Consider the following 67,441-nt stretch of genomic DNA (forward strand, 5'->3'; position numbering starts at 1 on the left):
TTACAACTCAATCCATCAACTCTTCTCTCATGTATAATTTTAATATATAAAAAATTGATATTTAAACATTTAATAAATGCATATTTTCTAAATATGAAGAATATAAAAAGAAATAATATAAGCCAATAGTGAAGTTGTCATAAAATATATAGAATAAAAAAAATATTAATTGGTATAAAATTGACAAAAATTAGTGCAACTTTAACCTAACACCTTTTTAGATATATATTTAAAATCAATTAGCAGGTTTTGCAATTAAATATAAAAGGTAAAAAGAACTGTCTAAAGCAAGTACCAAAACCTCAACTAAGCATTGGTTTTCCGACTAGGTCATAGAAAATTATTATATAAAAAAACAAATGATGTCTTATTCAAAGGCCTAATCAGATTTGCTGGTTTCTACTTAGAAACATGTTATGGTTGAGCTGGTTTTGATTCTGAAAATATCTCGATAAGATATATCTGGCTTCGTACCAAATAAACTTTTAAAGATAGTTATTTATTTTGAGTTAAAGAAATATTTAACTATGTGTAACTTTGATATATAATATAGTTTAATTAAAGAATTTTTTATATTTTGAAAGGTCCCCCCTAACCCCTTGTCGAATTGTACTAGCTTCAATATGAAACTACCAAAAATGCGTCACCATAGGTGTATGCCAATATATATATATATATATATAAATAAAAATAAGATCTTATTAATTTTGTTTTTCCTTGAAAAGAACAAGAACAAGAAAGAAAGAAAGAAAAATTATAGAAAATAAATTATTAGCTGTAAAAGGAAGAAAGAAAGATAGATAGATTCTGTATTCCAATTTGATCAAATTATTCAAATTCTCTTTCAATGTGGTGAGGTCTATTCCTCCATAACCCATATTGCAATTTGGATTTTAGAAACAATATTTTTAAGTGTCAACCTAACTTTTGTCCCTTTCTCAAACTCAAAAGCATTAGAGAGAATAAGTATTTCATGAATGAAATGGGAAAGGACTAAGGAGGATGAGTTGAAAATTTAATTCTTTCGTAAGCAAAGTGCAAGAAGAGTTTTCACTGTTCCAGTCTCCTAGGTTCCAGAATAAAGGGCATATTGAAAGACTTTTTGTTTTTGTTTTTCTCTCTTTTAAAAGAGTAAAAGTATAGTTATCCATTATGGGGAATTTACAATATGTATGCATTAAACTTCAAAATTATGCAATCATCACCTAAGTTTGAGATAGTTTACTCACTAATATGATAATTTAGACACTAATTTGGGTGAAGATTACAAAATAGTCTTGAATTGAGGTATTTGATGGTAAAATTTTGTAATTTAAGGTGTATGTTACAAATATACTTATATTTAGAAAAATGCTATATTTTCACAACACTTTTACAGATGGGCAAAAAAGTAATTTCAAAATAGTGTTTCACTTAGAACCAATAACAACTTACTGTCGATAATTTGTTGTAAAATTATTATAGATGTATCACTTCTTCATAATTTAAGATAGATAGTTACTATTGATTTTCCTTTGAATTTTAATTGATCTTTGTAATAATAATTACAAAGATCTTAAATTATGATTGTAGCTATCTATGGCTATCCAAGATAAGGCTATGGCTATCCATAGCCTTGTCTTGGATAGCCTATGGATAGCCATGACCTTGTCTTCCCAACTAATATTGATTCACTTTTTTTCTTTTTGACTAGAAATGTTTATGTTTGGTTCCACTAAGAACAGAGGGTTTTCTGTTTTCATTATCTGTTTTTTGTGGGCCCCACCACCCAAAAACATGTTTGGGTGTGCTTTTTGTTCTTTGTTTTCAAATACAAGATCCAAAAATGTGAGTTTGGGAAAAGAAAATGAAAACAAAATTTTGGCATTATTTAATTTAGAAAAATGAATTCAATGTACATTCTCGTAATACAAAATGGAAAACATCATGCATGTCTTATCACACTCAAAGTGAGAAGAGTGGTTTAAAAAAGAAAAAAGAAAAGAACCAATGCCAAATGGAGTACCCATGTTTTTTGTTCTCAAAACATGTTTTTAAAATCGTGTGCCAAACTAGTTTTAGATCCAGAAAATTAATACATGTTTTCAGAACCAAAAAAAAAAAGAAAAGGAGAAGAACAAACTGGGCTTGAACATTTACTTTGAACTCATGTTAGTCATTTGCTACAAAAGAAATACAGGTGATGAAGACAAAGGAATTTAGTTTTTAGTATTTCAATTGGCCATGTAGTTAAAGGAATCGCATATATCTATAAATAGAAATATTTCAGTGTCTTTTTATTGCTAGTATACAATATTTCTTTAAACTTTTCAAAGGAGAAAAAAATAGTGGCAAGAATTAAAAAAAAAAAAAAAAAAGGTTGAGTTGTTTTCTTATTATCAAAGCTAAACCTAGTCCCTTGTGTTCGAGCCGACGGTCCAACAAAGAGGCTAGTTAATTCAGTTCTTGAAGATAGATAAGTGATATCTATTAGATATCACTTATGTGGAAAGTTTGAAAATATTTATTTGCCGCAGTTGCAGAAAACATACGAGTCGTTCAAGGATAGTTTCAATCTCATTGACATATATAAATTTCACATTTTCCCTTTTTCTATATATGAACCAAATATTGCAACCAAATATTTATTTATTTTTGTACTCATTTGGTTCATTTGCAAGAATATATATGTGTGTCTTTTAATTCCTAATATGCAACATGTAAGGACCAGATTTGAACTCCCAGCCCACTACGTGGATGGACTTAGGCCCAAAAAACCCAAAACAATAAATTAATAGATAATGAGTTGGAAAACTAGGTTTTAGTTAATCAAACAAATACTAGAATGGGTTCAGATGATAAAAGAATGAAAAGAAGAATATCTATATTGAAGAAAAATAGTCCTCAGCTAAGTCCGAGGATGTCTGTTCTTATTTATTATTCTGGTTTGGTTACAAAGTTGGTTCCTGAGTACTACAGTGTTTTTCTCCTTTTTTCTCGATCCCCTTTTCTCGCTCCCCTTCTCTCCTTTTATACTCCTTTTCCTTTTCATCCCTATCTTTCATGTGCATGCCAGATGGTTGGTCTTGATATTTATCCCATTAGCACCTCTCATAAGTCTTCATATAGTAGTCGTAAAGCTGAAATTCACTGTTTAGGTATCACCTCTACATTAATGCGGCCAGGGAGTTAGCTGCAGTGCATTTAATGCGAAGGTGGCAGTTTTCTCCTTAAATATTTTAGAATTCTTCCACATCTTGAGTTTCCATAGTGCTTATCTGTATCAACTAAGTGTTTCTGTGACGTTTCTTCGGATGGCAAACCATTTCTACAGATCTCAGCATTGGTTAGCCGAGGTGGCTCTTATTTTTGGCATGACCCCCTGGGTTGTTATGATCTAAATTGACTTCTCTCTTTGTCAATATAGTCTCTTTTAACAGCATTTACCCCTTCTCAGACGCTTTTAGTTCTCGGCTTGGGCCTTAGATCCATCATATACCCAAATTATGGGATTCGGGGCCAATGGCCCCTACACAACATTTTTTAAAACTTATTTAAAGAAAAAGAAATTCAAAGGCAAGAATGAAAATAAAGAATTTAATTATTTTCTCTATCTTGTTTTAATCCTCATTTGAGAACCAAATAGCAATACAAAAATGAATATTTTATAAATTTAACGTACACCCCTTTTTTCTATATGTAAACTGTTAAACATAATTTGACAATATTTGTTGATTTTGTTTAACATGAACTAAATATTATTTTAAAACTTTTTGGGAATAATAGATGGTTCCCTCTTTTTTGCTTGACAAAATTTTCTCCAATTAGTCCTTTGATTTATTATGTGGTCATTCATATAATTAAGTGTATTTTAGTTACATGACAAATTAAATAATTTAAATAAAATTTGTGAGATTATATTTTAAAAGTATATGTGAATTATGAAATAAGTATGGATTCTTAAGAAAAGAGTTTGGCTTATTTCTAGTATTTTTTTTTTAACTAGATATCTCCTTTTATTTTAAATAACAATAACAAGTGGTAGTGAGTTTTAATATTCACTATTTATTTAGTTAATGAATGATGCGACAGTTTCTTATTAAAATAAAAGGAGATTAGTTTCAAAAGTATTGGAGGTAAGTTAAATCCGAAGAGAAAAAGGTTTATTAAATAAGTTATGTGATGCCAAAAACAATAAATTTAAATAAATTTGAGTATTAAATAAGTTACTTGATTAAAGTTTAAAAGTATACGTGAATAGTCATTTGCAATATCATATAATAATGGTTCCAAACCCAATATTCAAGAGCAAAATTTTGTCTCTTTCGGTGGAGGATTTGGGAATTACATAATTAAGTTTTAATTTCTAAGTGAATGTGAACGCAAAACTTAAATAGGAAGACCCACTATGAGATTTCTTTTGATAAATATAGTTTAATACTAATTATTAAGGTCAAATAGCTTTCAAGCTTGAGGTATGAGGAAGAAGAATATGGGGATGGGCTGTAAAGTAAGGAAAAAATAAGTGTCAAATAATTTCAACCAAAAACAAAAAAAGTATATGCCCCTACTTTAAGTAATGAGAACTAAGTGAGGTATGCCCCCCCTTTTTTCTTTTGAGTAAATGAGGAGTTGAGGTATATACACTTCGGGGATGGTTTACACAAGAGGTACACAAAACCTTAAAAATTCCCACATCAGGAAAAAAAAAAAGAAAATGTAAAAGTGGAGGCTCTATGAGAATCTCCATTGAAGAGTTAAAGGTACACACAAACACAAAGTTCAATTTTTGAGTTGTCTATGTCAAATGGGAAAATAAATACAAAATAGATTGATGCCCATTAGTCATCCACAATCCACATGTGGCGCACTAAGGTCACAACACTTGGCGGCCGAATTTCTTTGTAGTAGACTTAGAGCAGACAAAGAATGAACAAAAAATTGTCTTTGTTTTTGCCAATTTTATCATGGGAAATCATTGAGGCTGTGTGCCACATTTGTGGGTCGGCATGCTGGTTTAATTCTTTTTGGCCAGTAATGAAGGAATATGTGAATCATTGCTAATGATTTTTCACTGTTTTGAGGGTATCAAACTATCACATACAATACAAAACATGATACAATTTACATTATAGCTCGAATTTGAGAATAATCCAATTTTGCACTTAGTTTTATTTGACTTTATTGAAAGAATCCAACAGAGAGTAAAATTTTGTTAATGGAGGAAAGATTAAGTGTATTTAGTCATTGCTTTGCAAGCTTCGCATCTAATTGACTTTTCATGACCCCATTCCTTTTCTTGAGGGAAAGACAAATGGTATGTAACTATGTGCTCTTGCCCATACCTCTTTGTCGCAATAGATTTCTTTAAGTTAAAATGATTATAATCACTATCTGTTTCATGAATGTGGCAAAACAAAAGGGTTCTGACAATATTTTTAGGCTGCTTTGAAGTTATGGTCATAGGGAGAGATTTGGAGTTTTTGACTAGACCAACATGAGATTTTTAAAGTGGAGTATGTCCTGATGACTTTATTTGTATGGTGTGAAAATTAAATGAGATTGTAAAAAATGTTGGTGTTGATCATCTACAATAATGGGGTCTCACTCTTTTTTTTTTTAATTTTTTTATATATATTTTTTATATATTTATTGATCATATAACTTTTGTAGATTGAAATAATCTAAATCATTTGTAAACAATATAAATAGGTTTCATCTAAATTTTAGTTCCAATTAGTGAGCTCTAAAATACTCTTATTTACCATGCAATAATGACACAAACCAATAAAACCCTCGTATCAATGTTAATGAATACAAACTATTTCACAAAGTTTTATACTCAAAATCGAGTCAAAACCGAGTTCTAACTTAACCCATTCAACGCATTGATGGTTGTCACAACACCGGTGTTATATAGTTTCTTTCTTTCCTTTTTATAGGTATATTCATCTTTGAGTCAATCGTGCAATGAGTTAAGTAATCACTATCTAACAAATGAATGCAACAAAAATTCTAAGTACAAAATAAGGGCATGGTAATTCTTAATTCCAAATTGGATTTCCACGATTCTAATTTTTTTCTTGAATTCTACGGACTTTTGGCCAAGAGAGCAGTTCAAAATTGGCGATGGGTGAGAGAGGCAGACAGGGTGAAAGTGATGGGTTATTATAAAATTAAAAAAAATAATAAAAAACAGCTGGAGTGGATTGTCTTGTAGTGCTTTTGTCTTTCTAGACGAATTGCAATTGGAATTGCCTTGGTTTAATGGGTCCCTCTTGCACCCCAATTTTTGGCCCAAACTTGAAGACACTTTTTGGATTCCTTTTGATGTAAAAAATGAAATGATGTGTGAGGCTGAAGGGTTTGAGAGTGGTGTCTAAACAAGTTTGACATTGACAAAAAGTAAGTGCACTCTCCTATCCCAAGTCATTGTAAACAGTGAACTGGAAACCCATATTGCTAGCTGCCCATAAATATATTTATGAACAATGAAATCAAGGGTATGTTTGATTTGTGTTTTCAAACAATTAATTTCAGTTTTTAAATAATATTTTACTCATTTTAATATATTTTTTCATTCACATATATTTTCACAAATATTTTTAAATGATAATTTTCAATTTTTAAACATATGTACCAAATGGGCCAACTTTATGAATTTTTGTAGTTTTACTTTTACTATAATTGAAAAAAAAGAAAAAAGAAGAAGGAATTTTGTTGTTTTGGAATAAATTTTGATGTTTAGTTTACGTATGCCTGTCATAATCAATATTCTAATCCCATTACATAACTTTAATAATAGTAAGAGAAGCAGGAAATACTTTGTCTTTTAGGCAAAGTGGGCAGGACCAGTACCTGCTTTCACATGTGCTAATTGCTATACAGTCGGTTAATATTTGACAGCATATGGAATTTGTAATTACCAAGGTGGGTGAAATATGCAAATTTTACTGATTCTATGTAGATAGTTAGCGTATGTTTGGAGTACGCGTTCAGTTTGCGTTTTTGTGTTTGGCGTTTGAAGTAGGACCCACGGGTACTGTGCATGTTTCAGCAATTTACAAGATAAGTTGCTTTTTTTTTTTTTTTCTCATGACACTGTTTATGGATCACCAAACTCAGCAAAATGCAAATTTTTAGGTAAATTTAGGTCACACAGTACTATTCACACCTTTAAAAATTATTTTGTTACAGTATTTTCAGCAATAAGTTTTCAGTTTTCAACAAATAAACGGTATCCAAACATACACTTATTCAAGAAAATTTTGCAAATTCTTCCATGTAAAGGAACTCTTGTGACCCAACTCCTAATCAATTTTAAAAAAAAAAATTTATTTTTCAATTCTTCATTTTAAGAAGTCCATATAATCACTTAAATTTATGAGTTTGTTTATTTATTTTTATATTACTGGCATAACATTTTGTTATTTTCAGCTCTTTTTTGAAAGGATCTAGGAGTGGAATTCAGCCAATGCAGTATTATTATTATTATCATTATTTTTTATTATTGTTATTCGGTCAAAAGGGCTGATAAATTAACTAAACAACAATAAAAATAAGTCTATTACAAACGGTGGCTACCTTATTAAGAGCAAACAAGTTAACAACCACAAACGGTAGGCTGTCAAATTAAACAAAAAATACAAGATAGATTAGAGCCTAACTTAGCCAATGTATCAACATATTTGATTAGCCCCTTTATAAATATGCTCAATCCGACTCTTGGGGATAGTATTCAATAGTTCCTGCAGAGAGAACTATGATTCATTTATTGCCATTTTCATCTCTTTGAAAATAAAGAAAATAAACCCACAAAAAAAAACCACAATAGCAACTTTTTACCAAATCCTGAAAACGACAAAAAGATCTGAAAATGACTGACTCCTATACTTCACTGTGAGAAAATGAACGGCGAGCACTCTCACTGTTTGTCTGCACCAAAAAAAAAAAAAAAAAACTGAAATTCTATAAAATTATAAACTTCTTTAACCTTTTGCACGGGTCAAAATGAGAAATTAGTTATAATTTTTAAATATTATAATTAGCAGGCTAAGTTTTTAAACTATATTTTTTACTAGCATCTCGAATCTAAGGGACTCGATTTAAGGCCTATAAATCGAGTATTTGAGGGTCGATTTTCATGTTTTGATCGGGTTTGAGTTGGTACTTTTTCCACGTGGCGTTCACCTGTAAATCGAGTCTCTAAGACTCGATTTACATCCATATCTGACCTTAACAACAAAGAAAATATTATTTTCGACAACAACAACAATGATTCCATCAACTTCTTTGAGTTCTTTAGTGACCTCAATTACTTTGAAAATATGTGTTCATCAGAGGAAAAAAAAAAAAAAAAAAAACAAGAAACAGAAAGGCTGTGCGGCGGCCTGGGTCTGGTGCGGCCTGGGTCGACTTGAGCTTGATCTTCATATCTTCTTCTTCTTCTTCTTCTCTCGGCCTGGGTCGACTTGAGCTTGATCTCCATTTCTTCTTCTTCTTCTTCTTCTCTCTCTTTCTTTCTTTTTTTCTTTCTTTTCGCGTTTTTGCTGTTTCTGTATTTTGGGTCTTCTGAGTATATTTTGTAATTATTTTTGGGTTATAAATCGAATTTTAGAGACTTGATTTCCAGGTTAACGCCACGTGGAAAAAAAATACCACATCAGACATGATCAACTCATGAAAATTGAGTCTCAAAGACTCGATTTATAGGCCCTAAATCAAGTCTCTTATACTCAACATGCTAGTAAAAAATCTAGTTTGAAAACTTAGCCTACTAATTATAATGTTTAAAAATTATGGCTAATTTCCCATTTTGGCCTTTTGCACCCCAATGACAACTCTTTTTATCACAGTATTGCAAGCTTTGATTAGTTACCTTCTCATAAAAAATTAAAAAAAAAATTAAAAATGAAGAAGAAGAAAAAAAAAATCACAAAATTAGGAGAGTAAAAAAGAGAGTCGAACTAAATATTAAAAGTTCATAATTGTTCATTTCATTTTTTTTTTTTAACACAAATATGTTAAACACCACAACTAAACATTACACTTGATTAAATGGCAAAAGGCTAAAAGTACTTGATTAACTTAATTTTTGAACAAGCTCAAACTTGTTTATAAGATGCTTGATTAACTTAATTTTTCTTTTTTCATGTATAGTAAACACTACAACTAAAATTTTTTGTCCTTTCATAAATTGTTAGAAATTTGCATTTCTTGGCCTCACCCTTTCATTGTCTATTTAAAGGGAACAATGACTCATTTGTACACTTCCATATTTTTATTAACGTGTGATGTTGTAGAGAACAATGCACAAAGAAACATCTCTCTCAATTTTCTCATTAATTTCATTAGAGCATCTAGGTTGTGGATACTTTGTGTTTTGTTTTAATAAGAAACACCATTGTTCAAGTCTCAGTGATGTTCTGTTCATGAGATAAATTGATTTTCAACAAAAATCTATGCTAATAATTAATAAACAATTATAGTAGAAATTATATTATCCGAGTGACTTTAGTTAGAATGATTTTGGTTTATAAACTTATAAAAACCAAATTTACTAACCTTAAATTATTACAATTTTTATATAATTTCTACTACGAAATTATGTAATTATATTATCAATAAATTACACATACTAATTTGATATTTACAATCCTACACAATTCAATTTCAAGTCTTTACACACACACACACACGTATAAATATTTTTAGTATATGTTGTTGTGGTGGGTGATCACACCATAATATGGTGCGTCCTCTTATTCACTATTATCCCTTATTTGGTGGATGGAATTGCTTCACTAATGTATAAATAAGAATAATTGATTAATTAATATTAATTAGTTATTGATAGAAAGGTCGTGTCTCTTAGATAAAGCTTATATATTGGTGAAGGGATATATCTCTTACCAAGATATATGAGCGATTCTATAAATACTAATACTCCTCATTTGTGTCTCAACAATTTAACTGTGAGTATGGAGCTTGATATATATATATATATATATATATATGTAACATCAAGCCCCATATTTACAAGTAACTTCAAGAACAAATTATTTTCTTTAAGCTTTGGCTCATTTAATAATTGTGCCCAAATTTGAGCTTGAGCTTAACTTAGTTGCTAAATAAATAAAAATAAATAAACCTTTTCCCGAGTCAAGCATGCATAAAATGTTTATAAATAAGCTAGGATCATTAACATTCCTACACAATATGCATTTCATCCCAGTATATAATAAATTTAGTTAGAAAGAAGAAGTATATATCTGGTTTAAAAAAAAAAAAAACCAAACATAAAGTTACTGGTAAATTTTCTTCTTCTTTTTCTTCTTCTTCTTCTTCTTTTTTTTTTTTTTTTTTTTTTTTTTTTTAATTGTTATTTGTTTTTTTTTATTCCCTGTCAACCTTTCTAGAAAACTAACCATCTAGGTTAGAATATGTATTATTTCCCCTTTCTCATTCCAGAAAACTAATCATCTAGAATAGAATATGTATATTTTCCCCTTTCTCCTTCAACTTAATAGTGATAACATTAAAATAAACAGTGTAAAGTATTTGCTTTGGGTTTTATAGATTTTTTTTTTTGCCATAATTAAATGGTTTAGGGAAGTGGGATTTAATCTTAAACGTCTCAATTAGAAATATTAAAAGGTACCAATTGAACTATAAACATTAATATCAGGAGAAATCTTTCATGGGAGGTAATGACATAAGATATTGAAAGATTACCTTAACCCAAGACTTAAATTAAAATAAGATTTCTTTTGATAGATAAGTTTTAACATGGTAATATTATATCAACCACTTACTACACAATGCACACTGCTCATTTAATAAATCACACTGCTCAAACTTAAATAATTCAATAAATGGTTGGTACAAGATATTTAGAATATAATAATCACAACAGTTTATGATATTTTTAAAATTATCACACATATCCAGAGGATTGGTAAGTAATTAAGAAAAAAGAGCAGTGCATATATCTTTCTAAAATTACCTTCTATAAAAAGTATAAAATAATATTATTAATTTTTTATAATTAGGAACTATATAAATAATCCTTTATAGCCTGGACACCAAAGAAAATTTCTTTTTTCTCCGAAACATTTTTGTACTAGTATATATAAATTAATTGATAAAATATAATTTTCATAGTAATATGAGAAGTGGAACAAAATGACATTTGTCACCTTCGAAAGAGTCCAAGTAACAAAATATTGTAATGCCAAATGATACCTTATCTCGCGCATGCAGGTCCGTGCATAGGACAGCATGTCACAATAACAATTTGGCTAATGACATGCCCAAACAAAGTCTCAAAGATCATACATATTAATCCATTTATATTGGGATATTACAAATTTTATCATATGGAGCTTTCAAACTAATGTTTCGATCACAAAAAATTCAAACATTAATTATAAAATGGTTGATGATATATCAGTTTCTAAAACTAAGTTGAAAATCTTTTAGAGTAATGCAATAGACAAAAAAAAAAAAAAAAATCATAACATTTTGTACAATAGTTGAGTTCAATGAGTTGACAAGATTTTATTAGTTTTTATTTAAATCCATCACTAATATTATTATTTTACCTACTACTAACAATTTGTTACATCAACTAGGTGTTGAATTTTTTGTATTCGTAGACTTTCTTAAATTTTTATAAAATTATTTTAAGACAACAACCAATTTTATATATATTTTTTATAATTATTTTATATAGTAAACTGTAATTAACTGTCTGTCACTTTAAGATAAACTAATTATTTTTTTTAATTCACAATCAGTCACACCAAGTTGATGTGAAAATGAATACTAAAATTAATTGTGATTCTATAATTTTTCATATCCCTAGATCCATGTTGACAACAACATGGCAAGGTGGACGTATCAATGTAAAAAAGGCATGCCACTTGTCATTGAATTTTAGCATAACACCAAGTATAGGTGGATAACCACCTGCATTGGGCCAAAATCCCTGTATATGTCGAGTCCATGTCCAGCTAAAGCCATTGAATGTTGAGCCTAAGCCTTGTCCTTGTTCGCGAATGCAATGCTTTTGGTTTATTATTGTATATTAATTGTTGTACACTTGTACCGCAAAGAATTGGGGCACTTGGGACAATCTGTAGTGATCTGTACCACATATATATTATATAAAATAAAATAAGAAAAATGTTAACGAATGTCGTGAGAGTATTAATTAAGAATCAATTTTAAGAAAATTTTAAACAAATAAATAAGTTACTTTTTAAAAATTGAACAAAGATAGTCTTTGTTTTTACTCTAAATTTTTACTATATATTTATATTTATGAACACAAGGTCATATAGGTTTCTCAATGTAAGTGGTTTGGTTATACTATGGAGTCCACATATTATGACAAGGACCAAAGGTTGAAAAGGTTTAAAACTTCAAATGTCATTTTTACAAAGAGATTAGTATCTTAATAAGATTGTTACAACTTTCTAGCTCTGCCATCTTATTCATGTGATCTTTAAAGATAATTTTTATAGTTTAAACTTTAAAGAATTGAAAAGAAATAGAACACTAAAAGTATGAAAACTATATGAGTTTTTTTGGTAAACTTGAAGCGGTGGATCTGATAAAATGTTGGAAAGTGATTTCATACTATAAGATAAACCAAGGGATATGGTAAAAAAATTAAAAGAAAAAAAAAAAACAGAGAGTCTTTTGGTGAAAGTACCGCCGCAAAATCTGTGTCGACAAAACTATTTTTTAGAAAATATTTACTAGAGCTTGGACAAAGACCCAAGGAAATATTATTCATTGATGTTATTTTAGATTTTTTAGCAATAAAAAATATAATGTGTCCATTTCGCAAAAATTAATAATTTCAAACTAACGCCGCCAAAGACCCGAAAAATATTATAATGTAATTAAACAAAAAAAGGTTATCTAAACATGATAGGTCATACAGTACTTTGCTTTGTTTAATTCTCCACTGAGTTCCTCACATTTTTGGGACTGTGATAGACGATTTTATGATATTAAGATATGATTATTGATGTCTTTACCAAAAAAGATATGATTATTGATGTGACTTCCATTTTTTTCGACTAATAAAACAATGATTTCGTAAATGAAAAAAAAAAAAGAGAGACAAGAATGAAAGCCTAATGACAATTCCTCGTTCTTCTTATTAATCATTATTATTATCATTATTATTATTATAATAATAATAAATCTTCGGGTGAAGATTAACAAAACGAAGTCCCTTCAAACCACAGGAGAAATGCTATAACCCAATTTTAGAGTATGCTAAAGCATTTTGTTTTCTTTGTTCTTTTTTGAAAATTGAAGTGAATGCACAGAAATGAGGCATTCTTCCATGCTCCAAGCATAAGCATTCCCATTCGGTTATGCAAATTTCGTTTATTTTGCATCATCTAAAAGTTATTGTTTCTTCTTTAAAACAAAAAAAAAAAAAATTATTGTTTCTATTTTACATAATCATTTAACAATCGTCTACTATAATATTCTTCATTTTATAATACAACATATTAAAATAATAAAAAATAAGAGTGAAAAGAGCGAAAGAGGGAGAATAAACTTCAAGACCAATCAATCTCAAGTATGAAATAATGCTACAAACACAATAATTTTCACAATATTTTTTACAACAATTGAGTTGACAAGTTTTTTATTATTAGTTCTCATATAAGCACATCATAACTAATCACAATAATAACTCATCTCCTCAATTATTGTGAAGTTTTTTTTGTGACGAATTTGTTGATCCATTTTCAGTCTCACCCCTCAACCAAAACCCAATAAGGTACTAATGGACACAATGGAAATGAGCTCTACTATATCCTCAGTAAATGCAATTGGAATTCTTCTAATTTTGGAAATGTAACATTATAAAAACAAGTTATTTCTTTAATCTATGTCTTCCAATTTACTACGTGATAATTTATAAGACTATTTATATATATTATTTAAATAAGTAGCATAAGTTCCATATTATAATGCTTGATATGCCAAATTTAATGTCTTTTCACTTATGAGTTCAATATTTTTTGTATGTTCATGTGCATAAGCCGAATGTAGTAATGTACACGTTATAATCCCTAGGCCCACCCCCCCCTTTTTTTTTTTTTTTTTTTTTTTTTTTTTTGAGAATAAAATGATGATGGTTGGTCACATAGTTTGTCATCTTGTTATCTACTTTATTATAGATAAAATTTGCTTAAAATTCTGAAAACGACTATTTTATTGATTTGCTATGGATTTGTTTTTTCAACATTAATATGAAAGCCCCCCAATTTAAACTATTATATTATTGGTTTACTATTCATATAAACAATTTACTGTCCTATCTATGATTTTGCACTTGTAATTTTTCATCTCCTCATTCTAAAAGTTGCTTGTAAATTCTCAAAATGAATATTTTATTCGTTACAATGGATTCTTTTTTCTACAAATTATGTGAAAAAATAACTTCGACTTCAGAGGTATTGTATTATTGATCGAATATTTTGAAATTATCGAAGCAGGAAAATTTCTGCTCAAAGCTTTCTCGGCCTTAGATTATGTTATGTTAGCTTTCCTTTGCATCAAAGCATCAATATATTACATATTCATAATTTTTAAGATAGTTAATTATTTTATGAAAATTACAAATTCATGACGAAGACATATGAGAATAAAGTCAAGGTCTAAAAAGTTTTCTCTGAAAAAAGTAATAAATAAATANGCCCCCCCCAACCCCCCCCCCCCCCCACCCCCAAAAAAACAATGAACTCTTGAGTGACCAAAATGATGATTGTTTTTTTTTTTTTTTTTTTTTTTTTTTTTTGAGAATAAAATGATGATGGTTGGTCACATAGTTTGTCATCTTGTTATCTACTTTATTATAGATAAAATTTGCTTAAAATTCTGAAAACGACTATTTTATTGATTTGCTATGGATTTGTTTTTTCAACATTAATATGAAAGCCCCCCAATTTAAACTATTATATTATTGGTTTACTATTCATATAAACAATTTACTGTCCTATCTATGATTTTGCACTTGTAATTTTTCATCTCCTCATTCTAAAAGTTGCTTGTAAATTCTCAAAATGAATATTTTATTCGTTACAATGGATTCTTTTTTCTACAAATTATGTGAAAAAATAACTTCGACTTCAGAGGTATTGTATTATTGATCGAAATTTTGAAATTCTCTGAAAAAAGTAATAAATAAATAAATAAACTAAGTTAGTCTATAGGTTGATAATAATTGATATCAATTGATGCATTACAAGACGTCCCAAGAAGACCTGACAATTACATTTACGTTTTTTCAGCTGGTGACAATAACATTTCTGTTGATAACAAAGAAAGTAATGGCATTCGATGACAAGAAAAAATGATGTCATCACTCATCAACATCTACTCTTTAAATATTTTTCGTAAACAGCTCTCTCTCCCGTATTGTTTGGTATATTTAATAAAATCCTTTTTTTTTTTTTAATAAGACACTATGTGAGAAATATGTAATTATATGATTAAATTTACTATATTTTAATAGTTTAAATTTTTGAAAGAATCACTACCGCACATTTTTGGTGTAATGGTTACTCCACAAGTATAAATGTTTGTAAGGTGTAGGGAGTAAAGACCGGAATTCAAGTTTTCAGAAGAGAGTTTTACATACATATATACACTTAGATTATGCTAGAGTAAAATTTCTATCTTATATAAAACGAAATTTTTTTTTAGAATAATTCGTAATTTAATACATCATTTCAACCATTGTTGTTTACATAAAAAGGTACAAGTTTCTAAAATTATGCTTATTAATTTAAAATTTAATGAAAGTAGGTTTTTAAAATTTTTTTACATGGATAATTGAAAGTGGGAAGATTTAAATTATGAATGCTCTATATTTTTATTAAATTTTATAAGAAGACTTTAATTTAGAACATCTTAAAATGAAAAGGAGGATTAATTGTATGCTACTATATTTTTTAAAAGAAAAAGAATGTCCAACAAAATATCTAGTCTTTGCTTGAATATTAAAAAAAAAAACACTCAGTCTTTTTTTTTTTTGAAAGCACACTCAGTCTTAAATGGCATTTATTATATTAACCAACCACGGGGTGTGTTTGGTCCATTTGGAGACTGAATTTTTATTTTATTTTGTTTATTTATTTTGATAGATGGAGACTGAATGTTTAATTCGAACCGATTCCAATCATCTATTTTATGAAAAGTCTTTTTTATGTCAATTTATGTCAATGGAGTACATGGTGTAATAGTGAAAGCAACATCATTACATGTACTACAATAGAGCCCTTCAGATGCATGTAGAAAGTAAAAGCTTAAAGTCCTCTTGATTATGAGCTTTGGAGCTAATTAAAATTAACCAAAGAGAAACTTTTTAAACTTTTCATATATCTTTTTTTTTAGTTTGAATTTTGAAAATTTAACCGTTGAATTTCATGTTCCTTATGTTCTTAACATGCATATCAAATTTCGTTCAAATTGGATATTATTTACTATTCAATCAATAAACTTATTTTAAAAAGGTACAAGTTTCTAAAATTATGCTTATTAATTTAAAATTTAATGAAAGTAGGTTTTTAAAATTTTTTTACATGGATAATTGAAAGTGGGAAGATTTAAATTATGAATGCTCTATATTTTTATTAAATTTTATAAGAAGACTTTAATTTAGAACATCTTAAAATGAAAAGGAGGATTAATTGTATGCTACTATATTTTTTAAAAGAAAAAGAATGTCCAACAAAATATCTAGTCTTTGCTTGAATATTAAAAAAAAAAACACTCAGTCTTTTTTTTTTTTGAAAGCACACTCAGTCTTAAATGGCATTTATTATATTAACCAACCACGGGGTGTGTTTGGTCCATTTGGAGACTGAATTTTTATTTTATTTTGTTTATTTATTTTGATAGATGGAGACTGAATGTTTAATTCGAACCGATTCCAATCATCTATTTATGAAAAGTCTTTTTTATGTCAATTTATGTCAATGGAGTACATGGTGTAATAGTGAAAGCAACATCATTACATGTACTACAATAGAGCCCTTCAGATGCATGTAGAAAGTAAAAGCTTAAAGTCCTCTTGATTATGAGCTTTGGAGCTAATTAAAATTAACCAAAGAGAAACTTTTTAAACTTTTCATATATCTTTTTTTTTTAGTTTGAATTTTGAAAATTTAACCGTTGAATTTCATGTTCCTTATGTTCTTAACATGCATATCAAATTTCGTTCAAATTGGATATTATTTACTATTCAATCAATAAACTTATTTTGTATACACAATTTTAGATCACAAAAATTTGAAATTTTAACATTTGTTTGATGAGATAGCAATTGATTTTTGATTTTCTTGAAATTTTACATGCATAAAGAATATAATAAGAATATGCAATCTAACGGTTAGATTTTCAAAATTCACACTCAATATAAAGATATATGAAGAGTTTGTAGAGTTTCTCTCCAAACTAGTTTGAAGAAAAACTTTGTTCATTAAAATTAGCTTTAAATAAAATTATTATTGATATCACTTTTATTTTGTACTAATTCCAATACCTCATGAAAAAAATTATGAAAAAAAAAAAAAATATTACCAAAACTTATTGCTTGGTTTTCTATTGAGATTTAACTATTTAAGTTCATCTCTCAAGGCTAAAGAAATTGTAAGAGTCTAGAACAAACCTGATAAAAATAGTAGTCATTTTTTTGGGTTGGGCTAAATGGACCTGCCCCACAATAAGACAAAAAGTGGTGGAACCCAAACCGAGCCCACAGCCTTTTTATGGAAAAGAGCATGTGAGAGTGACCTACGTGTCATTACGCTCGTGTCACAAAGTGGTGGCATTATATGTACAAAAGATTGAAGTGAAAGGTGGAAATGTTTCTCGCTTTCATATTTATTTGTCCCATTGTTATTGGATTCCCACTTAGGAAACACTCTCGGCTACACTACAATTTAGTTACACACACAACACACGATGTGGCCATTTCCTGCTTTGCCATTTTCATAGACATTTGTATTGCTAGTAACACAAATGGGTAATGGCCATTTTAGAAACATCTTGGAGAGTATTGCCTGTAATGCCTATTTGATTGATCAGCTGCAAAATGAACTATGTGATTTTTCGATACCTAACTTTCTCACACATCAAAGTTACATAAGTACACGTGAGAAATGCATAAGAGGGTTCAAAATTTATGAATATGAGACTTACACCATTTTTTTTTTAATAGCAAGAATGTCTAGACCCTCTTTGAATATTAGATTATTTTTTGAGGCATGTGCAGTCCTCTTGTCCCACGTACTCTAGTACACCATTAGGTTAAGTATCCAATTATAATTTTTAAAGGTTTTAGTCTTTTGACCACATCAATAACACTATCTCTAAAAAATTGAATAAGACTTGATCACACTTGCCACTAGTTTAATATGAGTCAGAGAAAGTGAAGTAAAAGAAGAAATAGAAGAAAGAAATTTATACCTAACCTCAACTCTATCCTTGATTAGATGTCTACACTTTAAACCAAGTATTTCTTTAGATCTTTAAAGTCAATTTAATATTTTATTCAATGCATGAGCAAATTCTAGAAACTTTATGATAGTCCCTTGACAAAGACACATCCCTAATGACCATGCAGGTAGGGCTATCCCTTAACATGTTAAATAGTGGCTAAATTTTGGCCGCATATTAGGATTTGGAAACATCCCGAACAAATTTGTATAATATGATTGAATTGCATAATAGTCATTTTTGCAATTTTATTCTCTCAATTTTAAGGTACTAGAGGTGACAATGGAATGGGGTAAGCTGAATCGTAGATGTCCCATCCCATATATGTCCCCCCTGAAATCAGAGCAAGGAGAATCGATGCTTAGATGGGTTCTAGACGAAACAGAACAAGAGGCATTTCACCATCCTTTTGAAAGAGTCTACCACTGGTAAATTAGAGAGAAGGAAGGGGGTCAAATATAAAACTAGTGAGAGGCAAAGGATTAAATTTTTATGTCGTAAATAATTTATATATGTTAACACTTGTTGGGAAAACAGAAAACCACGTGAGACAAGACAGTCAGATTTGGGAGAGGATATCGCATAAAATGCTTCCATGGAGAGAGAGGATATATGAGACATCTCATAGCATGTAGAACCCACATAGAATCAATCAACACATGCTATGAGAAAAAAAAAGATCTTACAATCCTCTCAGACCCACCAGCTTCATGAAGCTTCTCCACAATATTAATTTCACGGATTTGGGATATTTATTTTACCATTTCCTAACAAAAATAATGTTATAACTTGTTTGAATGATTGACATCAGGGAAGTGTGGGCCTTAGATCATTCGCGTCCGCAACTTTTATCATATTTTATTTTATTATCTCAAAAAATTACTTTATCAATTATATCACACTATTTTACAATACAACTAACATCCTAACTTTTATTTTCTTATTCTATTAATTAAAATGCTACAGTAATTTTTTGAAATTAAAATATATTATAATTTTTACAATTGTGCTACAGTATTATCTTACATTTAGAATGACACTGTAGCATAATTGCAAAAAAATTTGCAATTATCAAATTTTATAAGTCCGATTGCTAGGCTCTTTTTATGCCTTGGTGCTAAATTTCCTCTACATTTCACATTTACAATTGCCACTGAGAATGCTCTTAGGAGGCTCAAAATTCAATGCCATCTTTTCTGCAAATGATTCCAGGAAACTAAAAACTTGGGCTTGATTGGTGTGAAGAGTAAAAGAAGATATAAGTTTTCAAAAGAGATTTTCACACAAATATACATTTAGATTAAACTATACTATAATTTTTATATTACAAAAAGAAAAGAAAAAACACTTAGCCTTAATTTTGTTTTGATGGAAAATGTTCTACCACAAACTTATTGGAAATCACAGTGACGACACTATTAGCCAAGGAATTGGTTTGCATCTCTGCGCGTGACCCAATTCTAACATGAAGATCCCCATTTCAGGACGAGAAACACGAAGCATCCATGGAAGACTCTGGATTAATTTCACATATTTGGGATATTTATTTTACCATTTCCTAACAAAAATAACGTTATGGCTTGTTTGAATGATTGACATCAGGTATGAATGGGCCTTAGGAGGCTCAAAATTCAATAGCATCTTTTTTGCTAACAATTCCGAGAAACTAAAAACTTGAGTTTAATTTTGTCACAATAGTCATTTCATGTAAGGGGCAAAGAATAAGAACCAAGATTTAAGCATTTAAGAGAGAGCTTCACACACATATAAACTTAAATTATGCTAAAGTAGAATTTTTATCATGTAAAAAAAAAAAAAAAAAACTTGGGCTTGAATTTGTTTTGATGGAAAATGTTTTGCCACAAAAATATTGGAAAGCACAGTGATGACACTATTAGCCAAGGAATTGGTTTGCAGCTCTGCGCGTGACCCAATTCCAACATGAAGATCCCTGACTGTAGTTCAGGCCAAGAAACACGAAATATCCATAGAAGACTCAGGAAAAAAAAACCCACCACAAACACTACAATTTTACTATTTTTCACCTTGTAAAATATCATCTGAATCCATAGTTTAGCCAACGGGTCATATGAACAGAGTGAACCATTCTAACCCTCAGGAACCAGAGGATTAAAGGGGGAGAAAAAGTTCCAACAATATTAAAATGAGAAAGCCAGGTTGATTTATAGCTGCCAACAAGGATCAACAGAATCCGTCCCATTTAGGCTAACTTTGCCCTCGAAAAATCCATCTCCGGATGCTGTGGGAAATCAAAGATTAATTATCAGGAGATTTTACCAATTACTTTCATGATGGGGGAATTTAACAATCAAAAGCTCAAGTATTTACCTCAGCCATGAATTTCTTCAGAATCTCCTGTTTCTGCAACTCATCACTACTTGGGAGCCCCATGGTCTTCTGCCTCTGATCAAACTGTACATTAAATGCAAGAAACTCAAGTCATTAACCAATTATTCATAGCAAAACACAAAGACATGAACCAGAACATTTGCTGATGAAGGACAAAAAATAGAGATAAAGAATATCAAAGCAAGATCTAATGCAGCAACAGAACAAAGGCTCTATCTTACATGCTAGCTAGATTCTGAGAACATAGAGAGAGAGAGAGAGAGAGAGAGCGAGCAGAAGACCTAGACAGAAACTTGGGGGAAAAAACCTTAGATCTTCACTGTGAACAAGAGAGACTAGAGCTACATTTATGAACACGGCCCTAAAAAATAATCCAGAACTTCAATATGAAAAAACCATGGGGATATTACTGCAAGCAACTAAGGCTAGATTAGAACATGGAGTCTGAGTTCACACATGATCACACATGGAGAGGATGGGCACGATGGTAAATTGACAAGTAAAGTGTAAAGCATAAAATACAGCATCAATGATTTACCATCATCTTTTCAACAGTCTGCCTTGTTTCTGGATCCAGGTCTGATAGTTTGCTGGACTCAGGTTCGACCTTCTGAGTATCAATTTCAGGATCACCTTTCACAATAGATTTCCACCACTCCATTTTGTCATGCTTGGTTAAAAGAATAGAGATGGCACTCTGATCCTCTGCAAAATTGCAAATTTATTGGTACATACATAATGAGCAACTCAGAAACTTTATCGATGGATCTTGACAAAAAAAAAAAAAACAGCCAGAACATCACACACACAAACTGTGTACAGACACTCATAAATGCACACATGCAAACAATTTACACATAATTGATAATTTTTTTTATTGGTAAGTTACACATGCACCGAGTTGGTCTTGAACCCGCAGACTCAACCTCCACCTAGCTCTTACAAGGGAATGAAGTGCCAATTGAGCTAGATCACATTGGAAAATTGATATAAGTAATGTACACACATACTTTGCGTGAACTAGTCAGAAATTTCCTCTAATTTTTTGCATCCATGCATTTAACCAGATTCTAATTGTTTTTGAGTATAAAAAAATCAAATGTAAAATTCCATCAGCTCATGCTGGTATTCATATTATAACATACCTATGCTCCAATAACAATCATCAGGCTTGACAGGCCGAAAAAGCTCCCCCTAAAAGTAGTTTAAGTACATGAGCCAAGGCAAAAAAAAAGTCCAATATTAGGAATAAAGAGACAGTATGTTGTACACAAGTTTTAACACCTAAAAAACAAGCCTACAAGCAGACTTACATCAATTATTGGAGGTTGGCCCTTGAGTCCAACTTTGAGATGGTTCTTTTTTATCTCGCATACAACAAACCTTGATTTAGTTCCAGTTGGCACTGGGACATTTAAAGTGACCTCTTCAAGGGTCTGTGTCCAGGAGTAGTTCTCCAAATCAAGGCCATTGCCTACGTTTGGAACTGCACAGCCATAGGAAACCAAAAAAGGTTAAATGAACATATAGACATTTATTATGATTAAAAGATACAACAAATGTAGAAGAGATCACTCATTATAGATAGTCTGGAGTTTGGCATGAAAGCCACCACGATTTAAACAACCAATTTAACAGTTTTATATATTATATGTTTGGTAACCAATAAATCTCAAAGTTCTCCCTTTTTTAAAGCGCTCTGTGTGTGTGTGTGTGTGGGGGGGGGGGGGGGGGAGTGACCTGAAGATGACAGGGTACAGACTCAACATAGAAATATTAAAGGATTTATGCAATTTGGTCTTACAGCATAAGTTGTGCTTATCTTGGAAGGGATATATAATCTAATATCAAGGTCAAAATTTCAACAGATACATCATAATTACAATCACTTGGAAAGAATTCCAAAATTGAAACAGTTCAGCCAAACTCCACACATTAGAAACAGTTATCATAATTTAGATTCCTATAACCTACATCTTCAAACAGCTACAAAACAAATCATAACACAACACCCCTCTTCAGTCTTCACATAATAGCTTCAAAGATTAACTCTCTTTTTTCCTTGCTCGCAAATTTCTCACAGGTCACAACCAAGCAAACCACAAAATAAGTAGGGCAAAATGTAGGTACAATTACTTAGGTATAGTACATAAGGTTCTCCATTTAAATAAACACATAATTGTATTGAACAATGAAACACAAACAGTGTTAAATTCAATGCTGCTATGTGTACTTATATTTGACCCAAATAAGTACATCACCAAAACGGACACAATACAAAATCTCAAAAAACAAAGACAAAAGAAATGAACTTTCTACACTTTCTCTTCTTCTTTAAGTTCCTTAACAACCATACATACCAGAACACAACATTCCATCAATAAAACCATCATCATTAAGGAACCCCAAAGCGCAAATCAATGAAATCAAAGGCACCCAGAAGCAAAAGGCACCTCCAAGCACAAGGTCCCTACATTGTGTGAGGAAGCAATATCTAAGTGGTTGCAATAAAATATACAAAGATATATTTTGAAAAGCACACACATCCGCATCCCAATCATTATCAAAATTGTCCTTCACACTAAAAATGACATCTTTTTGTAACTCTTTCATGGAAATGAAAGAAACAGTCTACAATGTAAACAATAGGAACACAATCAAACGCCATACTATATTTACAACAAACACAATTCTCAAATTCCTATCTTCTAAAAACATCCAAACAAATCACATACTCTAATAAACAGAGTTAAAGAACAAATTTTCCAAACAACCAAACAAATCAGATACATTTTACACACAAACATTCAGAAAAAAAAAATCAGAGAACAAATTGAAATTCATTACTCTTTCTCACATACACACAAAAATCATCAATCAAACAAAATACAACAATAATAACTAGGGCAAAAATGAGAGATAGAGAAAGAGAGAGATTATGAATGAACCATTGAGTACCTCTCTTAGAGTCACTCTTACTCTTCTCCTCAGTCTTCTCCGCCACCTTAGAACTAGGATCCTCCTTCGCAACCACCTTAGGCTCCTCCTTCACAACCGCCTTCTTCTTCTTCTTCTTCTTCTCTTCCTCCGCCGCCGCCGCCGCCGCCGCCGCAGCAGCAGCAGAAGCAGCAGCCACCTCCGCAGCCTTCCTCTTCTTCCTCTTCTCCTTCGCGGCCTTCACCGCCGCGGCGATCTCCTTCTCCGCCGTATCTCTCTCGAGAAAATCGCTCTCTTCGCCGAGAAAGTCCAAGACTTTCTCCACAAAACCTAGCGGACTCGACGGGTCGAGGCTAGCACTAAACGACACCGTCTTCTTCTTCGTCGTCGTCGTCGACGATGTCGAAGAAGTCGAAGGCTTAGTCTCTTTTTGCTCTTCTTCGAAATCGGAGATTATTGCCATTGGTCACAGAGAAAATGAGTGAGCTGGAAGTGAGTCAACTCGGTGTTTGCAATCGGCAAGGTTTTTGAGTTTGATTCGACAGAGGGGTTTTAGATTTTGAGTCTCGGACTTTAGGAAGACTCAGGTAAATACATGTCGTTTCGAAATCTTTAGAGAAAGTTCCAGAAACTTTATTTTGCTGAAAACCCCCCTCATACTTTTGAAATTTCAATTTCTTACTACTCTTACTTCGTTAATGCAAGTTAACTTGGATAATTTCATTGAGATTATTTATTTATGGACAAAATTTAATTATAAAATTGGTTACAATTTAAAACTATAATTTTATTTAATATTTTTTTATTTCAGGTAAATTTTAACAAATCTACTATTAGATTACATTTTCTTATTATATTTTTCATGTTTGCAAAATTTTTAGAAAATTAAAAATCAATAGTTATGTCATCAATGAATTGTTTAAACTGTAAGTTTTTAGAGTTTAAAATTATGCATAAAATATAAGTTTATAGATCATATAGTAAGTAATATCCAATTAACACAAAATTTGACATGTGTATTAAGAGCGCAAAGAACATGCAATTCAACGGCCAAATTTTCAAAATATATAGTAATGTTTATTTTATTGGGTAAAGTTTGCTACAACCAATTTTGTAGCTAAACTTTATCTTTTATTTATAGGTAACTTTTGATAAACAGCATTCCATTTCATTAACAAGCGAACAAATAAATAGAATCTACAAGCAACATGTCTCTCTCCCAAGCTTCCCACATAGCATAAGGGAGGTAGTTTTATAAAATTAAAAAAAAAAATGAAAAAGTAAGAGAGTAATTATTATGAGAAATGTTACATCTACAACATTTTCACAGGAAATTCGCAAACTGCTAATGATTCTAATTTAAATCCACTACTAATTTTTTTTTTTTTTTTACTAAAGGCAGTCAATAACAACCTATTATTTTAAAATTTGTTATGGAAGTGTTAGCATTTCTTAATTATTATACTTGGAAACAAGGGAATGGGGAGACACAATTTTAACATTACATTCTTTTTTAACCCAACAAAAACAACAATTAGCAAAATAAGTCTTGAGTTCCACATTATTCGATAGCAAAAAGTCTTTGCATTCTAGTGACAAATCTGGAAATCACCACTTAGTACATCAAAGCAAAGTTTAGCATTTCCTTCAATCACAATATCTTGGAATTTTTTTTTCAATAGCAAGTTTGATAGCCTGTACAATGATCTCTAATGAGCTAACAATTTTGGCAAGATTCACCTCATGAACATTATGGTGAAGGACCTCATTTGTTAAATCCCGTATGGATTTTTAAGGTGTAGGCTATTTTAAGTGTGGTGTGGTCATTTGGATAGGGTTGCCTAGTATGTGGTGTCAAGGTTTGGGGATTTAGGACAAAGTTTATAATATCTTTAGGGCTACTGATTTGAAGGGTATCAGTTCTAAGATTCCAATTACAGCCAAACCTGCGGAGTTGTGGGCGCTAAGGGACGGCTTCAGATTGTACATCTCCCTAAAACTTCCTGCTGTGATCTTTGAACTTGACACGAAGCTTATTATAGATCTATTACAGAAGGAGGAAGGCAACCTGAATTGTATAGGTGCCTTAATTAGTGATTGTAAGACTGGATTGAGGGATATTCCAATGTTTCAAATTCAGCATTGTTACCGTCAGGCAAATAAGTGTGCTGATGCCCTTATTAGATGGGGAGCTCTGCTCTCCCAAGATTTTGTGGTTTTATTAGAACCCTTGTGAATATGTCCTTGTTACTTAGTTTAGACTTTGCTGGGGTGTCCTAAGAGCGTTTTGTTCCTCTTTGTAATTTTGTTCCTTAGTTTTTAATGCTAGTTCCATTTCTACCCAAAAAAATAAATTGTAGCCAAACCATATAGCTCTAGCTATTTTGCAGTGGAAGAACAAATGTGAGACTGTTTCTGTGCTCTACTTGCAAAGAACACAATTAGTGTTAGCAATACCCACTATTATGCGGTGCAGATTTTCCTCTGTAGACAACATATTAGCTCTGATTCTCTATAAGAGCATTTTTAACATTAGATAGGACCCTTTTTACTGACAGGGTTTATAATCACTTTAGCTTTGTTGAATTTTTTTATTCCCGTATTATGCCGATTCAACACATTACTTGTGCTCAAAGGCTGATCTTGACACATTCTGCAGGCTGATTTGACAAAAAAGCAACCCTTATGTACCTTAATCCACATTAACTTATATTGCCTTGGCCTAATGGGGATTTGGATTCTTCTGATTGCTTCAATGGATTAAACATCAAATAGCTCCTCTAGTCTATTCTCACACCAGGATTGTTAATTGGGTCAGTTAATGTGTTCCTAAAGGCACATATTAACCATCTATTTTGAGAAAGTTTTTATGAAGAATTAAAAAAGTTGTCAAAATAATTAATTACTTTTATATTTTTTCATAAAAAGTTTTTTAAAATGGTTTACTAAAATATGCCCTAAGAGTATATGTTAGTAAATCTCTTTTATTGTGAACATTTTGATGACAATAATTAAATTGTTGATTATTTACATAGTTTCATAACTTTTATATAGAGTACCAAATCTCTTATAATTTCACATAGTAGGATTTTTGTGTTTAGACAAGATGTAGTCATAACTTATGTGAATTTTGTTATTTTTAGTTAATTGTAACTTAGTAAGGGCGTGAATTGAACAATTTAAAATTTAACGGTTTAAATTAAAACTTCTAAAATTTATAGTTTAATTTGAAATCACCCCAAATTATGTAGTAATTATGTAATTTACACAAGTCTTTAATAAAAAGTATCTATTTTACGTAACTATTTTTTTTTTCCACCACGTGTTAGTCATGCAAAAGAGTCTTGGTGTTATAGACTTAGAGTTACAACACTTGAAAAAAAAAAAAAAAAAAATCAAGAAATCCAAACTATACTTCATAAAAAGGTATGATGTATATTTCATTAAGAGCTGGTAAGAAATCATAATATCATGAAGAATGACACAAGAAATTGATGTGGAACACCATCGAGCCTCTTAGCTCGAGTTGAAGTTGTACCTTTGATCATTCTTTTTGGGAAGAGTTAGCTTCAAATCTTTAAGGGCACATCCCTTACTTCTTGTAATTAAAAAAACAAAACCGTTGAAGATAGCTATAATCCCTAATAACTTTAGGTTGAGTTTTTTTTTTTTTTTTTTTTTTTTTTTTTTTTAAATATAAAATTATTATGGGAATATTAATTTCTATAAATTAAAAAAGTTGTACCCCATAAAACGGTGAATGTAGAATGCACCAAATGTATAGGAATGCTAACTGTCATGTAATGCATTTTCCCTCCCATCACTAAAATTGTGAGCACTAGAATAAGGGAGGATCTCCCTATATATATATATATATATATATATATTTTTTTTTTTTTTGGTAAACAAAAAATAGGGGTTCACTAGGTTACGCTAGAGTTAGAGCCCTTGGGCCAACTCGTGTGAATGTCCACCAACAGATTCTTGCTAGCAGCGAAAATTGAACTTAGGTGAGTTAGACGAAGTGCCCGAACCTTACCAACTGAGTCAAGCCCCGTTGGCGGATCTCCCTATATAACGCCTATGATTTGCTCATTGGCACCAATTCAGCAACTAACAATGATTTAGCCATCCTTGCTCAACTCAACATATAAACCGAACTCCTCCAACCATGGCTGAAATGAGTGAAATACATACACAAAATACAGTGTTACCCCATTGGTGAAACTGACTTAAGCATGGGAGAAACTTGGGCCGACATTACACCAGTGTCACCTTACCTTTTGATCCATTACTTTGAGTGTGCAGGCATCATATCAAAGACAGTCCAAGATCTAGGCTCAAACAAAATCTACACTAAAACCCAAAATATTTGACGAGACAGGACAAAATTACAAAAACTCCACCTCCAAATGCTTGAACCAGTAGAGCAAAATTTATTACTGTGCATTTTTATGATGGTGACTGGTATAATAGTGCTACTAGACAATTGGCTTGTAACATTTGTATCGTCAAACAAATGGCTTTCAAAATTTAAACAGTTGCCGTATGAAACGAATTCTTGTAAAAACTAGTTGAGAGAAAAAGAAAAAAGAAAAAAGAAAAAAAATACTAAAACTAAATGGTCCTAGGCTTGTTTGATATCAATTTTGGATTCTTCTTCTTCTTTTCTTTAAAAGCAAGTCAATTAGAATGCCAGTAAATGTTACTGAAACTTCAAATTTCTTTTTTTGATAGAACATATTTTCTATAAACTGATCCTCCTCTTAGACCTTTTTTAATATAGCATCATGGATGAGTTTCAGTGATTCCTCTAGATCGTCACAGAGCTGGTAAGGATCAGGAATCACATTTGGGTCAACTGCTAGAGCAATGGTCATCTTGTTTACATAACTTTGATAATGGATTGTCAGTGCCTGCAAAAGAAACCAAAAAAACAAAGAACAAAGCACCATAAGCTGAAAGGAACATGGTTTCGTGTCACAGAATTTGCTATAAGTTAAACAGCATCATAAAAGTCCAAATGCACTTAACTCATTAACCTTTGATATTGCAATTTCCATCAGATTACATTAGGCTCCATAGTTCCATTCAGCCAGCTCAAAGAATGTTACAAGAAAATGGGGTTGTCATATTTTTACACATTCAGGTTCAACTTGAAGAAACAGGAGTAAAATGAAATAAAATATCATGATATCCATGAGTTGTTAACTGCTAGCATGGTGGTGAAAAATGAAGACATTAGAACTCTAGCACCAAGTCTAGTTCATGTGCGAAACATGCATACCAAACACATTCTTTTGTTAAAACTATGAGGAGTCAATTTATATGAATTATGAAAGCATTGGAGACAAGAGGTTCTAATTTAGTCATTGGATTACTTACATGTGGATGCCCATAAACACTAGGGGCAATGTAAGCTAATGGATGGCCATAAAAGCTAATTTCTTCTAGTGGACCAACCATGCTGGAAAAGGCCATTGTAGTGTTGGAGAGAACTTTGTGTGTTAAAGCAGCAGCAACCTGTTATCCATGTAAAACACCATTCAGCAGCTTGTTATTCTTCCTCTAATGATAACCATCTTCTGTAGTGCCTCACTTTAGATCCACAACTATGTTTAAATATAACAGAACTGATTGAGAACTTTCTTTAATGAGAGAATATTTTTGCATATGATTCATGAGTAATAATTTGAGGCACGATATGAGTTTGGGTTATATTCTTTGGTTAATTTTTCCATAGTGGTTAGAGAATAGATCCCAATGCCAACCGTGACCTTAGATTCATTATTGTCTGATCGAGAAGGTTTAAAAAGTTATGTCTGTACCTTAACTCCAAATGTTCTGAGTACTAACACACCACCTGAGAATGTGCATATAGATTCAAGTGAACGCTTTTTTCTATCAATGGTGGCTTTAGCTTTCCGAACATAATCCAATGGGTCATCTTGTAAAGCAATGGTGAATGGGAGGAGGATATATCCAATCAAATTACCCCACCTGGTCTTGGATCCCTTTTCCATCATATTAGCCAGAGCCTGTTTCATGGACAACATTAGAAAAGAGGATGATCTAGATGAGGGGCAGGCAAACCATTTTAGTATCTGATGGATCACATTAAAATGGGTGAAACATTAATGTGGATTCCAAGGATTGTCAAGCTGATTATCTTAACACCAATTACATACCAACACTAAAATCAATTTTACCAACTTGTATACATGAGATAATTGACATAGTTAAGCTTCATGGATGAGTAATTTTAGAATTCACATTTTTCATAGCATTGGTGCATATTGCAATGTGATATTCTTCAAAGAATAACAAGAGATAAATTACCTGGATTCCTACAGTTGGTCTTAGATTGACAAGAATTGTTGCCCTAAGGCGGATACTTTTTGGAAGATTACTTTTCCTCTGCTTTTCTCCTTCATCTATCTCTGCCTCACCTGCTGAGTTAACTTTATTAGACCACTGTTGGAGTATATCAGGTAGAGATACTGTGTTTGGTTTTTGATAGTATAATACTTGTCTATGGATCAACCAAGCCACATTATACTGATAATTCATAAATTACTAGGACAACATCCCAAAGATCATGCTAATCATGTCCAGTAACATAGCATCTGATTTATGATTATTTTTTAGTAAGTCCAAAACTTCAACGCTGAAGCACATAACAAATTCATGTTAATTATAATTATGAGAAGGCCTAAAAACTATCAGTATGGATCTCAGAGAGGTTTAGGGAAAGGATTGAGTTTTCATTAAAGTACTTTAAAAAGAAATAGTTTCTTATCTTCATCATCTTTGCAATTCCTGTAAATTTCGTCTCACTAAACTTTTTTAGATCCAAAAGAAGTTATCTGTAGTATGATGGAATGTGTTGAAATCTATAAACTTTGTTTTTCCTAGACTTTGCATCTTTGAGTTATCACAGCTATTGCATTCAAGAGAAAGGACAGATAAAGTGAGTAACTAATGTAGAAAGCTATTGTTTTAAGTGCAATGCCTTGCCTATTATTATACTTTTAGGCATATTGACTAAAAGAACTGAAAAAAACTGCAATGGCCCAAGTTGTAAGTTTTCTATCAGATAGCAGTGTTACTGCCTCTGGGAATTGCTCCAATAAAAAAATACTATGCCAGCACTCTCAACACGATATTGCTGCTAAAATTGGTATCCGTTGCTTTAAGTTTACAAATTAAAGGAGGTCAATGCTAAACATGATATAAATACTTACATACTTGTTAAAGACTGAAGTTTAGCCCAAATAATGCCATCAAAATAAGGAAAATAAAGTGATAAACTTGTATCGCAGTATGATCACAGGTAAATGAGAAAGCAATTGGTAGGCTCACCATATCTCCGGTTTACATACTGCGAAAGACCAGCTTGAGTTATTCCCAAAACGACATCGTTGACAGTCTACTGAATATGACCAGAGTAAAAAAACAAAAAAAGCCATTAAGAAATGCAAAAGAAAATATAGAAACATATGTACACTTGTATGTTCCTTGAAGCAGACCTTATGACAGAATGACTTTCTAAAGGCCATTAGATTTGATTTGGAAGAAAATAATGTCAACTTATTACTAAGTGGATAACGTTAGCTAATTAAACCCCTACTAGCCAAGAGTCTTGTAGCTCAACTGGTTAGTATCTCCTAGTGTTTCTAATAGAGACATTCATGGTTTAATTCCTCCCCTCTGTTGTAACTAATTGAATTATCCACACAAAAAAACTTCCACAACAATTAGCAGTCCATCATTTAAATGTGCCTATTATTGTTTTTCAGTTATTGCTGGAACACTTGCTGCCAATGCAGCCATGCAGATTATGAAGTGGCCACCACATGGCAATAGGCAACATTACATTTATGATGGAGTTCCAAATAATTGAATGGATCTTAAAGAACTGGGAACCAGAATTTGATGGGTCATGGGCGTCATTATTCATTAAAGATGGTAACGAGTTCACCAAAAATTTTAAATGTTCATCATCTCATTGAAGCCCACTTATGATATGACAAGAATTTGCAAGATCAATCTAGAGTAGTGTCAAATTGGAATATGGCACAAACAAAGTAAAAAGACATGCAATTGTTTCCCACATAAAAAAGTTATTATTGTATCTAAAAAAAACTAATTCAAGCTAATAAGCAAGTAAACAGGATTTATTAATCATCATACCATGTTCAATGCATTTTTCACAAGCTTTATGTCGTCCAAGCTGATTGTCCGATGCACAAACTTTTTGATATTGTGCTCAACCCCTGGTGCACCTTTGATAGGAGTTTTTGTGTCTTTCATAAACATAACTGTTACCCCAAACAGCAACACATCCACTAGAGTGTTCCAAATCAACCTTAATACTGACCAAAATGCTAACAAGAACCACCAAAACCCGCCTGAATTAGTTGAATCTGCTCGTTTATTTTCTGGAACACTAGGTAATGCTTCTGGGTCCAATGTTTTTCGCGTACAGGCTAAGAGAAGAGATATTAGAGATGCACCATCACCCATTGAATGGTGGATCCTAAAAACCCCAACAGCCTCAGCATCTGAGGTTTTAATGTTGAGAAGGTGGAGTTCCCATAATGGTTTTGAGAGGTCCATAGGTTTTGTAGTAAGGTCTGATATGTAGTCTTCAGCAAACTGGTCTGCAAAATCTATGTTAGGATCCAAATCTGGAACTATGACATGGTCCTCTAAATCTACTATAGTCTTTGTCCATCTTTGTCCATCATCAGCAACCTTTTGTATCATAGATAACAAGAAAGAAAATGTTAACAATTAAACACAATTAACAATAATTATATAGATGAAAATACCACATTTGAACGAATTTAGTAAAAAATAATCTGAGCACACTGTCTTCTTTAACTATAATCGTCAAAAATTAATCTCCAACTATGTATGAATAGGAGCATCATTCTCTCCAATCGTTTCTTAGTAATCTGTGATGAAATATAATAGCCCAAATTTGAATTATCACCTTCAAAAATTTATCATAATTTTTAAATGGGACATATTGGGTTTATCAAAATTTATCATAATGCAATCGTGACATATTGGTTTTAGGCATGCTTCAAGCCTTCAATATTAAATGGGAAATAATATCTCTAATCATCATATTTATTTAGGACAAAGTTTAGTTACAAAATTGGTTGTAGCTTAAGGCTACAAACTCACTCAATAAAATAAATATTACAACATATTTTGAAAATCTAACCATTAAATTGCATATTCTTTATGCTCTTAATACATATGTCAAATTTTGTGCCAATCGGATATTATTTACTATATAATCGATAAGCTTATAATTTTATATATAATTTCAAATTACAAAAACTTGTAATTTAAAAAAATTTATTGATAACAAAGCTATTGATATTCAATTTTTTTTTTGACATTTTGCAAACATGGAGGATATAAAAAGAAGATGTAATCTAATGATGAATTTGTCAAAATTCACATCCAATAAAAAGATATTAAGTGAGTTTGTAGTCTTAAGTTATAACCAATTTTGTAACTAAATTTTATCCATTTATTTATATGTAAAACCAAAAGTAAAAAATATGTTACTTTTGGTTCGCCTCATAGTCTGAGGTCTCATAATTTTACTTGTTATTAATTGAATTTATATTTAATTCTTTATTTTAACTCTCCATTAGAATCTTGGTATATTCTATGTTATTGGTTCTCATTTGGGTTTACTATTGATGTCATTTTTTTTTATCTATCATTAATAATTTGTCACCTAAACTTTATTGTAGGGAAATATTATACTGTGATTTAATTCTAAACAAATACCCTTTGATTGAATTTTGTGCCAATCCCAAAAAAAAATAAAAATTTGTAACAAAAAAAAATAAAAAAGTCAACCTTAAAAAATTCACTTTTGAGTTTTTACACTTAGAGCATTTGCATTAGTTCCGACAAAAATTCTTAACTAGTTTAGCATAAGAATTTACTTTTCTGTCTTATATACTCACTTTTCAAAACACTCCACATCAAAATTATCTATTTTACACTATGTATGCGTTTGACATTTGCTTAAAAAAAACAAGTTTTTTTTTTTACTATTTAGTTTAGTTTTGCTACTATTTATGAGTTCCATTGCACTTTTTGGTATTATTTATGGATTCCACTGTACTATTTCAGCTAATTTTTAACTTTATCTGTAGTTCAATAAAAAAAGTTTTTAGTTTTAGCTAAATAAGTTGTTCTCAAACAGACACGTACATTTCATTAAAACATCAAATTATCTTGATTTTTATAATTTTTCTTTTTCTTCACACATAACATCACCATAGAAAGAATAAAAAAACTAAATGTAAAATAAAAAATATTCATGTAAATTTACACAATTATCAAAATAATAATATATTTTTATACAATTTTGCATTATCGGTGTATTTTGTACTTTGGTTGACTAAAATTTAGAATTGGAAAGCCAGCCATTATCAACATGTAAAGAAAGAGGTATGTACATTGTACTTTACAATTAGAATCAATAAATCTATATATTAAAGATTTGGTGGCAACGTGATGCCAACCTTGCGATGGGAATGTCCATTTATTAGTAGAAACTAGAAAGGGAAAGGTAATTGAATATGCCACGTTGCCTCTAGACTAAGAGAAATTATAGAGTTATCTTGTGGACAAGTGATGTAGTCCATCATTTCACTAAAAAACTACTACTTGTTTAAAATTGTTAATTTTCTAACTAATAATTTTCTAACTAACCATTTTAAATAGGTGAAATTTTTTTTAGTAAAATAGTAGATCACATCACTTGTCCATCGCGCATGGATGATATAATTTCTTCTAAACTAGCTACTACCTTAGCTTCATTTTTTGTCTTTCTTTTTTCTTATTCTTTTCACCCAAAAAAAAAAAAACTTTTCTTCTACAATGTTGAATGTTGCGAATCAAGTAGTGTAGCATCATTTAATGTGGATTGGATTGTGAAAATTTCGGTGGTGATAGATAATTTGGCAACAAAAACATCTAAGGTCAACCTCAAATGTGCCAAAACATAGAGTGTAGTAGATATCGATTTTTTTTTTTTTTTTAAGTTTTATTTATGTATAATTTTTGTCTAAGTTTTAATTTTTAAGACCCAGGTAACCAATAAAAATAAACTCTTAGCAACAAGTGGTCTCAAAAGTATTTGATCAAAAATTTAATAATAAAAAATTCAATGAATGCAAGTAAACTATGAGGTTGAAACTTCGAAGTTTGAACAACCCGAAAAAGAAAAGAAACAAAGAACCACCTCCATCATAAAGAAAGAAAACAAGATAGAAAAAAGCACCACTTAGAACAAAAAGAAAGAAGAAGAAGAAGATAATAATAACAAGACTAATAGCAAGAAAGCAAAAGAAACCTCAACAAATGAAGCAGAAGAATAGGATAGTTTCTCTTACCAGCTTGCTAGAGAATCTTGGATGCTTAAGCAAAGTCTGTTCTAAACCAGATTTAATAACGTCAGGTTTGAACTTTGTGTTGCACCCCAAGATGGCGATGATATAACAGTTGAAGCTTGGTGAATGAAACAATCGAGCTGCTGGACTTAGTGGCTGCTCTTCCTCTTCCCTTGATACCTTCCCATTATTATCACTCTCACCCATCTTGAATTCTTCTTTGTGGGTTCTTTTTTTATTTCTTTGAGATTGATGAACAGGCTCCAAAAATATGTGCTTCCTAGGAAAGAGATGGGCTTTAATCTTGCCTCAAAAATGGAAAAAGAAAAGAGATAGGCTTCAATCAATGCCCAATATACTCACTTCTTTTGAATTCTTGAATTTTGGCTATTGTGAGCTTGTTTAAATGGGATCTTAGATCTAAAGTTGGTTTAAGGATTTCTTTCCTCTTGGGATGAGTGTCTCAAAATTTTGGAAATGTTTGGTTTTGACTTTATAAAGAACAGGATTACAAAAAATGCCCCTGGATACAGTTTTGACTTTCAAATTTGGATGCCCCTAACTAATAACCTAACTACTTAATTGGACGCGCGGTTTCAGGTCTCTTTATTATTAAAAGGCGTGTAACTATTGTAAATACGAAGTATTTAAAATGGAGTATAATTTTATTATAAAAATATAAATTATTTATCAAATTATTTAAAAAAATAGCATATAATACATGTATTAATACATATGTACAGATACATTTAAAATTAAATATAATTTTTATCATAAAAATATAAATAATTAGTTAATTTATTTTTTTAAAAAGTAAACATAATTAGTTATATATTAAAATTCTTACATAAATTTAATAAGGCCATTTTTTTTCCTAATTTTTAATAAGATAGAATGTGTGAGATTTTTGTTGTGCAGTGATTTTTATTGAGTATATGTGATTAATTTTATTTATTTATTTTAATTTTATAGTTCATTAATATTAGATTTTTAGTGTTTTACATTCATTAACTCACTTGGCATAAAGATTAAAAAATTAAGTGGACACATGACACAAATTTAAGTGGATAATTATGATATGATTCCAATAAATTTAGACACATGACATAAAATTAGATTCTAATTTTAAATTCTAATTGTACTTTCTCTAAGTTTTGCGTGTGTGTGTATATATATATATATATAGATTACTGCATGTTATTTTTGTTTGAAGGGTGGGGGGAGGTGGGGGAGAATATTATTAGGTGAAAAGTATATTTTAATTTGCATTCCAATCTATATATCTCTTTTTTTTTTTTTTGAGGGTCCTATATATCCATTCTTCTTACAATGACTTGTATAGAAAGATAAATAAATACATTTTACACCCTAATATTTATTTAACTTACTATATAAGAACAGTAACTATTTAAAATAAAAAACTGTTTTTCTTACTTTTGAGATACAATATTACTAATTAAATTTTTGTATTTAGATTTGTTAAGATCTCTTTAAAATTGAGAATAGCCAATCAACTTAATTTTCTTATTCTTCTAAAAAAATACTTATTTTTCTTATGACATAATCAATCTGAAATTGGATTTTTTTTTTTAATTTTAATTTATTAAAAATGTTATTGTAACGTCACTTGATCATATAATTTACTGTGTGGAATATTAATTTGAGAAAATTAAAGCCTCAAGTTGTTATGGAAATTGGTTGTCAATGATTATTAGTAAATTTGTAACTTCTTTTTTTGTGTGAGAAACATTTTAGGATTTCAATTAGGTTGGATTTTCATTGGTTCAATATTTTAGAAATCTTTTTAGAAGTGAGAGAAAAAATGTAAAACCTACTTATATTTTTGTTTAAAAAAAACAATTATTATCGTATAGAAAATTTTATCCTATTATAGATTTCAAGATCAAGAGACTCAAGACAAACATTTACAAGAAAAAAAAAAGATATTAATCAAAGGGGTCAAATAATAATTTTAGTGCATTTCTCAAACTCTTGCTTTTTTCCTTCCAAATTTGCCTCCCATGGATTTGATTGGATGGCATTTTTTCTTTTTTCTTTTCCGTGTAATGAAAAATGCTTTATTCCTTTCACTTTTACGTCCACGCTGGTTTCAATGGTTTGGGTGGACTTTTTGGTTGGCAATGATAAATGTTTGATTGGGAGGAAATTATGCCGTATGATGCATAAAGTCATAAACGTTTATGGCTTTATGCCATAGGTTGAAGTTCTTTCAAAAAAAAACTCTGAACTTTTTTTCCCCAACATTCTGAGTTTGACAAATGCATACGACTATGTCCACCATGCATGCTTGAAGAGTGGGAGAAGAAACTGACATTATTGATTCCTCAAACTTTACTTTTATTTTATTTTCAATCTTGTTGCCAAATAAGACTTCATTGAACCAGAAGAACAATTCGAAGGACCATCTTAGATATCTCTACTGCTCATAGGATCACAGAAGATCAGGAAGAAGAAAAGAAAAGATGGGGTTGGACTCAAAGCAATTAAATAATACTAGAGATATAAAATATTTCATACTCCTTTTTTTTTTTTTCTTTTTCTTTTTTTAAATGTTAACATAACAATTTATAATTATAATAACATCGCTTTTACATGTTCTATTACCTATACTATTTTTATCAGTACCAATTATAGCATGCTACTTTAATAATTGTAAAGCGGTTTGTGTCTTTAGAACTTTTATTATTGCCAGCAATTACAAAAGTCCATCAATTAAGAAATTGAGATGCCACTGTTAGACATATTATGGCCTAAGCCAATTGTTGGTCCATGAATTTGTATAACATGTATATTAATTAAGGTTAGTTTATAGTTAGCCTAGGGTTAGTCTAAGGTTTTTTAGTATATAAAACCTATAATGGATTTATGATAATACGAGAGATTAATAGAATATGTAATTGTCAAGAGATTTTCATGATTGTTTTCTCTTTCATATGTCCTTATCATTTGATCACTCAAAATCATACAACAACTTTAATAGTCCCACTTGCCTCCTCATATACATGAGAGAAATATTCCAAAAGCAAATTGATTTTTTTTTTTTCGCTAATTAAGCAGTAAACAAAAATGCTAGGACCACAGTAAAATTCACAACTTGTCAAGTTGTGAGTGGTGGGTTCACAATTTCACTACTCATAATTTGAATGGTGGGTTTTGTTTATTATTGAGTAGTAAATTGACTACCTTTTTTCTGTTATCGCTAGCATATATAAAAAATATATTATCATAACTTGGGCAACAAGCGGGGGTGTAGCTCATATGGTAGAGCGCTCGCTTCGCATGCGAGAGGCACGGGGTTCGATTCCCCGCACCTCCACTGAATCTCTCTCTTTTTATCCTACTTGTGCTAAACGAATCGTTTTTTTCATATAGAAAATTAGAAATACCAGAGCAAAACGCACCGTTCAAGCATTTCTATTAAAGTATTGATAACAAACACGCTGCAACTATGCAAGTCCAGCCTTGACCTTTTTCATTTTGTTTAATATAAAGAAATAATTAGAACAAATACAACATTTTTTTTTTCTTGTTAATTAATAATTACTTGTCGGGTATTACATTTTTTGACAGTTTCTTAAACTCCGAAATTTTACTTTGTCATTGACCTTATTATCTCCTTTTGGGTGTGAAAGAGATTTGTTCAACTGAGTGGAAATGTTCCAAAGGTAAAATTGTTGTTGTACCAGCAAAGAACAACAAAATTACAAGTGAAAAGCTATTACAATACAAACTGTCAAAACTAAAAAAACTACACAAAATGGAAAGACTTTTTACTTACACCGCCCATTTAAAACAAACAAAAAACAATTGATTTGAATTCATCCGAGACAACTGAAGTAAAATGATTTTCTAATCTATCTCTATCAGTAATCCTATTATTCTATTAATAGCACAAAAAAGTCTAATTTCTATTCATGCTATTTTCTTTTGAACTTCCCATGTATAATTTTTTTTAAATGTACTTAATTAGTGTTTATTAATTGATGTTTAATCATTACAGCTTCCTCTTTCTCAAAAAGTACAAGAAGAGACTCAAATGGGAGGAGTTCAACACCATTACATGTTGTACAGGTTGGTTTCCTTTTCTTTTCTAATTAGTAATATTGAACTGCAAAAATAGAAAATGTTTCAATTTCAGCTGAAAATGGGAGTTTTCTAGGTAATATTTCACATACTATGTTTAGATTTGATTTGGAGAATTTCAAATGGAATTTGATTATCTAATTGGAGAATATACTTGAAAGGTTTTCATTTGGATTGGCTTTTGAATATATTTTAGTTTTCTACCAATGTTTATAGTTCAATTAGCTAGGTTTGAAGCAATATTATTAGATACATTAATGTACGAATATTGATAAGTTAATTTACCCTTTCCCTTCACCTTACTTTTGGGATGATAATTATCAAATAATGCAAAAGAATGGAAAATTTTAACTTTTTGAATCTTAAAGAATGGCAAAGTTGTTTGGTTTAGTTGCCTTAAAATTTGACACGAATTGACTATAAAAGATTTTATGCATAACTTTACTTGAAAGGATTAAGAAATATTGTAGGCTTAATATTAGCCTTAATTAGTGGTTAATAGTTGATTGTTAGTAAGGCCATATGGGTTGCATGGCCATATGGGTTGCATCTAATTGTATCAGCTAGGCTCACGTCTAGTTGATTGTAATAGCTTTAGCATTTTCCTTCAATTTTATTAGTACTAGTGCATCCGTTATCCTATTCAACCACATATCCTCTCTTGCCCTTTAAATGGTACCTAAAGACCCATATCTACACAAGTACAACAAGAGCTGAACAAAAATTTCACGATTAATATTAAACATTTCTTTTCCTCTATGGCAGATCCATTTCAAATGCTTTCAGTAAAAGATGAACGAAGTAATATAAGGAGTAATGCTCGCCAAGGAGGATATTTTCAACCTTTCAGGACCAACACATTTTAAAGTTGTAGACTGGTAAGACCATTTTTTATGAATTTGTTTAGGATTTGCTTATTTTGCTGAATTTGAAAACTTTTTAATGAAAGTACTGTAAATAAAAATAAAAGTTAGTTGAAATAATACAGTGAGACTCATAAATAGTATCAAAAAGTACAGTAAGACTCATAAATAATGGCAAAAATAAGCCGAATAGTAAAATAATCTTTGCCAAACGAATACATAATTAACTTGTCTATGGGGTGGAATTGATTGCAGGGAGATTCTGAGGCACCTAGAGGATGATATATTAATTGTTAGCAATACATCAAAAATATATGAGGCTTGAGACCATAATGTAAGGCCAAGGAAAGTGGTTTTCAAGGAAATATAGTTAAGTGAACATTCTCTTTGTGACTCACAATGTATGAAGAATAAAAAGGAAACCTAGGGAAATACACAATTAAGATCTTAATTGCTGTATAATATATGTTTGATTTTTTCATTTTAAACTTTGGTCATTTGTAAGGGAAAAAAAGTATGCGTGACAAATGTCAATTGATGGAGTATAAAATAGAATAATTGGATAGTGATATAACGCAAATTATTTTGTAACTTTACTTTGAACTTAAACTAGAGTATGATAACAATTCATTGTCAAAATGATTATGGCCTAATGGAATAATGGGTTTTCACTACATGTATCTCATTGGTGTTCTTATTAATAACTAAACTCATTAGCTATTTTCTATGTTACAATAATTTTGCAGGAAGAACAAAGATCATCGAAGATCTATTGCAGCTAGCTTGGTTCAAGGAGTATACATTCTAGAGCAAGACCGGCAACAGAACCGGCAGGGCCCTCAAGCTTTTGCTCCAGGATGGTGGGACTTCTTCGATTTCCAATTAAGTGATGTGCTTGTAGATAATGTTGACAATTCCATCTTTGGTGCCATTTTTGAGTCTAAATTCCCAGCTTCTTACTGTGATGATTCTAAGACAGAAACCCCAAAATATGTTATTGCCTTCCGAGGAACAATCACTGAACCAGGCACACTATTACGTGACCTCATGTTGGACCTGGGATGCATTCTTAACAAACTTCAATCAGACACACGTTTTGAGATTGCAATGAAATATGTAAAGGAAATGGTTGATTTTGCTGGAGCTGAAAATATATGGTTAGCTGGACATTCCTTGGGGTCAGCTATGGCATTGCTTACAGGAAAGAACATGATCAAAGTGGGTTATAATCTTGAAACATATCTATTCAATCCACCATTCTTATCTATTCCTATAGAGAGAATCAAGGATCAAAAAGTGAAGGATACACTTCGGATTGCGAATACTATTGTCAAGGCAGGCCTTGTTGCTGCTACAAAAGCTTATAACTCTAAGCCTAGAGAAGATGACTCATTTGCAACGTTATCTGCCTGGCTTCCTAACTTGTTTGTGAACCCAGATGATCCCATTTGCGCTGAGTATATAGGGTATTTTGAGCATAGGAAGAAAATGCAGGAAATTGGAGCTGAAAATGTTGAGAGGATTGCAACAACTAATTCTTTCAGGAATCTATTCAAAAATGCATTGGGAATGGATTTAGAAGAGGCATTGCATCTCATTCCTTCATCTCATCTGACTACTATTCAGGGTCAATCACTAAATTTTAGACGAGCTCATGGAATTCAGCAGTGGTTGAATCCTAATATTCAGTGTCAACACAAGTTGTACCAATTCAAGTAAAAAAGGAAAAAAAAAAAAAAAAATAACAAAATTACAAGTGAAAAGCTATTACAATACAAACTGTCAAAACTAAAAAAACTACACAAAATGGAAAGACTTTTTACTTACACCGCCCATTTAAAACAAACAAAAAACAATTGATTTGAATTCATCCGAGACAACTGAAGTAAAATGATTTTCTAATCTATCTCTATCAGTAATCCTATTATTCTATTAATAGCACAAAAAAGTCTAATTTCTATTCATGCTATTTTCTTTTGAACTTCCCATGTATAATTTTTTTTAAATGTACTTAATTAGTGTTTATTAATTGATGTTTAATCATTACAGCTTCCTCTTTCTCAAAAAGTACAAGAAGAGACTCAAATGGGAGGAGTTCAACACCATTACATGTTGTACAGGTTGGTTTCCTTTTCTTTTCTAATTAGTAATATTGAACTGCAAAAATAGAAAATGTTTCAATTTCAGCTGAAAATGGGAGTTTTCTAGGTAATATTTCACATACTATGTTTAGATTTGATTTGGAGAATTTCAAATGGAATTTGATTATCTAATTGGAGAATATACTTGAAAGGTTTTCATTTGGATTGGCTTTTGAATATATTTTAGTTTTCTACCAATGTTTATAGTTCAATTAGCTAGGTTTGAAGCAATATTATTAGATACATTAATGTACGAATATTGATAAGTTAATTTACCCTTTCCCTTCACCTTACTTTTGGGATGATAATTATCAAATAATGCAAAAGAATGGAAAATTTTAACTTTTTGAATCTTAAAGAATGGCAAAGTTGTTTGGTTTAGTTGCCTTAAAATTTGACACGAATTGACTATAAAAGATTTTATGCATAACTTTACTTGAAAGGATTAAGAAATATTGTAGGCTTAATATTAGCCTTAATTAGTGGTTAATAGTTGATTGTTAGTAAGGCCATATGGGTTGCATGGCCATATGGGTTGCATCTAATTGTATCAGCTAGGCTCACGTCTAGTTGATTGTAATAGCTTTAGCATTTTCCTTCAATTTTATTAGTACTAGTGCATCCGTTATCCTATTCAACCACATATCCTCTCTTGCCCTTTAAATGGTACCTAAAGACCCATATCTACACAAGTACAACAAGAGCTGAACAAAAATTTCACGATTAATATTAAACATTTCTTTTCCTCTATGGCAGATCCATTTCAAATGCTTTCAGTAAAAGATGAACGAAGTAATATAAGGAGTAATGCTCGCCAAGGAGGATATTTTCAACCTTTCAGGACCAACACATTTTAAAGTTGTAGACTGGTAAGACCATTTTTTATGAATTTGTTTAGGATTTGCTTATTTTGCTGAATTTGAAAACTTTTTAATGAAAGTACTGTAAATAAAAATAAAAGTTAGTTGAAATAATACAGTGAGACTCATAAATAGTATCAAAAAGTACAGTAAGACTCATAAATAATGGCAAAAATAAGCCGAATAGTAAAATAATCTTTGCCAAACGAATACATAATTAACTTGTCTATGGGGTGGAATTGATTGCAGGGAGATTCTGAGGCACCTAGAGGATGATATATTAATTGTTAGCAATACATCAAAAATATATGAGGCTTGAGACCATAATGTAAGGCCAAGGAAAGTGGTTTTCAAGGAAATATAGTTAAGTGAACATTCTCTTTGTGACTCACAATGTATGAAGAATAAAAAGGAAACCTAGGGAAATACACAATTAAGATCTTAATTGCTGTATAATATATGTTTGATTTTTTCATTTTAAACTTTGGTCATTTGTAAGGGAAAAAAAGTATGCGTGACAAATGTCAATTGATGGAGTATAAAATAGAATAATTGGATAGTGATATAACGCAAATTATTTTGTAACTTTACTTTGAACTTAAACTAGAGTATGATAACAATTCATTGTCAAAATGATTATGGCCTAATGGAATAATGGGTTTTCACTACATGTATCTCATTGGTGTTCTTATTAATAACTAAACTCATTAGCTATTTTCTATGTTACAATAATTTTGCAGGAAGAACAAAGATCATCGAAGATCTATTGCAGCTAGCTTGGTTCAAGGAGTATACATTCTAGAGCAAGACCGGCAACAGAACCGGCAGGGCCCTCAAGCTTTTGCTCCAGGATGGTGGGACTTCTTCGATTTCCAATTAAGTGATGTGCTTGTAGATAATGTTGACAATTCCATCTTTGGTGCCATTTTTGAGTCTAAATTCCCAGCTTCTTACTGTGATGATTCTAAGACAGAAACCCCAAAATATGTTATTGCCTTCCGAGGAACAATCACTGAACCAGGCACACTATTACGTGACCTCATGTTGGACCTGGGATGCATTCTTAACAAACTTCAATCAGACACACGTTTTGAGATTGCAATGAAATATGTAAAGGAAATGGTTGATTTTGCTGGAGCTGAAAATATATGGTTAGCTGGACATTCCTTGGGGTCAGCTATGGCATTGCTTACAGGAAAGAACATGATCAAAGTGGGTTATAATCTTGAAACATATCTATTCAATCCACCATTCTTATCTATTCCTATAGAGAGAATCAAGGATCAAAAAGTGAAGGATACACTTCGGATTGCGAATACTATTGTCAAGGCAGGCCTTGTTGCTGCTACAAAAGCTTATAACTCTAAGCCTAGAGAAGATGACTCATTTGCAACGTTATCTGCCTGGCTTCCTAACTTGTTTGTGAACCCAGATGATCCCATTTGCGCTGAGTATATAGGGTATTTTGAGCATAGGAAGAAAATGCAGGAAATTGGAGCTGAAAATGTTGAGAGGATTGCAACAACTAATTCTTTCAGGAATCTATTCAAAAATGCATTGGGAATGGATTTAGAAGAGGCATTGCATCTCATTCCTTCATCTCATCTGACTACTATTCAGGGTCAATCACTAAATTTTAGACGAGCTCATGGAATTCAGCAGTGGTTGAATCCTAATATTCAGTGTCAACACAAGTTGTACCAATTCAAGTAAAAAAGGAAAAAAAAAAAAAAAAAACATTTCTCCTGCAATGTTTTCTATTGGCAGTTATAGTTTTTGTTAAGTTGCTAGCTTTTGTGTAATAGATTCACATAATGGCAATAAATTGTGCTGCCATAATGAAATTGTTATCCTTTTCTAAGGAAGTTTTGTTGCCTCTTGAACTCTATTATATGTAGCTATTATATGTAGGAGCAAAAGGAGACTTGCGTTCTAGTATATGCAATTACATACGTGCTATATTTTATTAGCTTTGATAGTCCTCCATTGGACCTTGTTAGAGCATTAGCCTTGGGGGGTTCTAAAACCCCCCAAGTTGCTAAAATAGCCACTAACCATCTAAAAAAGAGCTCCATCTAAGAATGTATACCTAAATTTTTTTGCAACTTGTGAATAATAAGTTCTTATATTTAGAACTTACTATTCATGAGTTTGTAAACTAAAATAATATATTTTATTCAATTTCTCTCTCTCTCTCTCTCACTTTGTCTCACTCACTTTATATTTATATTATTATTTGATGGGATGGTTTATATTATTTTAGTGAGTTGTATGTAAAAATAGAAACTAGGATGTTGAGTGAGTTGTAAAATGAAATAGTAAAATTGATAAAGTGATACTTGAGGTTGTAAAATAGAGTTTTTTTTTTTTTTTTTTTGCATTCTCGGATGCTAATGCTCTTGTGTTGCTATATTTTGATGCTATTACCATGTACTACAAGAGGCTTTATCTTAGCTCTTCTGTTTGATTTAATATAAGTTACCTATTACCAAAAAAAAAATTAGACAAAAATGCAAAACTAACCTTCTAATTTTCACTTTTTTTTTTTTCTTTTCATTTCAGTCCTCTAACTTTTAGTTATGTCAATTCAGTCCTCTAACTTTCAATTTTTGTCAATGTAGGATTCCGTTACAACTCAGTTAGTGGCTGTCGTTAAAACTCCTAAAACATCACCGTTTTGCATTTTTTAATTTTTATTTTAATTTGGAATTACAAAAAAAAATCTATAAAAAAAAGGAAAAGAAAAAAAAAAAAGAGAAACTTCCCTCGAAATCAAAACAAATCAGAGAAAAATCTAGCACAAAACCTAGAAAGAAATCAAAACCAAAATGCACAAAACATTACAATCAAGAAACTAAGGCAAGCCCATATGAATTTCTAGTGGGAGGAGAAGGAACTTGGTCAAATGTTGGCAAACCCAGATGAACGATATCATGCAACGGTGGCCATATCCACCAATCTTTGCAAGACAGAGAGAGCAATGTCGAAAACCCAGATGAACAATTCAAATGAATAGATGGGTTTCTGTTGGAGTATTTAAGGATTTATATTGTGGGTTGGAAAATTAAAAACTTTTAAGGCTTTTTTTTTCCTAATATTATGCACTGTCACTGGAGTTCGGTGATGGAGTTTTGAATCGGTTTCTTTCTTCTTCTTTTTTTTTTTTTTTTTTTTTTACTGATTTTTTTCTTTAAATTCTGAAATTTATTATGTAATAATAATAAAAAAAAAAGCCAAAACGACATTGTTTTGGTTCAATTAACGACAGTTCCTAACTGAATTCTAATGGAGTCCTGCATTGACAAAAATTGAAAGTTAGAAGACTGAATTGACAAAACCGAAAGTTAGAGGACTGAAATGAAAAAATGTGAAAATTAGAGAATCAATTTTACATTTTTACCAAAAAATTGTCATACGTGCATATATCCATACATTTCTAAGTACATAATTTAAATCTAATTTTTCTCACAGTGAATAAATTCATAATTTTTAAATATCTTTTCTTTTGGGGACAATTAGTAATTTTAAATTTTTGGACTCTGGTCCAACTTACCCAAAAAAATTCCTGTGGTCCGCTAGGGCCAACTTTGGTCTACTAAACAAAGTTCACACTGGGCTGGCTTACACTCATCCAGGTCGAACTCATGCCATCAACGTCTCAAGCCCAGCCCTATGAGAAAAACTGTGCCCCTCAACCAAATCTGATACTGGTTGAATTATTATTACTACAAAATGGTTTCTGGCCCAGGCCCAATTGTATCAAAGAAAAAAAGGCTAATCTTGGTTTTTTTTTTTTTTTTTTTTTTTTTGAAAAAGGGCTAATCTTGGTTAAAAGACATAGACTTCAACATATTTTTCTTTTTATTTTTTATTTTTAGAGAAAAGATAGAGACTTCAACATATCTAAGTCTTGTCCATCCTGCCAATATGGACAAAAGAAAAGGAAAAAAAAAACAATATATATATATATATATTGTTGACAGAGTAATAGTGTTGAAATATTTATACTTAATACTTAAAAAAAGTGCAAAAAGTATATTATGTGATCGTAAGTTTGTAACAATAATAAGATTGTCTAACTATGCTCTAGCATATTGAATGTTGGGTTATACAATAAAAAGAAAAAAGTTAGGTTATAAAGAAGCAACATGTTTATAAAATGAATGTAATTAAAATGCAAATATTAATAGAAATAAGTGGAAATATAAGACAAGTTACAAAATGATTACTTAAATTTTTTTTGAGAGAAAGTCATTTTAAATGCTTTGGTTATGCACAAAGAAAACTGATTAATGTACTAATTAGAGAATGTGATTTAAGTTCAAGCCGAGAGAATGAAAAGATAAAAGAAAACCTTAAATAATATTAATAGAAATGGTAAAAAAAGATCAACTTAATTAAAAAATGTTATTAAAAATATAATTTTATATGACAGAAAAAATATGTCACCAATCTTTGTCTTTAAAAATCTATCGCACTTCCCAAAAGATTTTTTTTTACTAAAACTCTGTCACCATTACCACTTTGGAAGGAGCCATGTCATTATCAATATTTGAAAAAGTCTATGCGAGAAGAGTGCATTTGAAGAGTATAGTCAACCTTTTGTCACAAATATTGAAAATTGGAAAGACACACAAAAGCTAAAAGGGACATGTTAATTTTTCCAATATCGAAGTCATTCAAAGTTTCAAACTTGGCCAATTCCCAAGTTTTCCTTGCACTTGTTTCAGAGACTCTTTGTCCTCACTCCTCAGGGGTACTATTTTGTGAACACAAACAATTTCTTTAGTCTCTCATTTTCACCATCGAGTTAGAAAAAAAACGCACTAAATATATACTCCCTTTGTCCCATTTTTTTAGTCCTCTATTCCATTTTGAGATGTCTCAAAATATTGTCCTGTTTCTAAAAATAAAAGTCATTAATTTACTAATGTTCCTATTATACCCTTATTAATTTATTAATTCAATTTTTAAATAAATTTTTTTAAGGATAATTTTAGAAACTTATACATTTTTAAAAGGTAGACAAGACAATAAATAATGTTCCCTTAAAAAGTTTGATTTTTCAAACAAGACAAAAAATTTGGGACGGAGGGAGTATTTTTCATACAACTACCATGTATGTCTCAAGAACCAATTCTAGGATGTGAATTTTTAGTGCTTTCTTTTTTTATGAACAACTAAAGCGCTACTTGCTTAGAAGTCTAGGAAGAAAAGTGCTCAAACTATGGAATTAAAAAGGTCCCTTTCGACATAATGTTCTTTAGCAGAACCCAAATTGGTTTTTTCTACTGAGTGATATGGCCTCTTAACACTTAGTTTTCTCAAATTTCAATCAAGTGACGCTCTAACCTATTTTCATGGGACCTTTGTTTCCCTCTATGTCTCATAAAGAGTTTAATTCACATGAGACTAATGGACACGTATAAACGACCATCACAACTTGTTTAGCACATTAGAATACAGCATGAACATTGACCTGCTTGTCTATTATTTTCATCAAAAAAAGTTAGCCTGTCTATTATGTGAAGAAGCTTGCTTGAAGCCAAAAGTAATGTGCCTATGTGTGTGGTGCTAGTTTTATCTTCAAAATGTGGTTGATAATAGTGGATGAATCATTGAATCCCCACCAATTCACATAACATGCTCCTGCCTTCTTTTTCTTCCTCCTCTTTCCTTTCTATGTGTCATGTTTTTTCCAGGAAGTATGATTAGCCAAGCATAACATGGCTTATGCCTTTGTTTGTTTGTTTTCATTCATGAAAGTGGGATTGTTATTAAAGCATCGGCAAGCCAAACAAACAAAAGAGAAGTTTCTATCAAATTATTCGATTAGGATCTAGATCTAACATGTCTCAAGTCTCAACACAAAACACAGGACAATACGAAGGAAAATGAGTACCAATGCGCACGCTAATGAAGATCAGGGGCACTCGAACCCAAGACCAAAGTTTTGTTGGCTCAACTCTTTTGACTGCTTGTTGAAACTTGAAATTCATAATGAACTTGCAAGGACTTTAGTAGATTGGACCATGCTTTTAATTTATTTCAACATCCATTGAAATAGTCTTTGGATCAAGACAGGTGTTTGGAGTTTGGTTTGCCGACGGGTATAAGAATGAAAAAGCACTCTTGTAATCAGATTTGCATCACATTCAATTAATAGATTTGATGGAATGTTCGCTTTATTTCTGATTTACATTATGACTGCAATTATAAATTTGAAAGAAAATATTGTTGTATTAATCATACCAGGGAAATACTACAATGTATCTTCTGCTAAAGCTTGAAAGATCGCTTTATTAGTGATTCCCCATTCAATATATTCCATATAACATTCTTCGAGATTAATAATGGCTGTTAACATTGGTGTTTCACCTTGAAGATTAATATATTTGTGACTTTTGAGTAGGTTTTTTCTAATCCTCAGTCCTTGGTTTTCAATTCATGTCAAAAATATCATGAGAGAGCAAATATTTTATTTTGAGAAGTACTACGTCTATAACATTTTCACAATAAATCATATTTGGTAAGTTATTATTGGCTTTAACTTGAATTTATCACTTAAATTATTTTTTTCCTTACCAATAATAACTTACCACATATAATTTGCTGTAAAAGTATTATGAAAATGTTATAAACATAACAACATTTCTCTAGTTCTTTGGTTCTTTCCAATTCTAATGTTAAATCTTCCATTTATAGAATCAGAACCAAAAAAAGTTAGGGGTAAAAGGATTAAATTTATATGACCAGACATTCACTTTAAGAACTTTGGTACCCCAAATGTTCTTTTTATATATAATCTTTAATATGTCACAACCCTTTTCTTTTCATTAAGCTATATTAGGATTGTGGTTCGAATATGCTTTTGTATAATTTTTTATTTAAAAAAATTCTAGAAACACAATTTATCTTTTATATTTTGTTCACAATTTCTTTAAATATTTTTTTAGAAGAACAATTTCCTAAGGTAATAAGTTGTCATTCGTCTATTATCGTTTTCATGAATACTACACTATTCTATACTAATTACTATAAACATCTCAATCAATGAAAACAAAAAAAAACAAAAAGCTAAGGCAAAATTCATTTCCAATAGCTTATTAAACTCGTGTCATCACAGAGATCAAAGCTTGATGCATGAATGTCAAATTCAAGTCATCAACTTGGTGATAACCACAGCATGGTCGATCTCTATATTGCTTGGTGTGGGATCTGTATCAATCCTCCGTGTACCATCAAATCATAAAGCAATGAATATCTCTCACTGTGGACCAACTTTCCATTTTCATCTAATTAACCTATAAATCTTACTTCCTTTAAAGACAAGAATTTTAGCCCAATTTAAAAGGCAGGAAAGTTTCACTATTCCCTGCTAAAAGAATGTGATGGGAACCATCTTTCCTTTGTTAAAGCTCTAGATTTATTATTTTTTCTCAACCTTCATTTTCTTTTTGTAGGTTTTGAAACTTCAATTAATTGATTCTCCAAAAAATACAACCCTTAAAATATACGGATAAAATAGAAAATATTTTCTTTTGTTTTTGAAAAATATTATAATTGGGAAGAAGAGGGCAAAGTTCTAAATTAGTAGTATTAGTTATTAATTATTTTTTGGGCTAGCCAAGGCGGTTGAACCCCTGACCCCGCCTAAGAGCATAGCCATGCATGTTCTCACCTGCAAGTACGAAAATCCTTGAAATCCTTTTTTTTTTTTTTTAATCAATCCCTGAAAAACTTAATATCCATATGAATTATGAAAACATGTTGTGTCCGTTTGGCAAAATAACGAAAATCCTTGAAATTTTTTTTTTTTTTAATCAATCCCTGACAAACTTAATATCCATATGAATTATGAAAACATGTTGTGTCCGTTTGGCAAAAATTATTTTGCCAAATTATTTTTGCTATTATTTATGGGCACACTGTATTTTTTTTTACTATTCATGAGTTTCACTATATTATTTTTGTTAATATTTACTTTTATCTACAGTACTTTTAGCAAAAAAAATTCAGTTTCAACAAAATAAGCAGATATTTTAAAAAAAACCCTTTATATAATTATGTTATAGACCGTGCTAGTGATTTGGATCCCATCACTACGTCATTACTTTAAATTGACCATCACTATGCATGTCCGGCTACCAATGGAATAACAGTCGGTGATTTATATATATAAAAGATCATCTCCCACTTGTTTGAGAGCACAAACTTTCTCACAAAAAAAAGAAAAGGAAAAAGAGAGCACAAACTCATTCTAAGTGGCTGTAAGGCACTATGTACTGCACGAAAAGTACAGATTCTACCATGCCTAAACTACTTTTACTAGTAATCAATCAAGAAAAGAGGAACATAACAAAAACAACATTATTGATATTACAAGGAGTCGCAAATATCATATCACAAGATTGCACAAGTACAAAATGAAGATTCAGTTACAATACTCTTAAGTTAAGTTAAAGAGTCTATTTTTAGATAATTCATGTGAGACGGAACTCATTTGTAAATATGAAATTATCTTTTCGTTAATCGAGAATTGTCATTCTTGATAGAGAATTACATTATTGTTAGAGAGAGTTTGCTTGTAAACTTCCATTTTTCTCTAATAGGCAATATGTGGTGGTTATTTTCAGCCAATAATGACCCCACTAATCTAGGAGGGGGGGGGGGGGGTTAGTTACGTGTAGGAAATAACTACATCAGCCAATAATGACCCCACTAATCTAGGAGGGGGGGGGGGGGGTTAGTTACGTGTAGGAAATAACTACAACTTATAAGTATCATCTTTTTGTCAATTTATTTACATGGCACGGCATAAGTGACTACTATGTAATTTTTATTTATTTATTTTTATATTAACACCCTTAGAAAGGAACATTTATGGTTTGTTTGGATTGAGCGAGAGTAGAGTAGAATAGAGTAAAATTGGCCTAAAATTAGAGTATTTTCAACCAACTCTACTCTATTCTCTCCTCAATCCAAATGAACCCTTACTTCGGATATCATAAAGATCATTATTTATTTTATCAAAAAAAAAAAAAAAGGATAGGATTAATTTGATCAAACTAAACACTTTGTTCGCAGGCATCTAAATAATTGAACAATCAATTTTATGTGGAATGTATTGTAGCATGCTTTAAATGCTACTGGGGTTTCTCAAAAAGAAAAATTGACCATGAACAGTTGATGGATTGGGGGGGATGTCTTAATCTTTAGATAGCGAAACCTGAGAAAAGAAAGTTGCACAAATGCATGCCAGCCAAAGCCCAAATTTACATGCCTCTATAGGCTCACACAATATCATGTGCCAGACAATGAAGTTGTGTTGGAAAGGATAATGATATGCAGCAATGGACAACAAAACGTCTAATGTGATAACAGGCACAGCATAGGGGTGGTAAAATGTTTTTCCCCTCCTTTTCTCATCCTGTTCCATTTCTTCAGGTGTTAGATATATATAATTTTTAATAATCTCTTGGTCGCTCTCTTCCATTCTCTCTTACTCTTGTAAATCCACTTTTGCCTAAAGAAAAGATGAATCAATTAAAACAGGTACATTCGGTGCATAACCGATATGGGATTAATTAAGGTAGTATATAATACGTTTACAATTTTTTTTATAGAGTATGTTTTAATCTATAGCGTTCGTTTTTTACGATTGCGCTCACATTCACAATTGAATGCATTTATTATCAACCACCTAAGAAAATCGAGTTTTGCATATATGATTTACGCAAAGCTTGTTACATAGATTATGGATAGACAATGTGACAGATGTAGAACACTATCTGCTTCATAATAGAAAGAAGGTGATGACAAAACACAAAGCACAGGTGAGACTGTGTCATCACTAGTGATGTGGACAATGCGTAGAGTATGACCAATCAGTCTTTTGATAGAAACATAAAGTCTTTGCGAGATAGAGACAGATGGAATTTGTTTTTAGCTCCTTTTTGTTCTTTTTAATATAAAGTTTTACTCAGAAAAATAAATAAATAAAGCCTTTGCAAGGATGTAGCTTCTCCTTTCTTTTTTCAGTGGATAGGGTATGATTAATTATTAGAAGAGACTTTAACATCCACAATAATCAACATTGAATGAGTAGATATTGTAATATTAAACGGCCAAACTTTTTATTTTTTATTTTTTATTTTTATACAAGATAAAATTTCTACTTTAACCTAATCTAAGTGTATATGTGTATGAAACTTCTTTTTAAATACTTGCAAGTGACACCTTTATAAAATAGTAAAATATTAATTAATTTTAAGAGCATTAAACATTGAGTAGAGTAGTTAGGTATTTGAAGACATTTAGATGCACTTGTTAAAAAATAAATTTTAAAAATCAAGACATAAAACCATCTTGCAAATTGAGGTGAAGTATTTTGTTTTTCCAGTGTATCAAATGTATTATATATATTTTTTTTCTCACATAAAAGACAAACCTTAATTGGATCCTACAGATGGTAATGGGACTCACATTACATCAGATGGACTTTTTCTTTAATGTTATTGTACAATGGTATGCATGAAACCTTGCTGTAGTAGAAACTAACAACGAAAGAATGCTTATAAAATTAAATAAAAATAACTTAGAGCTAAAATAAATGCGGCTTTTCATATCATGTGCACATACATATTTAGATATTTGATTATTTATATCAAATCAATTTTATAAGAGAAGCATGAATTATATAAGAACTCACTGAAGATGTGAAACTTAAGTTTTACAAAATTTAAAAAGGGATCTATATTATAAGCAAATACCTTTTCTAGGATGATATGTATCTGTTATTTTGAAAATGGTCAGCGAACCACCGTATACCATTGACGTGATAGTCACTCCACAAGTAAAAAGTTCTCGTGAGATGGGAGACAATTGCCGGAGTTCAAGTCTCATGTGAATAACTACACTTGTTTCTATCAAGGAAGTCGATACCGTACCGGTACCAGCCGTACCGGCCAGTACGTACCGTATCGGTTGCATTCCGGTATCGAAATATTAATGTTTCGTACCGGTTTAAATACCGGCCGTACCGGCCATGTACCGGCCATACCGGCCAATTTCGGGCAATACCGGCCGGTACCGGGCGTACCGGCCGGTACAGAAAAAAGTTTTTTTTTTTTTTTTAAGTTTTGTAATTTTTGAATTTTTGTTAGGGTAGAATGATAACTTATTTGCATTAACTTATTAGTATTATTTGTTTTCTTAGTATGCAATGGTAACTTTTAAACTTTCTATTTTTTATATTGTGTGTGTGTGTGTGTTTTTTTTTTCTTTTAATTGATACTAAAGTCTAAAATTATGAATAATTAGTTTTGAATTGAGGAAATATTTTATGGTAAACTTTTATATTTATTATAATATATATACACACACATACATATATATATTTATTAAAAAATATAAAAAATAGCGGTAAACCCGAAACGGTACACCGGTATTGACCGGTATCCGAAATATACCGTACCGCTGGGCAAACCGGTACAGCCTCCGGTACGGTATTGACTCCCTTACTTTCTATTACTTAAAATCAAATCATCCTTGGAAGAAAATGATTAATGTGTATGTCGTCCAGGTTTGTTGTAATTTATAAATCATAGAAAAAAAACAGGTGATTTGTCTGGGATCTTAGCCCTATGTTCCCTACCACCATGAAAGTGGCACGTGCTTATTAATTTATTTGTTTAGCCTGGCATTTATTTGTCGTAACATGTGGCCCCTCTCCATTCATTCCAATTTGGTTAAAGCATTCCTCTCTTAAGAGGAAAATATAAAAGAAAACTATACCTTCACTTCTAAAAGCAGAGAATTTATACCAGTTGAATAAATTATAAAGTCAGCTAATTAAATAAAGTATTATTCATCACTTCTAAGATAATTTCTTGCTAATTAATTAATGTAGAATAAATTAGATGATGGATCGTATATATTGGTACAACAAGAAAAATAATTCATAAATTCATCACCATGATGCAGTGCAATATTGGCTGTAGATGATCTTAATTCAAAGTAACTACTAATTTTGTCCTATTTAAATGTTGGGTAAATTATTTCAAAGAGTCTTATAACTCATTGATGCTTCCTTGTGTTTTCAACAGAGATATGTCTATAGTTCAAATCGTCTCTCCCCTAACCATTGAATTATTAAAAAATATATATATTGGGTAAATTAATTACAACTTGATTTTAGATAAATTAACAAAATAAAAAATAAAATTCAACAATACAAACCAAATATATTATACCGAGAAACAAATTTTCAGAAAAATGCAAAATTTAACAAATCTTTAACACTAATAAAAATCATAAAATTCACACTGAAATTGATTAACAAAATAATGATACAAATTCCAATGAATCCCAACATTCTATTTGGACAAAGTAATCATATATAAATTGAATAATTCTTCAATAATCATTTTCCTATTATAATGACATTTTAGTAAATATACTCGGATAAGATGAGATGGCCAGAATTCATTTATGTCTTGTCCAAATAGTAGGGACAAATTAAGATTTTGCTCTGCCCTACTTTGCCCCATCCTCTCTTCACCTTGCTGTGGCAGAAGGAAGGGGCAGTGGTGGAGTGGGCGAGTTGGGTTGAAAAGATAGAAGATATTAAATTTGGTTTGGTCACTAAGACCTAAATCCACAACAACAAAAGCCAAATGTCTAGATATACATAATTTAAAACTATATCAATTAATAATTTATTGTACATTTTATATTTTGAATTTGAATATCACATTAATATAATTGATTTATCCAACCCATTCATTTACTCTTAATAATCATTGATTTCATCTTCAATTTGTGTAACTTGTGATGGGTTTGTTTGGTTGGCATTAAAGAAGTAAATATATAAATAAATAAAATCTTTTAGAAATAGAAGTAACAGTTTCTAGAAAGATGAACAGAAGTTATCAGTTAAACAGTTATGTGGGTGTGGATGAGATCCACATCTGTAAAGTCTAAACGTACGCAAAGCTGAGAATTAATATATGGGCTCAAGTACACAGTGTGGTACAATAGACTGATTGACATGCAAGATCATGACATATTTGCATTGTATCCAATATTGTTCAACACTGCAGATCTGTCGACTGTCGGTGCATTCTCAGTTGCCCCATTTTATCTAAATAAGGGTTTGAGTAAAATTATCCTATTAAGGATTGCCTCAAAGAACCATATAGCTAGGAGTCATCACCATTAATTAACCTCTGGGGAGCTTAGTTATAGGCTTCTGGTACTTGATCAGTCTTGGAACAGTCACTTAGAAGCAGTTCATAGGAAGATATTGGCACTAGTTAATAATTTAACAAGTGTCGTTCAAACCCAAGAAGAAAGAAACGCCATGAAAAGTATAATCGACGATAACTGTTGAAGTTTCAAATATAATTTGCAGCCGGCCATTTTGCAAGATATGGCACTGCAAACACATATCAAGGAACTTTTTGAGATCATTTGTAATTAGTTCCTCGAAAGATCTTCTAATTCTTAGAGCTTAGCGAATATCATTTATGCATGTTAGTGCTCTCCTTGTAATTTTGTGATAACGTTGTTAGTTGTGTTTGATCTTAATTATGTTTGCTTCAAATCAATTTCGTGTTAGCATAATAACCTAGGCTTTGAACTAATCAATTTACTTCGAATTAGCTTACTTAGGCGCAGTTTAGTTTGAATTACTTTATTTTGAGCCACTTCATTTCTAATCAATGGCACGAGAGATAATTAATTTAGATTTAGATCTCAATATATTCAATTATTTAGTAGCTTTCATTGTTGTATTTTTCATTGTTACTTGCATTTCCACGTACAGTCCTCTAAAGTGATGCGCTTTTGAACCCCTTTCCAAATCCACAAAGTGAGATTCTACTTTAAACCATCACTTAAAATTGCTTACATTTGACATAAAGGGAGATCCTATTTAGTAAAATCTGGGTTCTACTTAAACAACGAGAAATGTCAAAACCAAACTCCCAAGTAATTACGACTCACGAGCCAAAGCTAATTACAGAATGTAAAAATGTGATATGAGAAATATTGCAAATTTTATTACAAACAATTTACAAATTGATGTGTCATCAATCACAAAAAAATAATAAAAATATTTATATATTAAGTCATTGAAATTTACCAATCATATTCATTATTACATTAATTTGTTAGTTTTAGACTAGGATTTCAACTTATAAGTGAAAACACAAGGGAAAAAAAAAAATTTATTAAAACTTTAAAATTTTCCATTTAAAAATTAGAGTCTCTTAATCCAAGCATTTTAGTTTGTAAGATAATACTATTCACTTGTTGAAAGTTTAAACTGAAAACAGGAGACAGGAGGAAAAGCTTTCCTCAATGATTATACAGTGCATCCATAAACATCAACCATCGTCCATGTCAATCAGCACCACCCATTAGTCTTTTAATACTAATTTGCAACCTTATCCTTGTTTGAGTCTTATAATAGTTATTCTTTTACATTTCTTTTTTTCTTTTTTCTTTTTTCTTTTTTAATTTCAACTTGGTAGCCGTAGGTACAATAGGATTATTAATCTCTAGTACATAGTTTTTCTTAGCCCACGTTATTGGGTCTTTTAATACTAATTAGCAGCCTTATCAACTTGCTACAACAGGATTATTAATCTCCGGCATTTTTTCTTGGTCCATGTTATTGGGTCCCTGTATTTTCACTTGCAAAGTTGCAAGTTGAAACCCCAGTCTAGCATTTGGTAGGCCAGAATACTGAGATAGCACAGCCCAAAAAAAAAAAAAAAAAACCTTCTTTAAGGAAAAAGACAGAAACTTTTATTAAGAAAAAGTGATGGCACGATGTAAGTGGGGGCATATTTACATCCGATATTTCAAAACGAGTAATCTCAGGGAGCTAATATTTTTCACAGTTTCTTAAAATTGTAAATTATGATTAAGAAAGAGAAACTTTTATTAAGAAAAAGTAATGGCACAATCTAAGTGGGGGCATATTAACATTCAAGATTGCAAAACGAGTAATCTCAGGGAGCTAATATTATTTACAGTTTCTTAAAATTGTATTTTTTTTTTTTTTTTAATGAACAAAAAAATGGGTAGGGGGCGACCAACATGGCAATCTTATTTGGGCGTGACCATAATAGCATCTTACCCGTTGGGTTTGGGGCCTTGCTGGGATGCAAGGAGATCACAGTAAGCCATAACTTTTTAGCCTCGCGAGGGACACTAGTGAACCTTAAGCTGCTGAGAGAGGTAACTAAAGTGAGTCTATGTTTGGATTGAATCTTGGACCTCACACTTAGTGCATCTTGTACATCACCCAAGACCACTAGATCACACCTTTCAGTGGTTCTTAAAATTGTAAATTGTGATTAAAGCAACGTTACTTTTACATTTTTTTTTTTCCTTATGAACTTTCACATGGTTATCACTTATTTATATATTATTTTTATTATATATCAATTAAAATCAAATAAAAAATTATTCCAAACTTATTTTTATAAAAAAGATAAAGTCCAATTTCACCGGTCATTATGTTTACCTTTTCAGTTTTCAGGCCACTTTGCAAGAACTTTTTTACATTTTTTTACTCAATTTACTAATGTTACCTTATGTTCCTATTTAACACGGAAGTTTTCATAGGATCCTAAAGAATTCGAATTTGCTTTTTCTGTTATTATGTTGTAGACCAGCATAAAAGGGTTTTCCACTTTACCTCCCACATTAAGGTAGGTAACAACCTTTTCATGGACATCCCTTTCTTTGTAATTAAGTTCACTTTTATTGTGAAACTTTCCATAGATTTCCTTTAATCAAAAGACAAGTTGCTAAAGGAAATCACTTTCGGGAACAAAAGGGAGCGACCTCCCCCAAAAAAGAACAACAAAAGAAGTAGAATAAAAGGAGAGCAGAAAGGCAAAGAGGTTTAAATAATGAGTTTTAAAGAATCAAATGCATGTCATCCTTAGTAATAAGGCAACCATGATGACATTTTTTTTGTGCCTGTGGTTTGAATCTCACCTCTTAACTTCTTTTCTCTTATTTCACATTTTGTATTTCACTATGTTCTACCAATTATGATATGTCATGTATTCCTTGTATATTACCTATTTATTAGGTGAAGAAAAAAAAAATGTCAACCTAATGCTCACGCATAGTGGGTGATGGAAGCTAATATTAAAAAAACATATGGTTATTGATTAAATAATAATTGAATCTTGTAAAAAATTCAACTTCAATACTCAAATGGTCAAATAAAAATGATTTTTTTTTTAAATTATAAACATAAAATACAATTTGTACTACTTTTTTTTTCAAAGAAAATTTATTGAAATTTATACTCTACCAATGTAACTTCTTACAGCACCTTGACATAATAGCTCCCTTCAAAAGAGGGTGAATTCAATAATGCCCTACTTTCTTCTGTTGGCAATGTATAACTAATGAGTACAATATGATAGTTGTCATCATCTTTTAAGACCCACATGTCAGTATGACATGGGTTTTATGAGACGGTTGCATATAATTTTTTTTTTTCCCACCACTCCCTCTTGGGGCTTAAATTGAAGCACCACTTTCTTGCACTTAATACATAAAGAAGTACCACTCGGTTCATCTCACTCAGTGGTCCAGTATATCACTAATGACTTTCCCTAACACATTGGCAATACATTGGACCACCATCTTCAAACTTCATCACAAGAAATGCAAAAATGTCTCTAGGTAGGCAAGTAGGGTGGGTATGCGAATTAATGCTTCTGGGATAGCTAACTGTTTGGATTTTTTTTTTCTTTTCTTTTTAAGTCTCTATGCCATGGGAAAGAATAACTCATATGCCATAATTGATCTCTACCCAAATTAAGTTAAGCAAACTACACCACCTATTCCAATCACTGACTGTCTGACAGTTGAAGAATTACCAACAATATCACATCTATATTACCATATATCCAGTAGTAAATTGGGTTGTTGCCATCTTAGAAAAATTCTCAATCGCCTCACATGTAGTGTTTTTTTAGTTAGATAGTGGGGAAGTTGGGGATTGAAGTGTTATTAATTGGAGCTAGTATATGCCAGGAAGAAATTAAAAGGTTCTTGAACTTGGAAGTCCCAGCTAAGCTCAGGCTTAAGATAAAACTAATCCATTTATATTCAGAATCGAAAAAGGGTTTAGGGTTATAAACAAAAGTTGAAACAATTTCGATTCAGCATTTTATAGTTTTACAAGGAACACATGCACTAACAAAAAATAAAATGAATCCTATATTCTTATACATATATGAAACTTGACAAACAGCTAGTCACAATTAATCCAAGAACTTTTATTAACACTTGGTTTCATCACAATCATCTTATTAGTTTCTCCATTTTCCAAGCGATTCACTCATTTTTACAATGTCATTATAGCGTGCGTTTGGATTGGGCGTTTTGCCCAATCCGTGCATCTGCATTTTTTTAGTGGTCTCATAAGTACTGTTCACGGATCCACAAAAGTTAACAAAACACATATTTCTAGATATTTTTTGATCCCACAGCACTATTCATACTTTTAAAAATTATTTTGCTATAGTGTTTTCACTTTTTAGCAAATAAGTAGTATCTAAACACACTATAAATTACCACTTCCATGTGAATCTTCATCGTGTAATTACTATTTTCAATTGAAATTTGATTGAATCAAAGGTTGGATCTATTTTGCATGCTTAGGAATTTTATGAATGCATTGATATTGCTGCACTTATTAGCTGTCTCTTTCTTGTCAATTTTTTTTTTTTTTTTTTTTTAAGTAATGCTACAGTCATAAATTATTATACAACATTTTTATAAAATGTTAATGTAGTCAACGTTTTATTGATTTTTATTTAGATCCACCATTAATATCACTTTTTTATTTACTAAAAATTACTTACTACATCAGTATTTGTAAAAAAAATTATAAAATAATTTATATTTCTAACATTATTTATTTATTGTTAATTTCATTTTCTACCTGACTACCATGGCTTAATTTCGTACGAAAAGGAATTGCATTTGTCAGCTTTCAATATTCGTGTTAAATAGTACGATATGTACGGGCGGCAATTAATATAAGAAACAAACAGAAGTCACTACACTATGTACACTGCTTTGCAGTTTGCACTACGAGTACGTACAAATGTGCAATTATCAAAGTGCGGCCTTTGGCTTCCCAGAAAAGAAATTAAAAAAAGGCTAGGGATTGTTCAGTAAACACAAAACAAAAATATCTCATTTAGTATATGTGTTTAAAAACTGAAAATTATTGTTTAAAAATATATGTAAGAATATGTGTAGGTGAAAAAATATGTAAAAATATGTGTAATATTGTTTAAAAACTAAAAATTGTTATTTGAAAACACAAACCAAACAACCCCTTAATGTACTTTGGGCAAATCATTTTATTTTGACTCATGTGGAATTTGAGTACAAAAATAAGATCTTGTATAGGACAAACAGAGATATATTTTCAAATAGCAATGGTTTTTGTATTATTTAGAGCTTGTTTAACATTAGTTTCAGCTTTTAGCTTTCAGTTTTTAGGTACATCTTTTTAAATCCTTAATTTTTCTTGTTTTTTCATAATTTTTAAAAATTTTTCAAAGTACAAATATATTTTAATACACTTTCAGTAAAATACTAAATAAGTTGTTTCTAAACAAACACTTAGATACTACGAAACTTCTTAAAGTAACACGGAGTTTGATTCCTTATACACATAGAAGTTATTCAATTGAGAATTTTACCTTTAATATAAAATTTGGACAAATATGACAATGAATTTTGTCAGTTTGACAAACTTGCGTCTTTATTTATGAAATCATTTCAATTTTAGCCCTAAGTTGTTAGGCCAAAAATTTAATTTATATAGGTATTTTTTAAGGCATTTAGTTTATATAGTGATGATATACAAAATTGTTAGTGAGTCGATTGTTCAGATACGTAGTGACTAGGGATACTTGAAGGATGAAAGGTGAAGAACCTACAGAAAGCATTAGTGGGGTGTTGGCCAAAGACCTTCCAAAGGTTAAGTCAGTGATTAGATGATTTCTAATAACTCTAAAAGTATGAGAGTTAGAAAATTCTATGTACCTAGGAGAAAAGATGGATTTGTGCTTATTTAGTAATATAGAGCTGACAAAATTCCCGTGAATGTTGGCTCTTTCCTTATAGCGAGAGTAAGAGTTAATGTTTCAAAATTCTTGGGCTTAACTTCTCATATTTGGAAGATATGAATATGTAAAAGGATCTTTGGGTGTAGCGTGCAAGTTCTTTCAATATAGAGATGCTTGAGTGGAGGATACGTAAATGGTGTGGAAGGCTAAGTATGGAGAATTGTTCACTAGGGTGGATTCATTGGTCACCATGGTGCACTGGACGAGTAAGTGTCTAACTAATGCTGTAGGGGTCGTCAGAAGCATAGGAGGTCTATCAATCCCTTAGTCCCCGACAATACTCTTGGTCATGACTAGACCAAGGAGGCTAACAATCTAGTGTGTTAGACAAATTTTTAGGTGGTGAAAATATCCCTTATCATACAAGTAGTATAAGTATAAATCTCTTAAAGAGAGACAAGTGGCTTCACATCACTGGAAACTAAATCATGATAATTACTTTAAGCCATAGAGAACAGCTCGTGTGATTATGTTTAGATGAAAACATATGAGAAATACCTGAGTAATGAAAATTGTGCCTCACAAGAGGCCATTCCAATAAAAGAAACATGTGACAAGAATGTGACCAACAATAATTACTTCAAGACAATTATTGGAGGGGTCGTCAAAGGAATAGGAGGTCTATCAATCCCTTAGTCCCAGACAATACCCTTGGTCATGACTAGACCAAGGAGGCTAACAATCTAGTGTGTTAGTCAAATTTTTAGGTGGTGAAAATATTTCTTATCATATAGGTAGTATAAGTATAAATCTCTTAAAGAGAGACAAGTGGCTTCACATCACTGGAAACTAAATCATGATAATTAATTTAAGCCATAGAGAACAGCTCATTTGATTGTGTTTAGATGAAAACATATGAGAAATACGTGAGTAATGAAAATTGTGCCTCACAAGAGGCCATTCCAATAAAAGGAACATGTGACAAGAATGTGACCAATAGTAATTACTTCAAGACAATTATTGGAGGGGTTGTCAAAAGAATAGGAGGTCTATTGATCCCTTAGTCCCTGACAATACCCTTAGTCATGACTAGACCAAGGGGGTTGACAATCTAGTGTGTTAGTCAAATTTTTAGGTGGTGAAAATATTTTTAATCATATAGATAGTATAAGTATAAAGCTCTTAAAGAGAGACAAGTGGCTTCACATCACTAGGAACTAAATCATGATAATAACTTTAAGCCATAGAGAACAGCTCGTGTGATTGTGTTTAAATGAAAACATATAAGAAATACGTGAGTAATAAAAATTGTGTCTCGCAAGAAGTCATTCCAATAAAAGGAACATGTGACAAGAATGTGACCAACAATAATTACTTCAAGACGATTATTGGAGGATTCTTAGACATAATTTATGGGAAGAAGAGCAATTACAATGTGACACATGGCAAGGGAATAAGATTAATTGTCAAAATTTCATGTATAAATAGAGATACACATTTTCATACAAAACATGCACAATCATATATACAAACCAAAGACATTGACTCTCTCTTGTTTCCGAAATTTGAAATTATCACTTTATGCTTGTAAGTATGTTGATTTTCTCTCGTATGAACAAGGCTCTTTGTTACTTTAAGCATTATAATCTATTATTGTTATTATTATTAAAGTATCTTTAAATTTCTTTGTTCTCATTTTTAATTTCTTTCTTCTTTGAGTGAAGTGAGTTTCCCATCTCGAGCGGTTTTTAATTACTTGGAGCGGACTGGGAATTGGTTTGTACTCAAACATAAGTAACAAAATTTTGATTTTTGAGACCTAGCAATAGAACCATAAAAAAGAAAAAAGAAAATGAAACTGAGAGTGACCTTGACAAAAAATTGCTTTACAAATTCAACCTCAGCAATTATATTATACTCTAATCCGTCCTAAACTCTATAAGATTTTAAAATTAAATTCACCCAAACATATTATATGAAAATTTTAAAAACCCAATCAAAACTCGTTCGTTCATCTTAACTTTGGGCTAATCTAAAATATTAAACTAAATTCAAGCATCACAAATTGTAAATATTCTTTAGAATTTGAGAAATAATGTGATATACATATTGTACTTTGTTATAAATAGATAATGAATAATAAATAATAAAAAAAAAAGGTAGGTGTAGGGTCTCGTTTCTCTACGTAAACCCAAAGACAATTAATTTGTAGAGGTGGGTTGAAGAACTAGAGTGGACAAGGGAGTTTTTCCGCAAAAGATTATCACTTCTTTTCTTATTTCTTCATCAGCTTTGCCCACATTCCATGCCCCGTTTCATACCCTCACCCTCTATTATATAGCCACTCTCACTCTCATCCCTACCGTCCACGTGCTCCCCATCCGTGGACGTGCTCAAGTACCTGTCACGTCAGGCAGCTGCTTTTCATCTCTGTGTGAGTGGCGGAAGGTCATGAAACACTGTTCAGGTGTCTTCTCCATCTTTCCCTCAGATATTTCTTCATCCTTATCGTTTTTGAGTGTGCTTTGAGCTTATCTTGATCAGGTGGGCTCCTCGGACGATCAACCAGGCCTTTCTCCGGCTCAATTAGTCTCCGCTATCATACCAGGGTAAAACTTCCTTCTCGGACAGGAGATGTCCTCCTCGGACTGGAGATATCCTCCTCGGAAAGCAATGATCCTCTGCCCAGAGTATTCCGCTCCAATCTGGACCTTGCATTCTACTCATCCTTCTCTTCGGATGTGAAACAGTTCTCTCGTGGGTGTTCGGCCCGTTAATTTGGGCCTGATCCTTTTATCCCCCACAGTAGGAAAATGAAATCCACATCCTTAACTCATACTGTTATTGATGTGCTGTGTAATAGTTTGCGTTTGAGTTTCTGAATACTGCTACAGATTTATGCAAGCAAGAGAAGAGGATGGCACGACCGGTAGGGGTGGTTATTACTTATTAGTGACACAAATCATACTTCCCTTTAGTAAAATTTTGTAATTAATTGTACACTTATAAATTTCTTATACTAATAAAACCATTTTGACATCAAAAATAAAAATAAAACTCCATTTGTGATTGTCATGTCCTGATTTATAGGAATTGCAGCACCCAGATTCTGTAATTGTAATTCCATGAATTATGGAAAATTAGATAAAAAATTCTATATGGTTGCATTTGAAAATTTGGATTTTGATTTGGTTCTATATCAATATATTTGAATTCCATAATTTTAAATCTATTGGTTTTATAGATAATTTCAAATCCAAAAAATTTAGAAGTTTAAAATTCTTGGTGGATTTTTCAAATCCAAATCCTTGATCTATCTTAAAGCATCCGAATAAGTTATTTTGATTTTAATTATTCAAATTCAGGCCATTTTAGATATATACCACTGTAAATTTCTTTAAAAACCGTCTCCCCTCTCCTTGTGTGTGTGTTAAAAATATTTAGTATTTTCAAAATATTTTAACCATTCAAATTCAAATCCACATATCCAAATCCTAACATTCAAACGCACCATAAATACAAGAATAAGTCTACCAATACAACTTTATTTTACAAATTTTTATTTATTTATTTTAGTTTCAACCTATGGTGTTTGGTAGTCTACTCTTAACAATTGTTCTTTATCATTAGACCAAGACACCAATTAATTTTGGGTATAAATGAGAATCAAACCATATATCCCCAATTAGAAAATAAAGCACTTTATCAATATTAATTGAGTTAATTAGAACCCACAATTGAAATACTAGTTGATATAACTCATTTAAGTAATAATTTGTGGTTGACTGAGAATAGAAATAGAAATAGAGGGGTCCATATATGAAAAATGGAAAATGGAGAAACAATAACTCTTGTAGGGACTCAGTTTGGATTGACCCTGAGTATGAATGAGTTTTCAGCCTAACAAGCCCAAACAATAAATTTATAGAGAGTGGGTTAAAGGTTTAGGCGCTGGCCGTCGTTCATCAAGCATCAACTCTCATTTATAAAAAGATACTTAGAGTTTCTTTACAACTGGGAGGATGCTCCTCGGCCATGGGCCGAGGAGGCCTTTTACTTCTCTTTTTCCCCCTCCCCTTTTTTACTTTACTTGCTTTCCTTATATAGTCTTCATCTTCTTATCTCCTTATTCCATCTGTTGATCATTCATTTGCCTCTCTTCTGGCCATCCGTCCCATCAGAGGCCTTATCAGTACTCGAGTGGTTCACTCTGATCAACATTGCCCTGCTAAGGGGTTATATCCCCATTAATGCGGCCAGGGGGGTTAGGTGAATGCATTAAATGCGAGGGTGACAGCTTACTTTGGGCCTGGTCTTTCCCGAAAATTACCTTTGTCAGGCCGAGGATGAGGAGGTTCTCGGCGTGGATTGGGAAAAGAGGCTTTCCCCAATTTAGTCTTGAATAGTCAGTGTTCCTCGGCATGGGCCTTGGGCCTGCTACCCGATGGGCCGAGGTTATCAGGCCCACGGGCCCCACAATAGCCCCTCAAAACCCTGCTGCACGTTCCCTCGGACGGGGAGGAGGGTTTTGATACCTGTGGGCCCTCTAGACAAGTCGCCCCACTTCGGTTCGTGTTAATGCTGGCAGCTTTTTGACTGCCCGATGCGTGTTTTTAGCGTTTCAAGACTTAGTGGGTGCCCACATTAAATTTTGACGGCACCACGTTTCCCACTTTCAACGGTATGATCTCTTACTTTTATGAACAAGCGGTTACATTTGGGGAACCTAAGGGGGAGTATAAGTACCTGTTTGAACCGCCTGGTTTCATCATTTTCGTGCTTACAACCATTGATGCGTATGACTTAAGTCTAGTTCAACTTGCACTCTTCCTGAAGAGTATCGCCATACTTCTGTAAGTCTTCTTTTTCTAGCGACCCCAAATTTCCTTGATTTTACTCCTCCTTTTCTTCTTTTAGAACTTTTAGTCATCTTTAGGGAATGGGTAAGTTTAAGAAGTTGGTTGAGTCCGACGAGATGATGAACAAATTCATTGTCGACTATGGAATACCCAATAATGTGAGTTTGAAGTACTGTGAAGAAGGGGAGTGGTACCTTAAGAGGAGAGAGGGTGAAGTTGTGATCCCAATAGT

The 67,441-nt window shown here is 31.3% G+C and overlaps 4 protein-coding genes and 1 non-coding gene across 6 annotated transcripts; 3 read left to right on the plus strand and 2 right to left on the minus strand.

The window, feature by feature from the left end:
- Window positions 1-20,517: 20,517 nt before the first annotated feature.
- On the minus strand, window positions 20,518-24,415 carry LOC112017996 (protein BOBBER 1). The gene is made up of 6 exons (XM_024050502.2): window positions 23,845-24,415; window positions 22,200-22,372; window positions 22,032-22,080; window positions 21,425-21,591; window positions 20,866-20,949; window positions 20,518-20,776 (listed from the first exon to the last, which is right to left on the minus strand). The coding sequence occupies exons 1-6, from the start codon at window positions 24,284-24,286 to the stop codon at window positions 20,738-20,740; spliced, it is 954 nt and encodes a 317-aa protein (XP_023906270.1). The 5' UTR covers window positions 24,287-24,415; the 3' UTR covers window positions 20,518-20,737.
- Window positions 24,416-28,175: 3,760 nt separating this feature from the next.
- On the minus strand, window positions 28,176-35,772 carry LOC112017985 (wax ester synthase/diacylglycerol acyltransferase 5). 2 transcript variants are annotated; one of them, XM_065774288.1, is made up of 7 exons: window positions 35,259-35,772; window positions 32,017-32,580; window positions 31,186-31,252; window positions 30,163-30,275; window positions 29,652-29,861; window positions 29,209-29,346; window positions 28,176-28,739 (listed from the first exon to the last, which is right to left on the minus strand). In XM_065774288.1, exons 1-7 carry the CDS (start codon window positions 35,460-35,462, stop codon window positions 28,590-28,592), a joined length of 1,446 nt encoding a protein of 481 aa, XP_065630360.1. In that variant the 5' UTR covers window positions 35,463-35,772; the 3' UTR covers window positions 28,176-28,589. The 2 variants fall into 2 exon arrangements, with proteins under 2 accessions (XP_065630360.1, XP_023906255.1); XM_024050487.2 differs by having other exon boundaries at window positions 30,163-30,272; window positions 35,259-35,771.
- Window positions 35,773-38,519: 2,747 nt separating this feature from the next.
- Window positions 38,520-38,592, plus strand: TRNAA-CGC (transfer RNA alanine (anticodon CGC)). Its single transcript has one exon. It is a non-coding gene; the product is annotated as a tRNA-Ala (tRNA).
- A 1,583-nt stretch (window positions 38,593-40,175) lies between these two features.
- On the plus strand, window positions 40,176-41,941 carry LOC112017964 (GDSL esterase/lipase At4g10955). The gene is made up of 2 exons (XM_024050438.1): window positions 40,176-40,237; window positions 40,969-41,941. The coding sequence occupies exons 1-2, from the start codon at window positions 40,176-40,178 to the stop codon at window positions 41,939-41,941; spliced, it is 1,035 nt and encodes a 344-aa protein (XP_023906206.1).
- A 1,229-nt stretch (window positions 41,942-43,170) lies between these two features.
- Window positions 43,171-44,936, plus strand: LOC136067876 (GDSL esterase/lipase At4g10955-like). Its single transcript, XM_065774248.1, has 2 exons — window positions 43,171-43,232; window positions 43,964-44,936. The coding sequence occupies exons 1-2, from the start codon at window positions 43,171-43,173 to the stop codon at window positions 44,934-44,936; spliced, it is 1,035 nt and encodes a 344-aa protein (XP_065630320.1).
- Window positions 44,937-67,441: the final 22,505 nt, after the last annotated feature.

Source organism: Quercus suber, unplaced genomic scaffold (genome assembly GCF_002906115.3).
Source record: "Quercus suber isolate HL8 unplaced genomic scaffold, Cork oak 2.0 scaffold_89, whole genome shotgun sequence".
In the NCBI taxonomy this organism is placed as follows: domain Eukaryota; kingdom Viridiplantae; phylum Streptophyta; class Magnoliopsida; order Fagales; family Fagaceae; genus Quercus; species Quercus suber.

What these genes read in the sequence shown, in the direction of transcription:
- LOC136067876 (XM_065774248.1), top strand. Translation starts at nt 43,171, where the DNA reads ATGCTCGCCAAGGAGGATATTTTCAACCTTTCAGGACCAACACATTTT. An exon ending in CATTTTAAAGTTGTAGACTG is followed by an intron (nt 43,233 to 43,963) that starts GTAAGACCATTT and finishes ATAATTTTGCAG; the next exon opens with GAAGAACAAAGATCATCGAA.
- LOC112017996 (XM_024050502.2), bottom strand. Translation starts at nt 24,286, where the DNA reads ATGGCAATAATCTCCGATTTCGAAGAAGAGCAAAAAGAGACTAAGCCT. An exon ending in TAAGAGTGACTCTAAGAGAG is followed by an intron (nt 22,373 to 23,844) that starts GTACTCAATGGT and finishes ATGGCTGTGCAG; the next exon opens with TTCCAAACGTAGGCAATGGC. An exon ending in TGATTGTTATTGGAGCATAG is followed by an intron (nt 21,592 to 22,031) that starts GTATGTTATAAT and finishes GCAATTTTGCAG; the next exon opens with AGGATCAGAGTGCCATCTCT.
- LOC112017964 (XM_024050438.1), top strand. Translation starts at nt 40,176, where the DNA reads ATGCTCGCCAAGGAGGATATTTTCAACCTTTCAGGACCAACACATTTT. An exon ending in CATTTTAAAGTTGTAGACTG is followed by an intron (nt 40,238 to 40,968) that starts GTAAGACCATTT and finishes ATAATTTTGCAG; the next exon opens with GAAGAACAAAGATCATCGAA.
- LOC112017985 (XM_065774288.1), bottom strand. Translation starts at nt 35,462, where the DNA reads ATGGGTGAGAGTGATAATAATGGGAAGGTATCAAGGGAAGAGGAAGAG. An exon ending in TGAAAAATGCATTGAACATG is followed by an intron (nt 31,253 to 32,016) that starts GTATGATGATTA and finishes CATATTCAGTAG; the next exon opens with ACTGTCAACGATGTCGTTTT. An exon ending in GTGTTTATGGGCATCCACAT is followed by an intron (nt 28,740 to 29,208) that starts GTAAGTAATCCA and finishes TTTCTTTTGCAG; the next exon opens with GCACTGACAATCCATTATCA.